The sequence below is a fragment of the Myotis lucifugus genome, unplaced genomic scaffold (genome assembly GCF_000147115.1).
Source record: "Myotis lucifugus unplaced genomic scaffold, Myoluc2.0 scaffold_549, whole genome shotgun sequence".
NCBI lineage: Eukaryota > Metazoa > Chordata > Mammalia > Chiroptera > Vespertilionidae > Myotis > Myotis lucifugus.
This window is the reverse complement of record NW_005871597.1, coordinates 276,197-342,117: the sequence shown is the minus strand read 5'-3', so window position 1 is coordinate 342,117 and position 65,921 is coordinate 276,197. Positions and strand designations below refer to the sequence as shown.

At 43.2% G+C, this 65,921-nt stretch overlaps 1 protein-coding gene across 2 annotated transcripts; it reads right to left on the bottom strand.

The window, feature by feature from the left end:
- Window positions 1-25,895: 25,895 nt before the first annotated feature.
- Window positions 25,896-58,133, bottom strand: SPATA18 (spermatogenesis associated 18). Of its 2 annotated transcripts, XM_023745486.1 has the most exons (13): window positions 57,775-58,133; window positions 50,347-50,452; window positions 50,119-50,234; window positions 48,637-48,743; window positions 43,874-43,969; window positions 41,929-42,267; window positions 39,979-40,398; window positions 38,196-38,355; window positions 36,672-36,847; window positions 31,311-31,434; window positions 29,223-29,306; window positions 26,532-26,577; window positions 25,896-26,006 (listed from the first exon to the last, which is right to left on the bottom strand). In XM_023745486.1, the coding sequence occupies exons 1-13, from the start codon at window positions 57,859-57,861 to the stop codon at window positions 25,999-26,001; spliced, it is 1,869 nt and encodes a 622-aa protein (XP_023601254.1). In that variant the 5' UTR covers window positions 57,862-58,133; the 3' UTR covers window positions 25,896-25,998. The 2 variants fall into 2 exon arrangements, with proteins under 2 accessions (XP_023601254.1, XP_014302021.1); XM_014446535.2 differs by lacking the exon at window positions 43,874-43,969.
- Between the last annotated feature and the right edge of the window lie 7,788 nt (window positions 58,134-65,921).

The window sequence follows — 65,921 nt, the reverse complement described above, 5'->3', positions numbered from 1 at the left end:
GGATGGCATCCCCAGACAATTGCATATCCCTTTATTATTAATAATGGATTCTTTCAAAGTACAGTATTGACTGCCTGGATAAACCGGGCAGTCAGACTTTCTTTTTAACATTCCCAGGACCGGTGTCTCCTAACTGCTCACCTGCCTGCCTACCTGATTGCCCCTAACTGCCCCCCCCCCGCTGGCCTGATCACCCCTAACCGCTTCTGCCTGCCAGCCTGATTGTCCCTAACTTCCCCCTCCTGCTGGCCCTGGTCGCCCCCAACTCCCCCCCTGCTGGCCTAGTTGCCTCTAACTGCCCCCCTGCCAGCCTGGTTGCCCTTTACTGCCCCCCCCCCGCTGGCCTGGTCGCCCCTTAGTGCCCCCTTTGCCAGCCTGGTTGCCCCAAACTGCTCCACTCTGCTGGCCTGGTCACCCCCAACTGCACCTCGTGTTGGTCTGGTCACCCCAACTGCCTCCCCACTGCTGTCCTGGTCGCCCCACACAGCCTGCTGTTCAGTCATTTGGTCGTCCCTCACTAACCCCCTGTCAGCCTGGTTGCCCCATGCAGCCTGCTGTTCAGTCGTTACTGTTACTGTGATGGCATCCTGGACAATTAGCATATTCCTCTATTATTAGTATAAATTCCTTCAAAAGCTGGCTTCATGTGGTTGTGATCCATGAGTCTCACTGGGTATCTCCCCTCAGAAGGGCCCCATGCTAGGTTTAACACTCTTCTGTCACCATTTGAAACTCTTAATAATTATTAAACAAGGAACCCCACATGTTTAATTTATACCCCCCCCCCAATTATGTAGCAGGGCCTGCTCAGTTTATGTAATTGACCATCAAAGTTCAAGTGAAAGATTATAATGGACCTTTGGGGTATAACAATAATAGAGAACATTTGTTAAGCATTATGTGCTGTTCTGAGAACTTTATTGGAATTAACTCATTTGAGCCTTGAGAAAACTACCACAAGGTAAGTGTTATTATTTGCCTCATTTTACAGATGGGAAAATTGAAACACGGAGGTTAATGAAATTAATCACTCAGTTAATTGAGGGGCCAGAATTAGATCCCAGACAGCCTGACTCCAGAGCCTGCTACGTTGAGAGCAGTTAAAGAAAACTTCAGAATCACGTGGCTTCCATAACAGAGCCTCCACCCCCAGAAGCTCATGCATCCAATCTTGCAATCTTGTTGTGTGCCTCTATCCCCCCCCCACACACACACTTTCAGACATTATCTGGGTAACTGGTATGCTGTGAATGTTTTATTTAGCAGAATTTATAGAATGCTCCCATTTCTTTGCTCCATAAAGTACATCTATGGACCAAAGGATCACATTTTAATTCCTCTGGGAGCATCCACATTGCTTCAGTACATCAAGGGGGAGTTAAGATTTATTTCCTAATTCACTTATTTGCTAACTCAGGAGGCTCTTCCTTTTTACTTCTTATTTAAGGTGGCTCAGTTCCTTGGCTGAACTAATCATGCATTTTGCCCCATAAAAGTTGCTCCAGCAGACTTCTAATTAGTTTGCCTTCTGTCAGCAATGGGGAAACCAGCTTCTGGACACTAATATTTTCAGGCAGGGAAAGTAGTAAAATCTGGCAGTCAGCATGTATGAATAAAAACAAAGAAAGCAGAAAGGAATTCCCATTTTGTGAGACATGGTAATAACGCAAGGCCAAAATGTCTATGTGGTAAGTGATTTGTTTAAAAGTATTTTAAACATATAAAAGAAGGTGTAGCATAAATACCTCATTGAAGGAAACATGGCTGAAGGTGCTAGAAAGGCTTGCCAACATATGCCCAGTAAAGACAGTGAGAAGAGTTTAGCCTGGTGGCTATGAGCTCTATTGCTCAAAGACCTGGCTTTAAATCCTGACTTTACCACTTACTGAAATTTTAGGCAAAGGTTTCTCATAAGGAAAATGAACACCTACTATGTGCCAAGCGTTTTTGCTAAATTCTGGATACATAGAAGTGTCTGAAAAAAAGCCAACAGGGTGTCCACCTTCGAGGCACTTGTGGTCTAATGAGATAATAGAGTTAAACATATATAGAACATTGTAGAAGACATACAGTGAGTTCCTGCAGCACTCTATATTCTCCTTCTCTGAGGAGCTGATTATAATTCTTAACCAAGTGCTAACAAAACTATCGGTACTGAGCCATGAGTGCCTGGTTTCTGAGTTCTTACTTGCAGTGACAAATAGAGTTCACTCTCTGCTTAGTGCTCCTCAAGAAGGAAGTCTTTGCTTCTTTCCACTGGGCTGTGTACAGTATTGACTATGATACACACACACACACACACACACACACACACTCACACTAGAGGCCCAGTGCATGAATTTGTGCACGGGTGGGGTCCGGCCAGCCCGCCCCAATGGGGGCCCATCGGGGGTGGGGCTGGCTGGGGGGAGGGGCTGCAGGAGGGCTCCAGGGCATGTTCAGCCCATCTTGCTCAGTCCTGATCGGCTGGACCCCAGCAGCAAGCTAACCTACCGGTTGACTGTCTGCCCCCTGGTGGTCAGTGCACATCATAATGAGCGGTTGAGCGGCCTTAGCATATCATTAGCATATTATGTTTTGATTGGTTGAATGGGCGACCGGACGACTGGACACTTAGCATATTAGGCTTTTATTATATAGGATATACTTATTTATTTTGTAATCCTCACCTGAGGACATTTTTCCATTGATTTTTAGAGAGAGTAGAAGAGAGAGGGAAAGACAGAGAGAAATATTGATGTGAGAGAAACACATCAATTGGTTGCCTCCCACACATGCCCCAACCAGGGCCTGGGCCAGGAAGGAGCCTGCAACCGAGATATGCGCCCTTGACCAGAATCAAACTCAGGACACTTTGATCCGCAGGCCAACATATCCACTGAGCCAAACCAGCTAGGGCAATTATGTCTTTATGATGCTGCAACTCAGTGTGCTTCTGACCTGTGTTATCATGTCTGGATTCCCTCTGCAATGGAGTACCTCCAGCAACCTGTAGAAATGGGAAGGTGCATTTAAATTCCTTTGTTGGCAAGAGTCACTCTCCACTGAGAATCCAAGCTAAAAACGATGCCACATTGTGAAAACATGCATCCCTCTGAACAATGCCTCAAAACTTCCCATATATGCAGTGACCCTCAACAACTGTACATATGCTACCCAGTATCAGGTAAATGCATACTCCCCAAGAATTTAAGGTACAACGAGCACATGAAGTCTCAATAGAAATCGCCCTGATGCATCAATTCGCTCAAAGATATGAGAGGAAAACATATATTTGGCATTTTTATATTCTTATTCATATGAATCTGGATTATCAAAATCTGGCATCAAGGCAGTAGAAAAAATGAAACAGACTGACAGCTGGCGGGTAGGGGAATACTGGATGAAAGAAGATGAAGAGATTAGCTAAAGAACATATATTCATGACAAATAGTTACAGACAACAGTGTGGTGATGGCCAGAGGGAAGTTGGGGTGGGAGCTGGGTGGAGGTGGGCAAAGGTGGGGAAATCAGTGCATCTGTAATAGTGTCAGCAATAAGATAAAGTTAAAAAAAGAGAGTAGGCAAAGGACCCAATGCTGACCTAATGTGCAAGGTTGGTTCTCTGCCATTGAATCCGGTTCCCAAAATTTACATAATCTATTTTATCCAGTGACCGGAAGAACAAGTAGGACTTGATTTGGGGCTTTTAAGATAAAGCTGGAGCTCTCAAAGTTCCTTGCTTGTAAAAGTATATTTTCAGCTACCTTTCCAGACTGAGCAGGCATGACATGGCAGGGCTGCATGTTAATTCTCTTCTATTATTGGATGTTTCCATGAACAATATGAGGAAAACACTGATCCAGGTGATACTTGTGCACTCTGGGTGTTGCTGATTCTCACAACACCAAAGAGGTTAAATATCAGAATTTTCAATCTACAGGAACCCTTAGGTTCCTGAGGGTCTCAGGGGCCATGGCAGAGGTGAGGTGAGGCCAAGGGGGAATAGCTCTGTCTCTCCCACATCATTGCTTCTGCCACCACCATTGCCCATTCCCCTTATCAACCACATCAATAGGATCCACTTTGATCTTTTTTTTTTTCTATTTGACTAGTATTTCCAAGTAAGATTTCAGTTAAGGAAAAGATTCTAAGAAAAGAAGTTTGGAAGTAGCCGATCTGCTCCAACTCTCTTATTTTGTTGACTGTTACCAAAATGACATCATGCCCCAACCCAGTCCCGCCCACCCTGACCTGAAGTCAGCAAGCACCTAACACAGGGACCCCGAGCCAGCCCTGCTCCAGAGGCTAGGCAGGCATCTCCAGGCTCCTTTATGCGGCTGCCACCAGCATTCTTGGACCCAGCATTATGGCTAATTAGCCAACTGAGTGAACTTAAGAAAGTATTGCTCTCTGACCATTTGTTTCAGGTGGTGTATAACTTTCCAGCTTTAGGGGACAGTAGATGTGATCCTTTCAGAAGGGGACACTCGGAAACTGTGGCACAAAACCCCCAGCGCCTCCAATTTGGCCCTTCTTTCCTGCAGGGAGCAGCCAGCCCCTTCCTGCTCTCTCCCATGCTCCACCCCCCTTCGGAGCCTAGACTCAGGAAGGATGATAACCCGAGTGTTTCCCGAGACTCCAGTCATTCATATGCCATTTTTATGACTTTCATTATATCGACATACCGATTGCTCCTTCGTTTACTTAACGTTACTCTTTATATCAGCTCAAGTTTTAATGTTAGCCACGCCCTAAGCAATAATATCCATTAAATCATGAGAAAGTATGTCTTTTTACTGATACACCCCAAATACAAAATTATTAAATAAAAAATTTGGCATCTATGCCAAACCATCTCACGTAACTTTTTTGGAAAACACTGATCTAATTCAGTCACTCAACAAATAGTCACTGAATCCTTCTCTGGCAGGTACTGCACTAGGTGTTAGATATACAAAAATTAGAAAGGGGGTATGGTGAGTTGGTTTTTTCTGGCTAAGATGATGTAAGCACCTGTGCTGAAGTCCCAGGTGCTTAATGAGAACATGTACCCTTGAGAGAATCAGTTTTAATGGTGAGTGTGTGTGTGTGTGTGTGTGTGTGTGTGTGTGTGTGTTTTAACCAAGGCATGTTACCATCATTCATAGCAAATAATCATTGGCCCTGGAGACTTTTGCCTGAAATGAGGCATTATCCTCTGAAAGCACTTTTGCGAGAGAAAAGAGAATGCTCATATCTCCATGAGACAGGACCATAAGTGGCTGTTGAGGACTCAAGATGTCGCACCGCCCACCCCAAAAAATAACAATAGTAATTACCTACCCTTTTTCTCCAATGTGACTTTTTAAAATATCAGGTGCCTATACTTGTATATAAGGATTTCTGTTACCAAGAATTAACCAATCAGATGCAACCATATTATGCAATGTGACCAATAAGATGCAACTCAGCCTGGCCGGTGTGGCTCAGTGGTTGAGCATAGACCTATGAATCAGGAGGCATTGGTTCAATTCCAGGTCAGGGCATGTGCCTGGTTGCAGGCTTGATCCCTAGTACGGGGCATGCAGGATTCTCTCTCATCATTGATGTTTCTATCTCTCTCTCCCTCTCCCTTCCTCTCTGATATCAATAAAAAATATATATATTTTAAAGTCTGGAGTCTTGTCCCACACAACTGGACCAGTGCTGACCTTAAGGAAAAAAAAGATGCAACTCTATTATATGGCCTATATATTTATGGTTTAAGACATGACATTCACACCAGACAGCTATTGTTGTTTTTTTAAATAGTCAGGTATTGCATGTTTTAAAAATTCTTGCAGTGCACCGGTCAAAATTCGCTGCTCTATGAGATAAAAAGAGCTTCTCCTCACTCGGAGGGTCTCCCACAGTCTGGGGCTAAGAGAGGACACTCAACACATGACGTCAGCTGCACACAGGGGCTGGGCCCACTCAACACTTGCCTTCAGCTGCTAATGGTGTTTAAGGTTCTGCCCTGGGAACATTTAAAGTACTGAGTCAATGAAGATGACTAAATATTTTCTTAGGGCTAACACTAAATTCAACTAGAAAATTGGGAAATTTTCAACCTTATTTCTCCAAAATGTGGGTGTTTGGGGTTTTTCAAAATACTTTTCCAGGAAATTACACATGGCTTGTCCACAGAAGTAAACAGCAGCCCAAGGGCAGATGGTGGAAATCAGGGCCCTCGGAGCGTGAGCTGTGAGAACATTTCTCCCTGAAATGTCACTGAACTTCTGCAGCCAAGTTAAGCACAGCGTGTGTGCCATATTTATTCCCAGGGCAATGCTTACTCTTATTCCCACCAGCAAAGGTTATGCATCATGGTTGGGTGTCTTGCAGCTTCGTAAATTGTGGTAAATGGAGTCAATATTCTTTTTTCCAATGTAATTGAGCAACAAAAACCATTGCTCTTGATAATACAAAAGTAGAGTTGTTGACATGGGCTCACTGGGCATATGACAGGTTTATAGGTCCTTTCATAAGATTTCCCATGTAAGGTCCAAGTTTGTCCAGTGCAGACCTGAGTGTTGGTTTAAGTGATTTTTCATTTTTTTTGAAATACTTTTATTGATTTCAGAGAGGAAGGGAGAGGGAGGGAGAGATAGAAACATCAATGATGAGAGAGAATCATTGATCAGCTGTCTCCTGCATGCACCGAGCTGACTTTTTATTCTGATGGTCTCTCTGGATTAAAATACAAGTCTCTTGTCAAGTTAAACTTTCCAATTGAAACCTCCAACTAGTTGTGTGCTTTTTTTTTTAATGTGCTAGCAAATTTGTCAAGCAAATCTAGTTAAAAAAAAAAAAGCCTAGGGGCATGGATGAGGGGTGAGCTAACAGGGGTGGATAAGAAGAAAACTTTAAGCCCAGCCGACGTGGCTCAGTGGTTGAGCATTGACCTATGAACCAGGGGGTCCTGGTTTGATTCCCGGTTAGGTCACATGCCTGGGTTTTGGGTTCAATCCCCAGTGTGGGGTGTGTAGGAGGCAGCCAATCAGTGATTCTCTCTCATCCTTGATGTTTCTACCTCTCTTTCTTTCTCTCCATTTCTGAAATCAATAAAAATATATTTTTAAAAAAGAAGTGAGCTATCAAGCTATGAAAATACATGGAGGAACTTTAAATGCATATTACTAAGTAAAAGGAGCAAATCTGAAAAGGCTACCTACCAAATGATTCCAACTATATTACTTTCTGGAAAAGACAAAACTATGGAGACAGTAAAAATATCAGTGGTTACTAAGGGTGGGGGGTGGGGAGATCACAGTGAAATACTCTGTATAACATTATGATGATGATGACCATATATCATCATACATTTCTCCAAACTTATAGAATATACATCAAGAGTGAGCCCTAAGGTAAACTATGGACTTTAGGGGCTTATGATGTGTCATTGGGGTTTCATCCTTGTTAAAAAAAATTTTTTTTAAATGCACCATTCTGGTGAGCGATATTGATAATGGGGAGGCTGTGTATGTGTGAGGTAGGGAGGAAATCCCACATTTGCAGCAAGATGGGTGAACCTGGAGCACATTATGCTAAGTGAAATAAGCCAGTCACAGAAGAACCAATACTGTGTGATATGAATTATGTGAAGTATCTAAAAATAGTCAGACTCATAGAACCGTCAAATAGAATGGTAGTTGAAAGGGAGAAATGAAGACATTTTTCAAATGGGTACAAAGTTTCTGTTATGCAAGATTAATAAGTTCTAGAGATCTGCTGTAAAACATAGTACCTATAGTTAACAATATGGTATTATACACTTTGAGACAGAACTCATGTTAAATGTTCTTACCAAAAAAAAAAGAAAACCAAAAATCCATAAAAGAACATAAGGAAAGTCTTGGAGATGACAGATATGTATGTTTAGTACTTTGGTCATGGTGATGATATCACCGGTGTGTGCATATGTCCAAATCCATTCAGATGTATATATTAAATGTGTGCAATTTTTATATCTCAATTATACCTCAATAAAACCTTAAAAAGAATAAAACTTAATATATAGTTTTACACTGATTGCTGTGCAGTGTAGTGGTGTGAAGCTCCTTCACACTGATGCACAGACCTTTAGCATCCATAGCTGTGTATTTACCATTGTTTGGGGAGAAAGATCAAGAAGACCCTAATTCTGGAGCAATATGGAGCAGAGAAAATAGAAACATCACTAAGATACAAAGTACAAAACAAGACTTCAGAGGACTCAGGAAATCAAAACCTGAGGTGACAATGAATTTCAGAATCTTGGTTAGACCTTGAAGTTAATATGATGTCTTTATTTGGGGGCCTAGGCCACACTTACCTAGATCGAAAGGGTCCAGGAAACCCCAGATGATGCCCAAGTTACACAACCATTGTGTTTCATCAAGAATTCCTCATTGAAGTCTCCCATCTGGTTCCATTCTTCCTGCCCCAGGCAAATGCAAACCACAGGTATTCAACCTCCGTGGGGGGACAGGGTGTCCAGACAGAGTGAATATGTGGGCTGTGATGTGTGTATTTTCCCAGCAGCCTCTGCAATTAAAGAAGTTGTAATTCAAGATTGGCATAAGTAGTTGTTTAAGAGAAAATGAAATCTGTTTGAGGTTTCTAGATGAGGTACGGATACCTAAATCTTTAACTTGCATTGAAATTTTTACTTTTAAAAGTATGTCTTCAGAGTATATGACATTTTGCCATTTTTGACCTGGTGGAAAGTTTGATCTCAAGCTCTTGACACTAAGAACTATTTCGCTATACATTTTAATTAGTATGGTATCAATATTGATAAATTTCATATATCATTTTTCAGTATAAACTTAATTAAGCCAGTATACCAGTAAGGAATTATATTCAGCTCTGAATAAACTGAGACATGAAAAAAATAGTATATTGATCACAGTAGAGTTTATTCTCTCATGTAAAAGAAGTCTGAAGATGGGTGCTCCAGGAATGATATTGTGATTCTATGTGGTCATCAGGATCCATGCCTCTCCCATCATCCTACTGTTCCATCCTCAGCCTGTGGCTTCTGCCTTTAAGGTCCCATTTTTGTCTGAGGCTGCTGGAAACCCAGCAAGGACAGGAGGAAAAAGGAAGGAAGATGAAGAGCTTGTTTCCTCTTCTCAATGAGCCCCTTCAGAAATCCTCCCCCATTACCTGTAGTGACAGCTCATTGGCCAGATCACAGACATATGGTTACCCTTGAAAGCAAGGAACACTGGGAAATGTAGTTTTCACTAGGATGCTTTACCTGAGGTTCCACTGAGAAAGTTGGGAAAGAGGGTATGGAAGGCAACCTTAAATCTAACTGCACCACATCAATTCTTTGATTAATATTGCACTTTTTAGTTATCTCAAAAACTTTTATTCTACCCCAATTAATATTTCAGAAAGAGTAAAAAGAATATCTCTCATGACTTGGGAATTCAAACAGCCCAGTGTCTATAAAATGAAAATAAACATCCTCACCTCTATTGCTTTCCTCAGAGGTTACGATTATTAGACATTTCTTGTGTGTCCTTCCATAAAAAGCTTAATGTCTATTATATTTATTTCTTAGCTAGTCCAGGGGAAAATAGAGAATAATTTGGTAAAAGAGAACCTTAGAAAAGCATAGAGGAGAAGACTGCAGGAGAAACCCACAAAACCAGTTTAACACAAGGCAGCCCAAGTAGACAGAAGGGCAAACAAAAGAACAACCTGCTCCATCCGCCTCCAAGGATTTTGAGGTGAGGCAGGTGAGCTAGTGGTTGGGGAGACAAGAGGTCAGAAATGTGCCCCATCTCCCTCCTCCTGATTGGGTAGAAGGTGCAGTAGCTCAGTTAGGAGGACCTCTTGCCTTGTGGGCTGTTTGAGACTAGCTGGAGACCACTGTACAAGGTAATCCTGTACTTTTGCTACCTGAAAGGCAACATAGAGGATTCAGTTTCATGAATGCTGGCTTGAAACTAGCTGGTCTGCATGGTACCCACCTTCTTGGGAGAAACAAGTACACCCACAGCCCCTACTGCAGGCTAGACAGCCTAGACCAGAAACTGGATGGACACATGCCAGGGACTCCAAAAGAAAGGATGGGGGAGAGCAGCGAAGGGCTTCCCGACTAACCGGTCTGAGAAAGACTAGACCACACAGGTAAAACCCACAAAGATGCAGCGATGCCAGGACATCCAAAGACAGGACCAGGCCAGCCACACCTCAGGGGCACAAGTTCTGCACCCCAGAAGTCCAATACAAGGTCAAAAGTTCCCTGCCCAACAAGACCATGAGGTTGTGGGAGCCCATGGGGACCATCTTGGAGAAGAGTAGGGGAGAGAAGAAAGAGATCTGAAGCACTAAGAAATTATTCCCTGGGACACTGGACTAAAACATGAATAACTTCACATCATGAAATCAGGCCAAGCTTTAAATTGGATTGGCTAAATGAGTTCACCCATCCCCTTCCCACTTCCCAAAGGACCTGAGGATGAGAGGAGTTCCTGAGGCAGAGTTTATCAGTCGTGTATAACTACAGAAGCTTTCTTTGCATATGAGATTACGGAGAGGCCATGTGTGACTTCAACAGAACTGCTAAACTTTTTAATAACCCAAGGGTCGAAATGTTCTGCTTCCTTCCTTAACTACTGTCCCATGCGAGTCTCACTTGAGGTGGCTCCGGAGACATGACGACCTTCTTTGCACAAATAACCAGAGTTAAAGGATGTGGGTCATAAACGAGGAAGAGGCAGGGCTGGAGGGGAGGATCCGATTTCTCCAGCCAGTTCTTTCCCCGGCGCAGATGGATGTGAAGGGCTCCAGATTCGCCACCAAAGCCTGGAAGCCCAGCTTTTCCAGGACAATAGACTGCTCCCTAGACACACTGACATTTCTCACTCCAGCTTTGGACAGAGAAGGCCCCACACATCAAGGTCTGGGAGGAACGACCCAGCTGCCCTCGGCCTCTGTTCTGTTCTCCCCAAGCATCCACGAAACCTGTGAAAGCTCCGACCCCCTTTCTCGTTTCACTTTATGCCAGGGACAACTTATTTACAGCTTTACCAACTCCCACAAGGCCTCACTATAGCTCTATTGATCTGATGTCATTAAAATCAAGTCTTGAAAAAACTCACATACAGGACTTACCATGTCCATTGTTCTTCTTTCCTAATTTACTGGAAAACTATACATAGACCCAACCCTAGGATGGCCAATTAGTTATTCCTCACTTCTTAAACTAGTTACATACCCAGGTTCAGGTTCCCGGGAAGCCCCAAGATCTCATGCAATTTCTCGGGTCCAGGGATCTGAGCTGTGTTCCCTTTAAGATGGACTGGAAATCTAGCATCGAAATGATGTTTCTAAATCAGATTCTCTCCATCTGTGGGTTCCAGCTGCTCGGGTTTCATGAGGATGACTTCTCGGGGCCTTTGGATCTTATTTCACATCAAGCTAAGTCTGGTCTTGATTAAAGTTGCAGTGAGGAAAGCATATGGCCGTCAGAGAGGCCGAGGCTGGGTAATAAGCCCCTGCAGGCTCACGCTAAAGAAAGTAAGAGCCCATAAACTGTCTGCCATCCATTGAAGTTGGGCTCCAAATGAAACACGAGCTTGCACATTCCCCGTGTTTACGTATTTGAGTTAATTGAGATTTTAATTATTAAAGGCGAGGAAAGCCAGGCAAGGGATTTCGTGAACTAAGTATTAAAATAACACATCATTGAGGCCAACGTCCTCCAAAGCCCCCCGAACACATTGCGTGTGGAGACGCTTGGCTGTCATATATTTTCATGGAAAAGCAGGGCTGAAGCTGAGACCATGCACATTTTACTAAGCTTTTGCATCTGCAGAGAGGACGAGATAATGCCTGCAGCTTTTTAATTCCGTTAGGACGAGACAAAACACTTCTCCTAGGAAACGCTTCCATTGGCTGCAAGAACGGGCCATACGCAGAGGAAAGGGAGGCTCTCTTCCTGTCATCAAAGCCCCAGGCCAGACCGGCCAGAAATCACACCACGACACCGCAGGGGAGCATCTCTGCACAGAGGTCTCAGTGCAGAAGGACTCGGCGATGGGTTTGGCCTTCAGTGCTCAGGAGTTCTTCATGCCGTAAGAAAAGAGCTTTAGAGGCAGTTAAGTTCCCCGGCCTCATAGATGGTACTTTTTTAATAGAACAGTGCAGAACAGCGATTTTCAACCTTTTACATCACATGGCACACATAAACTAATGACAGTACAACATTCTGTGGCACACCAAAAAAATACATTTTTTGCTAATCTGGCAAAAAAAATAGGTATGATCTTGATTGGTTTACAAAAATAATAATAATAGTAATTACCTCCCCTTTTTGCTCCAAAGTGACTTAAAAAAAACAAACAAACAGGTGCCTATACTTACATATAAGGATTTCTAGTACCAAAAATTAACCAATCAGACGCAACCTTATTATACTACATGACCAATAAAATGCCACTTTATTATATGACCTATAGGGGCATTCACACCAGATGGCTATTGTTATGTTGGCTGTTGTCATTTCTTTATCTGACAATCTAAGGCAGAGGTTCTCAACCTGTGGATCGCGACCCCTTTGGGGATCGAACGACCCTTTCACAGGGGTCGCCTAAGACCATCGGAAAACACATATATAATTACATATTGTTTTGTGATTAATCACTATGCTTTAATTATGTTCAATTTGTAACAATGAAATTGGGGGTCACCACAACATGAGGAACTGTATTAAAGGTTCGCGGCATTAGGAAGGTTGAGAACCACTGATCTAAGGGGTCAAAAGAGGTCAGTGTCCCTGACTAAATAGTCAGGTATTGCCTGTTTTAAAATTTCTTGTGGCTCAGTGGTTGAAAATCACTGGTGTAGAATATTTCAAAATAGAACAATAGCATTGCAAGCAGGGTGCTCCTGAGTTTTAAGATGTCTGCTCCCTTTCCTGTTAAAACAGCATGCTATTCGGTTCTTTATTTTATGCACAGTTTTTACGACTACATTTCAAAAATATTAATTCTTTCTAAAGAATTAGAAAGGTGTGTTTCCACTGCAGCCAGTGGGAAAACCAGGTTTGACCTGGTCACCTGGCCACTGGGGTCTCCTTCACTAGCAGAGGGTGCTGCCCAACAAGAAAGCAGTGTCCTTGTGGAAACCGTACCTCCAACCTCCCCACCTTCCCACCTCCTAACCTCTCTCCTTAACTCTGGCCCTTATTTTGCACAGAATAGTCCACTGCTCTCAAAGCTTAGCCAACGGAACGTGATCAAGTAGAGAACCCAGCTCTTCTCTCAATAAAACCTGGACAAGTCTTCTATTTAGGAAGACAGCTCCACACCAGTTCCTGCTTCCACAGTCTTTGGTGTGGCCCCCTCGTGGCTCTGAGACACCATGCACAAAGCTGCGCCGGCACTGAGGTTAGGACCGTCTGCCTGGGACCCTGCAGGGTACTGAGCAGAGGGCTTCCCAGGACACCTAGGCTTTTTGCTACACATGGGCCATAAGGAGCAGGGGCAACGGGACTCCTCAAGACACTCAGATCCTCTTTTCCAGTCTGGGTTCCTGGTCATAACAGGCAGGCCCGGCACCCAGGGAATCCTGATGGGAGACATCACAAGAGGCTCTGGGGACCAAGCCCGCTGGCCATTTTCTCCAAAGCCTTCTGTAGACAGACTGGCTTCATGTTTTGTCCCTTGTGGGTGTTATTTTGCCTTCAATGACCTTGAGCCTTGAAGAAATTATGGTGCACCACCCCCGCATTGCATTTTTTACCATCTAAATTCAAAGGTAAGGAGGTCCAACAAAATCCTGATTTTTTTTTTTGTAGAGCTACTTGCAGTACTTTTGCTTAAATAACAGACACTAAATTGTTTTATTTTGGAGGCGACCTTGCTTTGTGGATCCCCTGGTTCATGCTAAATCTGACTAGCCGCAGCCAGGATTGGTCCTGGTCCTCTTTTTCCAACTTTAAAAGTCAAAACAGAGCATCACTACTGGTTGGAAGTGTACACACATCTGCAGCTTCATGGGGAAAAGGTAGACAATCTTTATTTTGTTTTCAGAATTCTGTTATCACAATTAAGAATATTTAGAAATTCAAAACATCATTTAAATATATCGACAGCTCTTGGAAAGGGGCTATTCAATGACAGGAGGCTTAGTGGGACATCGGGATTGTCTCCAATGGACTATCTCTCCAAAGGTGCTTCATAAAATTCTCAATGTTCTTCAAAGCCAAGACCAGTCATTGCATCCTGCAGTGACTAAATTAACTCTTTCTAAGGCAACTGTCCAGTGTACAGAGACGAGCCACACAAGACACGCTTTTCAGAAAGCTCCCTCAAGGAAAGAACCACGGAATCGCATCCAGTGATGAACAAACAAGCTCCCATTATCTCCGGCTTCCCAGGAAACGCCTGCCTCACTGACAGGAGATGCTCTCTTTCAGCGAGAACGTCACAGACTGTATTTTGCTCAAATAAAACAGTTCCTGTGTTGTTGGATCTCTTTACATTTTTATCCACTGCACCCTTGATTAGGGATGGCCGCTAGGTCCACCTGAACTAATGTCCTGACAATTCCATCCTATCTCCACGCTGGCCTGAAGCACGCCTAGGAATAGAAAGGAAGCATATTAATCAGATCAATGTAATACAGGCCATGTGAACAGAAACTGGAATTGGGCAAGTTCTCATTATTTCTTAGATCTAGCACTTTGCATTGTGTGGCTTCCGAGAAAAGTTGCTGATAAACGCAATTTCACTGATGCCAGACACTGCTACCTTGGGGTTGTTTTTGTTTCCGATCGGATTTACTGAAAAGATACAGAGCACAAAGCAGCTCTCTCGTCAGAGCCCAGGGGTACTGGCAATACTGAGCTACTCGGCAGACGATTCGGAGCAGCCATTCAAAACCTGGGAAAATGTGTTATCAGTATCATTCTGTCTTCATTTAAAATGCTGACACTTTGGTCACCAAGGGTTTTTTCATTAATTTTGATGGTTTTTTTTTATATATATATATATATATATATATATATATATATATATATATATATTGCATTAAAGTATTGTTTATTACTGAGTGTTTTGTACCCAGTGCAACTGCATTGCTTGCTTCACCCTCGTCCAGATTCCGGTCCATACTTTTCCTAAAGAACCTCGGAAGAAAGGCAGAAGCCTTGTTTGAAGAATATGGTTTCTATCCCTCATCAGGCAAATCGCCAAAATGATCCTCTCTTCTTACATGAGGCTTTCTAAGAACTTTGAAGATGCCATCAAACCAATACTGAAGCCTCCTCCTCTTAAGCCGGTCCCCTGCACATTATCAGGCAGTCTATTCCAGTGGTTCTCAACCTTCTGGCCCTTTAAATACAGTTCCTCATGTTGTGACCCAACCATGAAATTATTTTCGTTGCTACTTCATAACTGTAATGTTGCTACTGTTATGAATCGTAATGTAAATATCTGATATGCAGGATGGTCTTAGGCGACCCCTGTGAAAGGGTCGTTCGACCGCCAAAGGGGCCAAGACCCACAGGCTGAGAACCGCTGGTCTATTCGGAGCTACTGGGTGCTACTGCCAGTCCACAAGCTGTTGGCTATAGGTTCACCATTAAAAAGAATCTTGTGTCAGAATTTACATCAGCTGTGTCCCTACACATGCTGTTGGGTGCAGTTTGAGTTTTTTTGTTCGTTTGCGTTTTTAACATGTGAAACTTTTCCTTTCTGTTTCCTGGGTTGGCTCTGAGGCAAAGGTTCTAGCACACTATTCTGGCTACAAGAGACCTGACCCAGGATGTCTTCTGGACCCCTGATGTCATGCACAACGTCTAGCTGTTAAAATTCACTACAAATAAGGGAGAGGCTCCCAGCCTGCTGAGTGCCTATGATACGAAGCAGTAGCTTCCTTGTTGATAATAAGCCCACACCAAAGAAGTGTCCTTGCCTTCGGCCATCAGCGGCAATATCCTAGAACCTCGGGATCTCTAAGAATGCCAGCAAAGCGGAGCCCCTCCACAAAAGTCTGACCTCGATGGTGTGGACCCTGAAGAGCTGGGGTGGAGGCTGGGTGGGATGGGGGAAATAGAAAGACCATTGTAAAGTTTTGCTCGGAGATTTTTAACTTAAACTTTGGTACGTAGTCATTGCTGGGAGGCATATGTAACTGATCAATTCATTGTAAAGTCATCAATTTTAAGATAGCTGTTCTCTGAAAAATTATCTTGTTAAAAAATAAAATAGGGGGGGTGGGGGGAAGGTGGGGGGAGAGCAGGCTTAGGGAAACCAAATAGAAATCTACATGTTCAGCAGGAAAAATCTCTGTTTCTGTGGAAACAATCTTTTAAAGAAAGAAAATAGTTTTATTAATGCCAGAAGCTTTTTTTCCCCCATTCATACTGAATTGTGGCTTTTTCAAACACTCTTACAATATTATTCTGCTGAATTCCTGCAATTTCTTCGAGAGTTTCTTAGAGATATTATTCCATCTTCCAGATGAAAACTGAAATATTTGCTTGAAATAAGCCCACGGGTTTCTGAAACTGAGCTCCCTGCCCAGGAACTGGGGAGTTTGGGCTGCGTCAAACACTAACAATTTGAAAAATCTTGGAAATCTTAGAGGATCATTAAAGAAACCACCCATTTCTCCTCTTCTATGTTTAAGAGCAAAGAGCTATGTTCAAAACATTTACTAACAAACTGAATTGTGTCTCAATAAGAACTCTAAGTTAACAAGATGGTGGTGTTAGGTTTCATAAACGGATTTTAAAATGAACACACACATAAAATCTTTGTTTACCATGGCCAGTTCATTCAAACAGGTTCATTTCCCATCTTCTCTTTGGCTCAGTTGATTGGATCATCGTCCCGTACACTAAAAGGTTACAAGTTTGATTCCCCGTCAGGGCACATAACTAGGTTGTGGATTTGGGCCTCATACATCGATGTTTCTCGCTCTCTCTCTCTTCGTTCCTCTCTAATATAAATAAACATATCTTTGGTTGAGGATTAAAGAAAAAAAATTTTTGTTCTAGCAGAGGAATTGCTTTCTGAACCTTGGAGATCAAATGCATAAATCCCTTATTAGGTATAATAATATAGTTATTTAACACTACATTTTCTACCATACTCTGTATTTTATGCCTGTACACCCTCCATTAATTTAAGTCATTCTCCAAATTTTTGGAGAGCAATAAAACTAAAATTAAGTTATAGATTATATCTGAGGCATTACTATTTATATCTGTTTGTCTTGTTACTACTACATTCTCTCATTTCTTAAGCAACATTGCCATCTGGTGGCTAAGTCCATACATTTCCCAGGGAAACGGGCTTAAAGAGACCCCCACAGCACCAAAGATTGGAATTTATTTATGTCCCTAGAATTTCCTCCAATTGTGGATCTTAGTTAGAAAGGGAGAGGTCATACTAAGACATTTCACAACTTTCGTTTCCAATACTAAATGTTGTTTTGTTTTACATTTCCACCTTTGGCTATTCAATGAAGAAAAGCTGAATTCAGACAAGGAAAACACTTAAAAAAAGTCTATCGTTATTTCCACCCAACTCTCTATTAGAACTATTAGCCCATGTATTTCAAATCCTGGCATATTCAGAACTGACGTTCCGTTTGGCCCTCTGTATCAATATTTCCTTCCTGGAACTTTTCCAAACCTGCTTTTCAACTTAGCACTGTAGTGACGACAGAGTCTATTTAGCACTGTAGTGACGAGAGAGTCTATTGGGGTCTAAAAAGAATTGAAACAGGTTCATTTCCAATCTTCTCTTTGGGACATTTAGTACTTTGCAAAGTAAACAGAAAAGGCCAAACTTCTCTCCTCTATTCAATGTTTGGGATAATTCCAGTTGAGATGGGCCACCTGTGAGGTCTAATATTTGGATGTCAGTTTCACTCTACTTTAGATTTTTCTCTAGAGACTCATATGAATATTCATAAAGATGTTCCTAACTCTGAGTCATCCAGGTGACTAGCTCCATCTGGCAGACAACCACGAGTAGGCAGAACATGGCCGATGGGGTCTCATTATTCCAACCATGACTCTAACTCTCAGTTATACACAGTGAACACAGGTCTACAAGGTGGAAGGGAATGACTTATGAGTTTAGTATGAAATATATTTTGTGTCAGCTCAACAAAGAAGCTGTCCAAACACAAAACATGAGAGGAAAATTCTAACCTTTAGGGAAGAAAATTAAAATTGCTATTCTTTTTCATCCCTTTCTTTTATTGAAAATCTAATTGCATAGCCCATGGTTGGCCATGTTTTTATATGTATGTATGCGCATAAAGAATACATGTATTAAATCTTTAGTAATTTGCCTATTACTGGAGTGTAGCAAATAATATTCTCAGAGGCTTTTAAATAACATATAACATATGCAATAAAGTATTTATGCAATATCTTGTTTGTGGGTCATTGAAGCCAGATCTAGATGAGTGTTTCACAAACTCATTCACTGATATTAACAGATGCCCCTGGGGAGTCTGATGCAGTGCACTTGGAGTGGAATTCAGTCATGTATCTCTGATAAGCGTGCCAAGTGAGTTTCGTCACCAAACAAATTTGGGAAATACAAGTCAACATGTATATTGAAGCGACATAAGATGTAAATAAAAGCATAGCTCTGACTTATTGGAAGTTTATCATTCAAGAATCGACTGTCACTTTAATAACCCAAGCATTCAAAAATTTATAAAATAACTATTTGAAATTTTCATAAAATTGATACATTGTATAAATCAGAAGTGAAGATGCAAAGGTGAGGGATTTAAGGAAAAACACGAATGCTGGAAAAACAACAATGACAACTATTGGGCTAAAGGGAATTTTATTTCATGATACAAATGATAGAAGGTGAAGAAAATAAGATGAAAGGAAAAGATCAGCAGAAGTATAAGGAACAGGGATAAATAAGACATTTCTTGCTTTGGCCTTTCATTAACTAATTTATTGTATGAAAGTCTTGTCAGGTGATAAGAGTCAGGATTCTTCCCTCACGTGTAAAAATTGATAAAACCTAACTCCCAATGGTCAGCAGCATCTGCAATTCTCAAAAATTAAATAGGTCCTAAGGAAGCATTTCCTGAAACAGGTCTTCTAGCACAGTACCTCTACAAGAGCTGCATGCAAAGAAAAGGGTTCCAGGTGGGATAAATTAGAATCCTGCACATGATGTTGACCTTGAAGTTGCCCAAGAACAGTAGAACAGTGAGGCTCTGCAGAGTTCTGCAGAGATTTGTTCAACTCACTTTTTTTTTATTCTCTAAAGTTTTACGTATGTCTCCTTTTTCCCCAATTGACCCCCCTCCCTTGCCCCCAGCCATTCCCACCCTGGGCAAGCCTTTTTTAACTTATTTTTCAAACATGCATGACCACAGAATACTTTTTTTTCACTCCACATCTTATTATCCTGTAGAATCAGTGAAAAGAGTATGAGTTCAACATAAGAAAACCTGGCTTTGAACTTTTGCTCCAACATTTACTAGGATAGCTTACTTAATAATGACCTGGAGCCTTAGTTCCTCCATCTATAAAATGGGTTTAATAATATAAAGTGCTTGCCCTAACCAGTTTGGCTCAGTGGATAGAGCGTCGGCCTGCAGGACTCAAGGTTCGATTCCGGTCAAGGGCATGTACCTTGGTTGCGGGCACATACCCTGTGGGGAGTGTGCAGGAGGCAGCTAGTCGATATTTTTCTCTCATCGATGTTTCTAACTCTCTGTTCCTCTCCCTTCCTCTCTGTAAAAAATCAGTAAAATATATTTAAAATAATAATAATAATAATATAAAGTGCTTAACACAACATCTGGCATACCGTAAATGTTAGGTTAAGTACTAGTTATTTGTATTTTACAGATGATATTCTGGGAAACTTAAGGTCATCTTAAACTTTCCATCAGATTATCAATATTAAGTATATGTATTAAATTATGTCAATCATTTATAACACCCAGAAAAAATATTTTTCTAATTTAAAAAAAACAAACACCTACCCTCTTCCTTTCAGTTAAGCCATTTCAAATCAAACCAAGAAAGGTTAGAAGTCAGTCACATCATGTCATGGCCAGCGAATAAGTGTCACATCAGTCACTGGATATACAAGAATACCAATGGGTCTTGGATCAAAGATAACCATTGTCTTAGTCTGTTCGAGCTGCTGTAACATGAACGGCATAGACTGGGTGGCTTAGGCAAGAGACATGTATTTCTCGAAGTTCTGGAGGCTGGGAAGTCCAAGATCAAGTGCCAGCAGATTTGGTATCTGCTGAGGACCCACTTCATTTGGTATCTATGAGGACCCCTCATAGAAGACTGTCTTCTGCTGTCTCCTTGATGATGAAGAGGTGAGGGCACTCTCCGGGGGTCCTTTTATAGGGGCACTAATCTCATTCATGAGGGCTCCACCCTCAGGACCTAGTCACCTCCCAAAAGCCCCACCTCCCAGTACCATCACAATGGGATTAGGTTGCAACATATAAATGTGTGGGGGACACAAATACTAGCAGCTCGTCCATAGCAACCATTTCCAAGATGAAGTTGCTTTTGGGGAGACAGAACTTTCTCTGGCCGGTAAGACTGTGCTCACACCAAATACAGCAGCAGGAGGGGTGAAACCTGGTTCTCATGCCCTGGACCATCTCATTCAAAGGGAAAAACCTTTCCATTACATACCCTGCCAGCTCTAACCATGTTCTAAGGACCCTAATAGTTCCTCATCTCTCCCTTTATCCATAAGACTTTCAGAAGAGAATCTAAAACCTAATTCCTACTACGGGGTTACTGCTCCAAAGCATTCACGTTTGCGCTCTAACATCCTTCAAAATCTTAAATCTGAGCATAGCTCGAAAAGTGAAATGTCAAGAGCTTGTTAAGAAACTGTGAGTGGGGGGGCCTTCCTGAGAGGGCTCCTAAATTTACTTCTGCGGAAAGTAGGTTCTCCGAACTCGACCGGGTGTCTTCTCTTGCTGTATTAATGTGTCTTTTCCAAGGGTACGTACAAAGTCCTTTATGCCCCCCCTCTTGCCATTTCTAGCCCATTATTTAAGCTGCATCTGTATTTTCTCGGATCATTCTCATCATGTATTACTTTAAGCTGGGTAACCTCCCTGATGAGACATCACCTGGTGCTAAGTCTGGGCTTCCAGGAGGCAGTGCCACCGCAGACTGATTCAACCCACTACCCACGTATAATTGACTTCAGCTTATCTCCCAGACAAGAGCTCACTACCGGTCATTGCCCTGCCTTTCAGAGGGAGCACAGACCCACCCCTTTGGCATACACTGCCCTCGAGTGTGAGCACCTTTTCTCCACAACGGAAAGACTTGGTCACTGATGCATCCCCAGGGCCTAACACAGTGCCTGGAACCTCCGTTAACAAGCATCAGCAAATGCTTCTTTTTTTAAATTTATTTTTATTATTTTTTTATTGGTTTCAGAGAGGAAGGGAGAGGGAGAGATGGAAACATCAATGGTGAGAGAGAATCATTGATCAGCTGCCTCCTGCATGTCCCCTACTCAGGCTCGAGTCTGCAATCCAGGCATGTAAGCAGACCAGAATTGAACCCTGATCTCCTGGTTCATAGGTTGATGCACATCCACTGAGCCACGCCGACTGGGCAGCAAATGCTTCTTAACCGTTTGAGTCCCAAGCAGCGCGATTGCGCTGCTGAGATTTTATGTCGAGAAAACATACGATTCGTTTGAGTCCCAGGGGGTATTGAAAAAACACTGTCAAAGAATCCCAAACAGCGCAACCGCGCTTTCTCTAAATGAGTACGAAAAGACCCAAACAGCGTGATAGCACTTGTTTTATTTTATGTCGAGAAACGGTTTTATGTCGGTTTTATTTTATGTCGAGGGACTCAAACGGTTAAATGAGAAAATGATGAATGAACAGATAACTTTTTCCATTCTCACTTCAACCTGTGGCCCACAGAACAAGGCCAATCCTGAAGTCTGTTGCTCTGTAGCAATGGCTCTGAAACTTGTTCTCTGGTCTAAGACAACAGAGAAAAGTGTAATGTCTCATCCCCAGCATTGCAGCACCAGGAATCATTTGCGAATGGGTCCCATTCATCAACGGTGCTCAAGGCCTTCTGATAATTGTCCGGTGACTAAAAACCTTTTCTGAAACTTATTTCACATCACATTTCAAGACATTATTTTGGTTGTATCACTAAAATTATGGCTTAACCTATATTGAAATAAAGCTGTAACATACTCATTTATCATATTCTTTTGTTTTTCACCCAATAGAAAAGAGAGCTAGCTGCCCAGTTTTGATATATAATTGCCAGTGATACTATGGAAAGTATGATATTCATGCTGGCACCCAGTGGGCAATTTTTTTAAAGTGTGAAATTGTCCCATCTTTAAATTTTAAAAATTAGTTCCAGCTTCATTTTCAAGGTCCCTGTTCACTGACTGTACTAAGGCCAACAAAATTCACTGCTTTGGTATTTAAATGGCAAATACCAAAATGTCACCCATATGGTTCCTGGGCTCACATTTCAGTGACCTAATGCAGTTTGTAATACTAGTTTCTTAAACACTCTGCTTCACTTTACCCTTAATTATAGATATGATACTATTCAAAGTCATACTACTAAGAAATCTTCCACTCAAAACTATAAAATGTTATTGTCAGCAATCTGCCCCAGGAAGGTTTGTGGGGTGCCTCAGAGTGAACTATAATGGTCTGCAAATTGTCCTGTTACTTAAGAATATGGCAGCCGTGGTAATGAGAAGTGTTGGAATTGATTTTCTGAGTTTCTCTTCCCCAGACTCATTTTATGATTAATGATCCTAGGGTCATAGGTTCAGTAGGTATTTGTTAAAAGACTGAGTATCTCACAGTGGATGACATGACAGAGTTGCATTCTCTTGTGCAGCTCACCACACTTCTATCATTGCCTGGCATAGCTCTCTATATTGCAGGTATCCCCTCACCCCCCCAAAAAAATTAACATATTTAATCTTTTCAGTTAATATGTGGCATTTTCTCTTAAATTTACTGTAGGACTCCATTTTTTCTTTCCACCATCATATCTGCTCTCTATGACAGGAAAATCACTAAGGAATACAACTGGACATGACATTAAGATCATTGGAGCTGGAACCCTGTCCACAACCATATCCCTAGAGTATGTGTTGTATCTGGCACACAGGAAGTACTCACCAAATGAGTATTGGTGACTATATGAATGAATGAATGAATGAATGAATGAATGAACGAACGAACCAGTAAATAAAAGAACTACAGACCGTGGAGGAACAAAAGAAAACAGGATAGAATATTATTCCAAAATAAAAGGCCTTGGAAGAAGACTGTGTGGTACATTGACCAGGTTCCTGATCTATAAGGCTGAAGACATCTGCGTTTGTTTGGGGCAGCAACTGAAATAACTAAGTGAACGCTGCATGAGAACGGTAAAGTACTCCTCAGAGAGAGCGTCCTGAATATGATGACAATGAATTGTGAACAACATGAACTAAAGCTAGCAATTGAGCTACAGCATGGGATTGCAGCATTAACCAGACAGGGCACAGCTGGTATTATTCACTGAACGAACTCCGCCCTGCTCCAGGCCCCACAGAATAGGGGTGGGTGAAAGGCATTGCTGACCTTGGGAATCTGAAAGGAAAGCATTTTATAGCAAAGAACCTACAGATTCAGAAGCACTTTTTTTTCCTCAATTTTATTATTCAATATTAAACCAATAATACAGAAGCTAATATTTACCCAGATTATGAAGTAGAGCTTTTCATTTTTCAAAGTCACTGAGGTTAAGGTGCATACCCAGGTGAAAGGAGCACAGGTCGGCCTCCTTTGGTTTTGTGGATTTTTTCCCAAAAATTACTCTAAACTACCCACCATTCCCTGTTGTGGTTATAGTTAAAACTGGAGACCTGAGAAATGGCACATGGCCAGACAGGGTACGGAGCAAATACACTGAATACAGGTGTCCTTTTTCCAAATCAGGGCATGAACTTCCACATCCAACTCCACAAAGAAAATTCTGGTATGTAAGCATTCTCTTTACTTAGTGAGATGTTAGAAATGACCTTTCGACATATAGCTAAAGTTAATTGTTGCATGGTTTTACTATCCAGCGACTATTCCAGGAATGCATGTACAAGGCACAACTCTAAGATTTTTGTTCAAAACTTTCCGAGAGCTGTCTACCACTTCAGAGAATCATACCCAGTGACAACCCTATGTGGAATGTTGCCAATGCAACACACGCTGTTCTGCCCTGGGAGCTTGTGATGCTACACACGGTGAAAGCATCTGATGACTCCATTCTGTCTTCCAGATGGTCACACCCAAGCTTTGCTAGTAAATACATTTTATTCTCTTAAAAAGTGCCTTTCCTTTTTACTGCATCCTATTACAGTTAGGGTATTATATTCATTATTTAAAAATATATATGTCATGTTGATCCCATTCACTTTGAATTTCACTTCAGAATTGCCAGGAAAAAAAAATTGTTTGAAAAAGGGGGCACTGACCCTGGGAGGATGGAGAGAACCACTAATCTCATCCAACCTCTCACTCCACAGGGGACAAAGGCTCAGAGAGGTGAAGTAACTTGCTCAAGGCCACAAAGCCAGCTAATGACCAAACGGAACTGGAGTTACCCGACACCAGGTTCTCCTTCTAGCACCCTGCATGGCCCCCAAAGAGAGAACTACACAAATACTCCGCGTGGGGAAAACCAATTCACCCTGCAGGGTGCGCTGGTGACATCACACCCAAGGGTAGCACTGGGCGATCTCTCCCTCCTCTCTAGGGACAGGTGTTTTAGATAAATTCGGGCGGGGGGAGGTTCCACCTGAAAAGCTTCAGGTGCTGGGTTTGGCCCTGAGCTGATGCAAGCTGAGCTGTGGCCAATTCAGAGTTTCTCTCTAAAAGGCACTTGGCGAAAGCAGTCATTTGTCAGGCTTGTGTACAAGGCCGGTGTTAAAGTAAAAATATAAAATAAACAAAAAGCCTAAAAAGACTATTGCTTATCTTGAAAAGCCACATTCCATTTTTATCTTGAACTTACAACAGAACTTCACAGTGAAGAAACTGAGGAATAAAACCAGTAAATGGTGTTCCTAGTTTTAGGCCTTGAGTTTAGGTATTTGGGGTCAGACAGAGTTCATAGGAGGTCTGAATTTGTGGCCAAGTAGGTGGAATAGGGAAAGGGCATGGCCCAGGTAGCTGTTATATTTAACACATACATTACAGCTGTATGAAACATTCCCAGGAGATAAGCATAAGGTAATAAACATTTATCTCAATGCTGCCTTCTGTCCAAATCACTGTTCTTCACTTATGAAGCGAGAAAACTCTCAACTCAGTAGCTTCAACGTACAGTACTCAGCTCAACCAAACTGGGCACCCAAAGTAAGAAAGCAGAAGCAAGCCAGTGAATGACCTACGGCCTGGTCACTCACCACCATCTGTATGCAGCCTAACGTCACCATTCCTGCTACAAGTTCCCCAACCTGAGCTTAGGGCTGCCTTCCAAACCTCAAAAGCAAAGTAAAACACCCAGTTTTGTTTTCAAGTTAGAACTAATCCTATTACTTATAATGCTGATGATCAAATTGTAAACTACGACCTCTCCTTGTCGTTTGGACTCGGCATGGTAAAGGTTTTCCGAGGGTGTTCACCCAGTTGCCATGAGAATCCTGAACCTGGGCAATGGACTGCTTCGAATGAATGTGATCCTAAACACCCATGCAATCGTTTTTATCAAAGTCATGGGGTTGGTACCTATCAAATAAAATAAAATGCAATATATCTGAAGTTACAAATGCGTCAAGCCAAAACATTTAAGTCTCTGTGTGGAGTGATACACAGAATTGCCCTTTCACATTATCTTAAGTGAGGAGTGCGGCAGACACAGCAGGCTGGTGGGCGCCAGGGAGGCAGGTGGGCGTCAGGGAGGCGGGCTGGTGCAGATGCGCTGGTGCAGGTGATGTGCTGTGGCAGAGGAACACGCCTGGTGGTTTAATACCCTAGGGCGGGAAAAAAGTTCACTGTGGCCCTTCCTGAAGGGTTCCTTCTGGTAGGACCTAAATGAAGCAGGGTGCTTGATCTAGGTCAGTGATGGCGAACCTTTTGAAAAACCTTAACTTAACTCTGGTGCTGTATCACATATAGAAATTTTTTGATATTTGCAACCATAGTAAAACAAAGATTTATATTTTTGATATTTATTTTATATATTTAAATGCCATTTAACAAAGAAAAATCAACCAAAAAAATGAGTTCACGTGTCACCTCTGACACGCGTGTCATAGGTTCACCATCACTGATCTAGGTTTATGTCCATCAAGTATCTCAATTGGAGGCTCCGTCTATGTCCCCCCGACATGGGACCTGCTCAAAGGCCACCCATCCAGAAATACAAGGTGTCAGGTGGTGGTAAAAGATGTTCCCTGTGAAGCAAAACATTCCTTTTGCTGCACAAGGCTGAGTATTAAAAGGAGCATTAAAAAACAGGAGACTGTTCTATCTAACATCTAAACCAGCCCACTTACTTGGCAGTGCACATCTTATTGGAGAAGGACTCCGGCTTCGAGATATCTGGAAAATATACAAGTGGAAAGTGGATTACACAGTAGGTGGAGCCCGATGAATGATTCCCTTTGACTTTTTTTTCCCTGAACCGTCAGCTAGCTAGTTGCTCTGAGACACTTCAGAACGTGATTTCCCTGCTCAGGTTGGGCACCGAGTTTCCTATTTTACTTCCTGAAATAAATGGGCACTCGATTTAGTTTAAATTATACTATTAATTAAAACCTGGGCCCAGTGTCTTCGGGGTTTTTTTGTTGCTTTTTGTTGTTGCTGTTTAAATGGTTGCTAAATACTTTGAGATTGAATGCTCAGTGGCCAAAATGAATTCAAAGCTTCCCAGAACATTCTTATTAACGAATTAAAGCGCCAACGGTCAGATACTGTCTGGCAGATCCTTCCTATGAATTGCCCCTGTGTCCCAAGCACTGCCCTATTAAGGGCAGTCACTAGGCAAGCCAGAAAAAAAACACATTCATTTTTCAAATCTCACCTTTGCTTTCACTAAGCAAAAGCCACCGCCTGTGCCTGCAAACCTGCTACAGCTCAGAAATAACCGCCTACAAGCGTCACTCTTGCTCTGAGCTCTCAAACCCTTCAGAGAGGCACTCTCGAAGATGGAAGCTGTTCTGCACACAAGACCTCAAATAAGCCAGCACCAGATCAACCAAAAACATTTGCATTTCATTTTGCAGGTGTACCCGACTGGCTATAAGGAGAGGGTGCTGGAGAGGGACAGAATTTTGGCAGCAGTTTCGCCTTTGAGAATATAGTTTATTCTCACCTAAAGTTTAAATTACTTTGTTCTGCCTGTGCACACAATGGGGGGAGGAGGCAGATCGAACCATAGAGGGGCTTATTACAGAGGGTGGTGCCCATGATCCCTGGGGCGTGTCGGAGGGAACATTTGCCAGGGATGTCAGCACATAGATATCTGATTTGCTCTCTTCTGACATGCCATTTCCTCTTAGACTGGGGAGAATTGCGATCTTCCCGGATAAAACCCTCAAGATTTCCTTTTTACTTATCAGTTTACTAAATGCGCTATCCTTTTGCTTTTACTTACTGTAAAACTTATTCCTGGATGAGGACCATTAAGTGATATTAAAATCTCCAAGAGCAAAAGAACTGTGTCAGAATCATGCCTTTTCCATTCTCAGGCCACTTCCTTCATCAGAATTTTTTCTCCCCAATTCCCCAGCTCACTGAAATTCTGCCAAATCCAATATAAACTCCCCCATGCACCCCTTCCTCACCACCAAACCCAGAAGGCATCTTACCTCTCCTAATAACTCTAGCACTTCCTGCTTCTTTATGAACCAAATCATATACCCCATTCAATTACTTTATTTACAAAATATTGAAGCCCATCCATGGGAAAGACCATGTTTCAGTTACTGTTGTGTCCCGTTCCCCCATCCCGAAATCTAGCATCCATCCGATACGGAAGGAAGGAATGTTTGGTAAAGATAATGTCAAACATAATGGAGTGGTGGAGTAACAACAGATGCTCACTAAACTCTGCTACTCAGGTGGGTCTTATCACTGCAGGGGGTTTGTTTCTGTTTTGCCGGGGGCGGGGGTGGGGGAGGGTGGGGTTAGAAGTTTGGGGCTAGAGCTGCATTGCTAGAGATAACTTCAGAGAAGTGGGTGTGGTTCTCCTTTCCCACCACCCTCTCTAAAACAAGGTTGGAGCAAACATTTTAATTTTTTTTATTTGAAGGGACAGGACCTTGTTAGCCTGCCTGGTGTCCACATATCTTGGTCCAGCCCTGTATTCAAAAGGCATTGACTAAATATTATTTGTTGAATAAATAAACATACTTATTTATGATGAATCATACTAACCTTTTTCATTTTCAGAGGTGTTATTGCTATCTTCTTCCCTTTGACAGAAGTATTAGTCATTCTCTCAAGAACTAATATAAAAGGAAACTAATCTTATTTTTCCTACTTTTAAATTGGGAGGGAAATTAATACCTGCAGTGCCCTCTATACAGTACTGAAATCCAGACCATTGGATCAATTTCTCCAAATCACAGAGTAAGTTCCAGAGGGAGCAGGGACCTGTGCTGGGATCAGTTGACTAAGGTGTCCCATTCTCTATAACTGACATCTAATAGCCCATTTTCTTTAAAACAAACAAACAAAAAAACTACCTCTACTTCTTTCTAGGTCAGTGGTTCTCAACCTTCCTAATGCCGCTACCCTTTAATACAGTTCTTCATGTTGTGGTGACCCCCAACCATAAAATTATTTTTGTTGCTACTCCATAACTGTAATTTTGCTACTGTTATGAATCGTAATGTAAATATCTGATATGCAGGATGTATTTTCATTGTTACAAATTGAACATAATTAAAGCATAGTGATTAATCACAAAAACAATATGTAATTATATATGTGTTTTCCGATGGTCTTAGGCAACCCCGGTGAAAGGGTCATTCGACCCCTAAAGGGGTCGCGACCCACAGGTTGAGAACCGCTGTTCTAGGTGATCAATTCCTTAGTCCAAAGTAGCATAAAAATCAGTTTGGGGTTATTGCAACAGGTTCTCTTTCTACCTACAGACTTATAATCACCTCTTTGATAGGCTACTGTTGAATTTTAAAATGTCAATCATAGGATGATTTTGTGTAAAATGATTAGATACCTACCAGGCTCATACCAATACGGCTACGGGGGCAGATGGGACTTAAACTCCTGCTTCGACTCCGGCTTAGCGGTCTCACAGAATTCCACTAAAAAGAGAGAGAAATATAGTCAATTGTTCATAAATGCTCACATGGCTTATGACAATATGCATATCCCACCGGTAGAGAGGTTTTGCTGATATGATTACATTTGCCCATTACTGTCATCAGCATTAGGCATACGTACTCCTTTCGTTTACTATAGCTGCCCAATATTTGACAATAACTTTAGGGTATTTCTCAAATAAAATCCCATTACAATGAACTTTGGGATATTCAAACTCTTGGTGCTAGTAGAATTCTGTTTTGATGAATAAGTTGCAAAGTGCATTAAGTTTGCAAGTGTTGGAGAATGTAAGCTCCCTGTGGGAGGGGTCTGAGTCTGTTTTGTTCACTGCTGAACCCCAGCACCTGTGTTATAGATGACTACAGAGCAACTATTGTTGAGTGAAATGAATTGAGTGACTAAGTAAATCACCATTGCTGTCCACCTACTCTTCAACTAAATTAATCAGTAGATATATATATATATATATATATATATATATATATATATATATATGTATATATCACTATAGTGAGATCCACTAATAAAAAGCCTTCTTAAAAATTTCCCTTCATTCAACCCTTTCCTTCTCCAAGTTCTTCCTTTTAGGGCAGCGGTTCTCAACCTGTGGGTCACGACCCCTTTGGCGGTCGAACGACCCTTTCACAGGGGTCACCTAAGACCATCCTGCATATCAGATATTTACATGACGATTCATAACAGTAGCAACATTACAGTTATGAAGCAGCAACGAAAATGCTTTTATGGTTGGGTCACAACATGAGGAACTGTATTTAAAGGGCCAGAAGGTTGAGAACCACTGTTTTAGGGTATTCTCACTTTGTATGAGGAGTTTAAGCTTGGGCAAATGTTGGTGCCATGCTTGATGAGAGCAAAGGAAACTAAAAGGCAAGTGCTAATAGTGGCTATTTCTTCTCCTTCCCTTCTAAATTGGACTGCAGACAGTCTACAATAAGAATCTTTTAACAGGGGGTGATTATCATAGGGGCAAAAAGCATGGTTTATGAGCTCCTTCACTGCACAGCACATGCGGTTGTCAGCACAACACAACCCAACTTCTATGGGCTCAACTTTCATTGCACAAAGTGTTTTATTGAGATACAGTTAGCTGAAGTGGGCTGCTTCCGCTGCGAAAACCCTTGTCTTGAGTTCTGTTACAATGCACGACTTCCCTTCTCCCGTCTGTGGGTGAAAGCTGCCATGAAGCACATCCCCTGTTCTCCAGCTCAAAGAGTGCAGAACAGAAGTCACCCGGATGGTGGCTTTGATCTGGACTGAGGAGCTTCCCTTCAAATTTTGCTTAACTCTTTCTAGGAAGGGCAGGGTCAAAACTCCATCATGTTCACATCGTGTCCAGCACTTGTGGGCACTAGTTCCAATACCAAGTCACACCAAGACTCTATTTTGAAGGCTGTCCAATTATTTAACATGCTCAAAACATTCTATAGCCACCGTACACAGGAAGCAAACTTCCAAAACTGATTGGACCCTCTCTTCCCACCTCCTCTGCCCACTTTTTCTCCATCCCTCCCCTCTCCACACATCATACCAAGGAGAGAAAAATGGCACATTCATCATTTCCCAAAATGGCGACTCATCAGTAAAAATTTGGCAAACTCTTTCTTGAAAGTTTATCCCTTTTAAATGCTTAGCATTACAGAGAGCCTCCCATAAGGTGAGCTTAAAAGGTTTTGCCTTTGTAATGGCTTAATATTTCTAAGATAGGGGAGGCAGGTAGGACTAGTTCTATCTTATAAATAAAGCAATAGGCAAAGAAATTACTGCCAAGAAATTATGAAGAATTGTGGACGAATCAAAGAAAAGAATCTGCTCTCTCCCCACCAATCCCTTTCCTCTCCTTTGTATGAAATCTTATCAAGCAACTCTTTATGAGCTTCTTTTATAGAATGTCTGGGTGTATAAATGTTCTCGAACTTGTGAATCAAACACTTGGGACGAATTGTCACAACGCAAGGCCACCGTACAAAAGCCCCTCTCTTGGTGACAGCTTCCCCCTTCATAACAACGATGTCATTCTCCATGAGGGCAGGCCACACGTGATAGAAGACCAAGGGTGCCGTGAAATCCGAGTCATAGCTGCGACGGTACCTATTTGAAACACACAAAAGAAGGAGAAAGAGAAGTGAAGCAATTAGGTAGCACAACTGGGAGGGGGAAACAGCCGTGTAAATTTCCATTTTGATTATGCTTAGATCTAGATAAACACAGATCCTGATTCTGTTATTAAAGAGATGGTTGCAGGCCCTTAGAATAGGAACCAGTGATAAGGAGGATCCACATGGACTGACTAAGAACAAGTCATGTCAGGCTGATCATGCCCGTCTCTTCTCCAGATTATAAGAGTTGCAATTCAGGGAAATGCTAGAGACCATGTGAAGTCCCATAGGCTTTCTACAAGATTTCTCATGCTACCTTTGTGGACAAAACAGGAGAAATATAAGTGGATCATGAACTCAATAGGTGGGTTGGAAACTGGTTCAAAGATCAGATCCAAGGAGAGGTAATTAACAAATCCATGAGAATGTGAGTGAAGGTGCAAAGGGCTCTCTCTCAATCCCATGATAAACCAATATTGTCATCAATGATTTGCATGAAAAATCATTCAAAGGTGGAAAGTGGGTTAAAAAAAAAAACCCACAGATCACAGTATCAAAAAATAGCTTGCCTGGCCAGTTTGGTTCAGTGGTTGAGTGTTGAACTATGAACCAAAGGTCATGGTTTGATTCCTGATCAGGGCACATGCCCAGATTGTAGGCTTGAGCCCCAGTGTGGGGCGTGTAGGAAGCAACTGATCAATGGTTCTCTCTAATCATTGATGTTTTTCTCTCTCTCTGTTCTCCCTTCCTCTCTGAAATCAATAAAATGTTTTTTTATGAAATTGCTCAATTGGCTGGGAAAAATAAGCTGAATCTAATAAGACAGCATGTAATTTGGATACCTATGGGGTTCTGCAATTAAATCTAAAAAAAATTAACTACAAAGTTAGAGGTAATGAATGGCTTACATAGCTCAAGTAAAAATATAGTAACAGATTTCAGTTGAACTCAAAATGAGTGAACTGTGTTATATGGCTGGGGGGGGGGGGGCGGCGAGGGGACGGAGAAAAAAACTTCAAAAATTAGCTGAATTAATAGAGAATAAGAATGGAAAGAGTGTCGGTCCCTCCAGACTGGCCAGTCAAACCAGGGAATTGCATTCAGTGTGGACACTCAGTTAACAAGGGATGCTCAGCAGAGCGTGGAGCACAAGCCAAGGAAACAGATATATTTGTCAAGAAGTCTCAGCCCCCAGCCCCTACATATGGAAAAAACCTGAAGGCATGAGGCCAGAAGGAGGAGAATTTGAGTAATTGCTTTTCAATGTGTGAAAGGCTGCCAGAGTTTAAAAAAAAAAAAAAATTTTTTTTTTTAAAGAATTATGCTTGTGCTGTGAAGTCCTAGAGGGAGAACCAAATCCAATCATTCCTAGGAACTCCAGTTTCCGCTCCACAGCCAACCAGGAGGACAGTCCACAGGATGCTCCAAGACTCTGCCTGCTCCCACTGATGAAGGCATGCAAGCAGGAGGCCCGCCAGAGGTTTAGGAAATGTGCGGACCTCAGAAACCAAAATGGATATTTCTTTCTTTCTTTTCTTTCTTTTTTAATCCCCACAGAGGATATCTACACTAATAAAAGACAAAGATGCTAATTGACCGTACCTTCGCTATGCCCACCAGCCAATCAGAAGAGTATGCAAATTAACTCAACAAAGATGGCTGTTAAATTTGCATACTGCAGGTGGGGCAGGCAGCACCAGACGCCGCCCGCGGGATCTGGGCCGGAGATCGGGGACCGGGGAGGCAGGGTGGGCAGCGCCAGATGCCACCCGATGAGGCGGAGCTGGCGATCGCCCTGGCCAGAAGCCTGAGGCCTGGGCAGGGGTGGAGCCGGCGACCGCACAGGGCTAGGGGACCCTGCCCAGGCCTAACGCCCCAGCCAGAGGTCTGAGGCCTGGGTAGGAGTGGATCTGGCAATCACCTGGGGCTGGGGGTCCCCTGCCCAGGCCTAATGCCCCGGCCAGAGACCTGAGGCCTGGGAAGAAGCGGAGCCAGCAATCGCATGGGGCTGGGGGTCCCCTGCCCAGGCCTAACGCCCGGCCTAAGGCCTTAGGCCTAGGCAGGGGCCGAGCCAGGGATTGGTGTGAACTACAGAGGAAACACCTTTTCTGACTGCTCATTGGCTAAGCTCCCTGTATGCCACTGGTAATATTCTTAGTAACTTGGGTAATAAGAATCCAAGAAAGTGATGTAGGGTTTTTCCACCTCACTCCTGGAGAAAAAAACGAAGGTCTGCTGCAGGAGGGGCTAAGAAATACCATATCCTGCCCTAGCCAGTTTGGCTCAGTAGATAATGCCTCGGCCTGCCTACCACAGGGTCTGGGTTCAATTCTGACCAAGAGCATGTACCTAGGTTGCAGGCTCTTCCCTGGCTGGGGCCCAGGTCAGTGCTCATGCAGGAGGCAACCAATCAAAGTGTTCTTCTCACTTTGATTTTCTTTCTGTCTTTCCCTTTCTCTTCCACATTCTCTAAAAATCAATGGAAATATATTCTCAGGTGAGGATAAAAAAAAAATAATAAAGAAATGTCATATCTTATGAAAGACACATCATGAAAATGCCTAAAGAAAGTTGTCATTTTTTCATGGTGAAGGGACTGGAGTCCATGTTGATGAAAACACCTTGGTGGCTGCGGTGACTGGCAGTGGCTGCAGCAGTGGGGTGATGAGGCTGGTGCCTTCCCCTGATCAGCCTGGTCGCCTCCCACAAAGGGAGGCCAGACTACGGCTTAGGCCTGCTCCCCAAGGGGAGCAGGGAGCGGGCCTAAGCCGTCAGTAGGACATCCCCTGAGGGCTCCCAGTATGTGAGAGGGGGCAGGCGGGGCTGAGGGACAACCCCCCCACCCAAGTGCACGAATTTCGTGCACCAGGCCCCTAGTGTTTAGATAAAGGAAGGGAGAAAGAGAGAGAAATATCGAGGTGAGAGAAACATCTATCAGTTGAGTCCCATACCTGTTCCCAACCTGGGAATCAAACCCGCAACCTTTTGGTGTACGGGAAGATGCTTGAACCAACTGAGCCACTTGGCCAGGGCAAGGGGATGAATATTTCTAAGTGGGAACAGGCTTTCTCTAAAAGAAGAAGGAATTTTTTTAAAGAGAGATACAAATATGTTCTCTAAGAAAATCAGAAAGACCCAACTGCAGTGTAATTCAGCTCTTCCTTGAGTGGAGGAGACCAGGAGCAGTCATCTGAAAGAAACAAGGCAATGGCAAGAAAATATGACAGGCTGTAAGGCACTTAGAAACACCACCGCTGTGATTTTCATAAGCAAAAGGTATGTTAATTATGTCTCAATGGGTCAGGGGCTGCACCAACCCATCCCTCTGCAGCCTGAATGAAGACCCAGAGCTAATGTCTCCTGTGTGTACACAATGTGCTGGGCAGTGTCCGTAAGTACTTTCTCTGAGTGGTTTCAATGAACCTTCTACAGCCCTAGGAAGTAGGGATTGGTATTTCCCCCATTTGACAGAGAAGAAATAAGGAACAGAAAAATTAGGTGATATGCCCAGATTGTACCGCTAGTTACTGGTGGAGCTGGGACTGGAGCCCAGATAGCTTGACATCTGGTCTCCTCCCAGATCATCTCTAGCTGTATCATAAGATCTCATAAAATCCCAGTAAAATGTTCCAAATTAACTTAATTTCTTCTCATTTATCAAGGAAATATTTACCATGAAACACCTGGTAGAAACCTAATGGTCCTAGATAAAAGAGTCAAGAGCATCATTGTCAAAGGTTAGTGTGCATAGAGAATACTTGGGTGCCTGCTAAATTACAGATTCCCAAGCCCCACTCCAGACCTACTGCATAAAATATCATAGCATGCGATCCAGGAATCTACATTTTTAACAAATATCTTGAGCAATTCCAATGCAGGTGATCTATGCACCATATTTTGAGAAACCTGGTCTAAATAATGCAATAAAAACCAATAGAAGAAAACAACAATCTGATTTTTAAAAATGGGCCAATAATCTGAATGAACATTTTTCCAAAGAAGATATACAGATGGCCAACAGGTACATGAAAAGGTGCTCAACGTCATTAATCATCAGTGAAATGTAAATCAAAACCACAAGGAGCGATCACCTCACACCTGTTAGGATGGCTATTATCAAAAAGACAAGAAATAAGTGTTGGTGAGGATGTGGAGAAAAGGGAACTCTTGTGCAATGTGTGTGGTGGGAGGGACATAAATTGGTTCAGCCACTATGGAAAATAGTATGGAGGTTCCTCAAAAAAATTCAAAATAGAACTACCATAAAATCCAGCAATTCCACTTCTGGGTATTATCTGAAGAAAACAAAAACACAAATTTGAAAAGATATATGCACCCCCATGTATACTGCAGCATTATTTACAATAGCAAAGAAATGGAAACAACATAAGTGTCCACTGATGGATGAATAAAGAAGATGTGATACATATATACAGTGGAATATTATTCAGCCATAAAAAGAATGAAAGCTTGCCATTAGCAACAACATGAATGGACCTTAAGGGCATTATGCTAAGAGATATAAGACAGACAGAGAAAGACAAAACCATATGATCTCACTTATATTCCTTATATAAAACCAAAAAACAGGTTGGTTGTTGCCAGAGGCATGGGGGGTGGGCAAAATGAGTTAAGGGGGTCAAAAGATACAAACTTTCAGGTATAAAATAAATAAGTCAAGAGATGTAATGTACACCGTGGTGACTATAGTTAATAATACTGTATTGCATATTTGAAAGTTGCCAAAAGAGCAAATCTTAAACGTTTCCAGCCCAAGAAAAAAACTGTGTAACCATGTATGGTGACAGATGTTGCAATACATAAAAATCACATCATTATGTTGTACACCTGAAATTAATATAGAGTTATATGTTAATTATACCTCAATAAAATGTTTTAAACAATAAAAAGTAATACATGCTTGTATTTATATATTACCTTTCTTTTAAAATGTTCCAGACAGGCTCCAGGTACTTATTAATTCTCCCCAAGACCAATATGATCAATGAAAATCATATCGTCCCCTCTGAAGCCCACTTGACTGAGAAGGAAAGTGACCCCAGGAGAGGGCCCTGTCCGGTAGTAACAGAGAAGTATATGGCTGGGCCTGGAAATCAGGTAGTATCTGGTGATTTCCCCACCCAGCGTTCTTTTCCCTAAATTGTTCCCAGAAAATAGAGACGAGATCACTTATTTCTATTCCTTAGCTTCTGCTCCTATGTCTCTTACTTGCAATCATTAAACATTTCTCCATCGGCCCCAAATGCAATATCTAGGGGTGGCTCTAAAGTCTGCATCGCAAAGGCAATGCAACATATCTCCTGGATGAAGTTACTGAGGAGGCAAAAATCAACTTCCGGAGGGAATGAAATCTTGGGGTTGACATTCATGGCTCGAATCACGTCCTGAAAAACAAAAAGATGGCATCCCCTTGTTACCATCCTGTGGCCAGAAACTCTGACAACCCCAAGGACATTATGACCGATGGAGGTGGGGAAAGAAAGTGTGAGTGAAAGCAAGTTAAAAAGGAGAGGAGTGCATGTGCTAAAAGGAGGAGGCCTTACAAATCGGATGGGGGGAAGATGGCAGAATACGAATGACATATTAACAGCCAGGAGAGTCTCAAAAAAACTAAAGAAAAACCCCTTAGTAGCTTTTATTTATTCTTTCCCCTTTTTTAAAATTCTGGGCAAGTTGTATGATAATGCCCACACAGAACTCTGACTTGTTCATAATCTATAGTAATAACAATTATAATAGCTTGCGTTTATTGAGAGTTCACTATATGCCAGGTCTTGTGCTAAGCAAATGACCTGCTTTATTTCATTTAAGCCCCTCAAGAACTCGATGGGGTCGTGACTATTGCTGTTCCCATTTAAAGATTAGAAAACTAAAGAACAGAGAGGTTAAGTAAATGTGCAAGGTCACACAGCTAGTAAGTGGCAGAGCCAGATGCAAATCCACACCTATCTTTCCCAAAATCTTAGGAACAATGATGTTCTATCTTCCGATTTTAAGGGCCCAACTAAAGAAGTAATTTTCATCTTTTTTCACCTCATGACACACAAATTACTAAAATTCTGCAGCACACCAAAAAAATTTATTTTGTGCCAATCTGACAAAAAAATATATAGGTATGCCCTGACCGGTTTGGCTCAGTGGATAGAGCGTCGGCCTGCGGACTCAAGGGTCCCGGGTTCAATTCTGGTCAGGGGCATGTGCCTTGGTTGCGGGTACATCCCCATGGGGGGTGTGCAGGAGGCAGCTGATCGATGTTTCTCTCTCATCGATGTTTCTGACTCTCTATCCCTCTCCCTTCCTCTCTGCAAAAAATCAATAAAATATATTTTAAAAAATATATAGGTATAATTTTGATTCATTCACAGTGGACAGCTATTGTGTTGACTGTTGTCATCTTTTTTACTTGACCAGCTAAGGGAAAAGAGGTCAGTGCCCCTAACTAGTCAGGTATTTCATGTTTTAAAAACCCGTGCAGCAACCAGTGTGTCGCGGCACACTGGTTGGAAATCACTGATTTAAAGACTAGAACTAGCAAGCTCAAAATATTTCCTTCGTACAATGTCTAAGAAAGAAAGAAAGCCATTATTGGCTGGTTCTACAAAGTAACTTGCATGCTGCTCGTTTCTGCTTTTCCATTACCTAAAGAAGCACTGAATGGGTTCCTGAGTTATCGGAATTCCGTGTAAATATCATTAGCAGCAAACTAGCCCCAAGAAGAGACCCAACACTTACGTTGACACTGTTTTGGGAATCGTATAGATCAAGGTGACAAATTATATAATCCGTGACGGCATCCTCAAAATCATTCGCCCCCATATAAGACGGTGTCAAAGATTTCCTTACGCGGATCTTGAAATGTCTGAACGCCATTTTAGCTACATGGAATGCCTCCTGCACAGAAAAATTGCAGCAAATTTATTTGGTGAGACGAGAGGAGCAAAGAAGTTCAAAGCAAGGAATGAAGAAATTCATCAAAAATTAAACATCATATGGGTTTTCTGACAGCTAAACACAAATGGTCAAAACTATTTTTAATCTGGGAGAAAATATATCTCTCAGTTTTGAAAAGGACATAAATACAAACAAGACCATTCACGTTCACTCATTTTAAGACAGCGGACCATTGTTTTTGGTAACACGGAGTGCAGGACAGTACAGAAGTTCAAGGAAGTCAATCACCTGTGGTTACATAAATACTTGGAAGATGCTAGCTGATGCTATCTATGCTCCCACAGTAACACCATATTACTTGTCAAGAAATAAGAGAAAAATTATCAATTGAGTGTTTACTATACATAGACACAGAGCAGGTGTTGGGCATGTTTCTTGACATATATTAATTCAACAAACATTTATTAAATGCCTGTTATGTAGTCAGCACTGAGAAAACCTAGTTATACATGCAAGACATGGCCTCTATGCTCACAGAACTTTAACCAACTCCGTAAGAGATTCTCAAACCAGTCACTGGCAAACTTGTTTCTGGAAAGAGCCAGATACGTATTTTAGGCTTTGCTGGTCACATACTGTGTCTGTCGCATTTTTTTTTAACAACCCTTTAAAAATGTAAAACTATTCTTATAGTCTTAGCTCTTGGGTGGTATTTTTCTTAAAACTTTAGGTCACGTTCAGATATGGCCCACAGGTCCTAGTTAGCTGACTCGTGACATAAATTCATAAATACAGGATAAAGGTCAGTAGATTCTGATCATTCTGCTCTCATACCAATGTCCTGTTTTATTTAATATTTAATTGTTCTCATGTTGAACTCAGTATCTCAATATGGTACCAAAGGAACAACGCTTAATTGCTTTGGGAATTAAGGATTACAGCTGAGCACTTTGTAATCCGCCATATTCAACTAGCTATGTTCCCAGTGTGGGTAACTACTCTTCTGATCTTTCTAAGAACAGAAGGAAGTCAATCAAATGATAGCCATTAGCAATCATATACACACTGGTATATCCATGCCCATTTTGAAGATTCCATGCACATCGACTAAGGTATATAACCATTCCAGGTTATCCTATAATTATAAATCCTTCAACAGATGTCTGGTCAATAGCAATATATTAATTCATATGAATAGTTACTGGTTGTGAAAAAATGATTCATCCCAAATACTTGCAATGGAAGCAGGGAAGGAAGGAAAGAAGGAAGGAAGGAAGGAGGGAGGGAGGGAGGAAGGAGGGAAGGGAAGGGAAGGGAAGGGAAGGGAAGGGAAGGGAAGGGAAGGGAAGGGTAGGGAAGGGAAGAGGGAGGGAGGGAGGGAGGGAGGGAGGTAGGGAGGAATGAAGGAAGGAAGGAAGGAAGGAAGGAAGGAAGGAAGGAAGGAAGGAAGGAAGGAAGGAAGGAAGGAAGGAAAAGAAGGAGAGAGGGAGGGAGAAAAGGGAGGCGGGAACGCATGGAAATCCCACCCTCTTGCGGGGACCTCAGGACCTAAGTCCTTTTCAACTCTGCTGTTCAGTTTACCGAACCGCTGTCCCGCGCGGCCCCAGGGGTCCCCCGCACCCACACGGTGGCGATGTAGATGATGCGCTGCACGGTCTCGGCGTTGTCGATGCACTGCCGCAGCAGGCACTGCGCGTCCAGGCGGGCCTGGGAGTAGGCGTCGCTGAACCGGGACAGGAGCGCGGCCTTGCGCGCCGCACTGGACACCTTGGCGCGGTTCGGGGACGGCGTCCTGATCTTCACCATCGCGTTGGAGGGGCTGCCCGACCGGCTGCGGCTGGGGCTGCGGCTGCGGCTGCCTCTGCGACTGCGGCTGCGGCTGTGACTGCGGCTGCGGCTTTCGCTGCGGCTGCCTCTGCGACTGTGACTGCGGCTGCGACTGGGGCTGCGGCTGCGGCTGGGGCTGCGGGCGCCTGGGCTGCGGCTGCGAGCGACCGGGCTGCAGCTGCGAGCGACCGGGCTGGGAGACTGGCTCCGGGCGGACCTGTTGGGAAGCAAGAATCAGCGGGGACACACTCGGATTCACGTTTCTGTCCCTCCTGGATTCTGCTTCTCCCCACAGCAACTGCAAAGGATGCTCAGGAGCCGCGGGCCCCTGCAGGCCCGAGAGCCGCTGCCCCCGGGGCCTTCCCACTGCGCCTGACCCGGGCACCGTCTCCACGCGGCCTCAATGGGACCACAGCCAGGAAACAAGACGCGTTTGCAGGGCGCAGGCCGCTCGGTAAAGCACGCTCGCTTCTGAGCACCTGTTTAGCCTGCTGCAGCCCGTGAGCCCAGCATTGATGGTTGGTCACGTTACAGATGAGGAACTGGAAGCTCAGGAAAGTTAGTGGGGGCCCTGGAGTCACACAGCCAGGAAGCCAGAGGTAAAGGAGAAGCCAGTTGTCTTTGCTTCGTGCCCCGGCCTTGGCGAGTTTATGGTATAAAATGAGATGCACACTGAGCAATGAGAAGGATCTGTGCTGTAGTTCCGGCCCCACCGCGTCACAGCAGCAGGAGCGACTGAAATCCTTTCTCCCCTGCAGAGCTTCCGCCTACTGTGGCGGGCTGGGGTGGAGGAGGCGGGTGGGAAGAGCAGGTGAGCCAATACACGTGGAAGTACTTGGCGAATTGGAAAGCACCATATCAGTAAAACGTTTATGGCCACCAAGTACAATAGAAATTACCAGACTAGCTAGCCCAAAGGCAATGGACCCCCCCAAAAGGAGGTTTTGTAGAAGAAACTATAGGGCAAGGTGTGTGATGTCACTAAACTCAGAGTGAGGCAGAAATGCACAGAGTATATTCTTAGGAGCCAACATGAGCCAGCAGCAGCTCAACACTGAAGGAGTGATTTCCCCACCATGAAAGACTACGGTGACATTTAGGGACATGGGGATCGGGCATGGGGGCGACTTTAGTAACCTGAATCGGGGCATGTTATCAGGCTGGGAAGGGGAGGGGGGTAGCCAGCACAAGGAACATTGCAACGACTACAGAGAGAAACACCCTGCTTTGTCCTCACTCAACACTGTTTGAACGGCCTGCCTTAGTGTCTGTCCATTGGTAGAAAGGGATTCCACAGGAGCAGGCACCTACACCTTCATCAAAGGGAACCACCCTGCAGTAAAACGACAGCTGGTCCTCCCCGGGGAGCACTCTCGGGCCTTAAGAGAACGGCCCCTCGTATCCTGGAACATTCTTGCAGTGTGGGTACCACCTCTTGCCTTACGGGCCCGCTCAGCTCTGGTTTCCACCCGAAGAACTTCCGTTTCTCACATTGCTCAGCCTCATGCCTTACGCTTCCGCATCAGCCCCACACCCATGAGTGCCTGGATTTGGCCATCCAGGAGGTAGTTTCTCTCTCTGAAGGGTCAGATAGGGAAGACAATTTACCATTCAAAGCTTCCCGTATTGTTGGGTTCTGGGTTCAAGGGAGTCACTTTGCTTGGTTTCCCAACCACAGTAATAGTTACTGTGTTGTTTCACTAGCACAAGGCACGTAAGAGGGAAGCTGTGTGAGAATGTGGCGGACCTTTCTTGGAGGGCAGACTTTTCGGCCGTCAGAGCAGCGATCTCGTCCTTCAGCGAGCGGACCTGCTTCTCATAATCGGATATCACTTCGGGGTCACACCGGTCACGGTCACGGTCACGGTCACGGTCACGCTTGTCCAAGCCAGAGATGCGCTTGTCCAAGCCGCTGCGCTTTTCTGAGCTGCGATGCTCTGACCGCCTCAACTCCGAGGTCCTCTTCTCCGGGCCTCTGGACTCCACACCTCTGGGCTCCACACCTCGCTCTGAGCTCTTTTGCACAGTCGCTCTAAGCGCTGAGCCTCTGAGGCGGGAATCCTCCTGGGATTGAAGAGATTTAAGCCTGAACAGAGAAAGAAAATTATTTTTTAAGTCAAGAAAGAAGAGAGGGAGGGAGGAAAGGTAATAAGCAACAGTTAGCATACTTAAAACAGAGGCTACTCTACGTCGTGTGCCATGATTGCATTGGACAACTCTAAAGGAAATACATAGGAGCACACACAGATTGGCAAAGAGTAGATTGTGGGTCAGGGGGCCACTCCACCTCTGCAGCTTGCATTGGAAAATACTTCCGAAGAAAGCTATGCAGACCCTCCAGCAAAAGCAGAGTGGGCCCTATAGTCATATTGTTCTAGATTGGGCTGATATGAACCGCACAAAATTCTAGAAGCATTTGACCTCCAAAACCTAGTCCAGAAGCTGGGCGAAAATATTATGAACTATGGGGAGAAACTACAACGGAAATTGAACAACATCTACAAGACTAGGTAGAAGTGTGGACCTACGAAAATAATGTATTACAGAAACAAACGGAGTTTCAGAAATAATATTGGCATCCTCATAAAGAGACAAAGAGGCATGGCCATCGTAAAACGGGAGCAAAAGCCACACGAAGAGGACATGCTGTGATGAAAATGACAATGGTGTGAGACGGAAGTGTAAGGGGTAAGATTGAGAAGGATGTAGAGAAGCTAAAAATGCAACAGCAGAATTCAAAGCTGTGCTAGAAGCAGTAAAGAACAGAGTCACTGAATGATCTGATCAATGCATTTGAGAAGGCATATCAAATAGGAATAAGAGATTAAAGTGATGAAAGGGGAGATTTAAGTGGGAAATAGAAGAGTACTCCAAGCTAAAATTTAGGGGTATTCCTGAAGAAATCAGAACAATTGGAACGTGTGTGAAGCAACAGAACAGTATTCATATATATATATATATATATATATATATATATATAAATTCATGTATTAAAAATATATATATATTATATAATATATATAATATATATTTTTAATACAGTACAATGTTTACTTGCTCTTTGGGATGGAGGGAAAATCAAAATGAAAATCAAGGAAGGTATATAACCTTAAATGATCAGTGTTTGTTTTCCCCTTCTAGAAATTTATCTTTAGAGAATACCCAAAAATTTTAACTAAGATTTGCTACAGAAATCACCACAACGTTATTTCCAATGCTGAAAATTGGTATCAAAGTAAATAGTTGATATTAAAGAAACACCCAAATGATGGAACATGATGCACCTATTCAGAAGTAAGTTCTGCAGAAGGTTTGTTTGTTTGTTTGTTTAGTAAAAGGGAAAAACAATGTTAACTGAACAATTGGGGCCCAAAGTTATAAACTTACACTTATTTTGTAGCCTTAACTCTATTTCTAATGTATGAATTGGAAGAAATGTCAGATGGTAACAGTAACTGGTTCTGGAATTATGAGAGGGTCTTTAGTTTCCTTTATACTACACTGTGCTTTGGAAATTCTCTCCAGTAGATAGGTAATGTTTTTGAAAAAATATATAAAACACTAATATATTGTTCCCTTTCCTCTTTGATTGTGAACAGATTCTTTCGTATTGTAATGGAACACCAAAAAAGCGAAATGCAAAGATTAATCAGCAGCTGCAATACTCCTGTCTTTTTTATTTTTTTCCTTACTGCTTTTTTAGCTGATTTATTTCCTCCTCTGCAGCCAAAAGGGATATAGATGATCTGTTCTTGGTTGCTTCAAGAGTCTTTGGAGAGTCAGGCAGACTGTAAGAGAAATCAGTAACTAAAGACAGATTTTTCAAAATTGGCAGACTTTCTAAATCAAGGCATAGGTTCCTTCTCTCTTGGGAACTTTTGGCATATGATATAAATTTGACATAAACAAGATCAAATTATAAGACATCTGCATTCAATCAGATGATATTATAAATATTATAATGCAATTATATGCAAAAGCATTCTAACATCCTTCTTCAATGTCAAACCCAAAGAAATTATAAATCTACTACCCCCTAAAAGACTATGTAATAATTATTCATATTAAAATGTAAAGGACAAAAATACTTGTTCAATTCCTCCTTCTCACCCTCCTAATTCATTTGCTCTAATTCAGTGGTCGGCAAACTGCGGCTCGCGAGGCACATGTGGCTCTTTGGCCCCTTGAGTGTGGCTCTTCCACAAAATGCCACGTGCGGGCACGCACGCACAGTGCGATTGAAACTTCGTGGCCCATGCGCAGAAGTCGGTATTTTGTGGAAGAGCCACACTCATGGGGCCAAAGAGCCGCATGTGGCTCGCAAGCCGCAGTTTGCCGACCACTGCTCTAATTATACCAAGTTCCTACATTGTCTTACTCTATACAATCTTCATTTTTCTGTAATATACTAATACCTATTCTGATTACTTTGCACTATAAAGCTGAATTTGACTTAATTTCTCGACTTCCTAAATATAAAAAAAAATATTTGCCCACCTATAAAGCCCTCCACAATTATACTTGACTACCAACTATTTCATGTCTGCCTGCCTCTGACTTCCATCACTTACTAAGCACGAGTTTCCTGCATAGCTCAGTCACTGTTAGTTTTAATGACTCCCTCCATTGTAGATGTCATAGTAAATTATACTATTTCTTTACGTCTGTCTAAATTTAAAAGGAAATGGGAATGTACTGGATGGCAATGGATGAAGACCAATGGTCCTCAATTAAGTTGCCCCAGTGCAGTGAGAGACATGGGTTGGCAAAGGTTTCTTGACTTAGCTGACCCTTCCTCCCTGGAACGTCGCTTTCACCACAGTAGTCCTGCGGCTAGGAGAGAGCGAATGGTATCTAAACTCACCGTTGTCCTCATCCTTCAAGTGCTGCTCTCTACCACCCTTAACTCTCTCAAGAAAAGTTTGTCTCCCCTTCTCTGGGGCTCCTTTCACACCCCGCTCACACTTACAACCTCATTACAAACACACTGTGAACTACTTGAGGGCAAAGATTTTATTTTATTCATATCTTTATCCCGAGCACCTAAAACAGTGCCTGTCACAATGTAGATATTTTAAACACACACACACACAAAAAAAACCCTGAAAATTAATGAACAAAATGTCTAAAGTCTAAAACAAAGCCATAGTTGCAATGACTCCAGGCCTACTAGAGGTTGAAAGGAAATTGTTGTGATCTAATTCAAATGTGAATATGTTATAGTTTTTTAAAAGTATATATGAGGAAAATAAACATTTTATTAAGAGAAAACTGTAGAAAATTAAAAGGACAAGATAGACTAAGAAATGAAAGAGTATGAACAGGAATAAAGTAGGTTTTCTTCCCTCTCAAAACATGGCATATATGTGTGAGTACATATACATATAAGCAAACATACATGTTAATTTGGTACCCTTGGCTGACATACAGAGAGAAAAGAGGAACATTCGTGTGCCAAGAATTGTTTTAAGCTGATGAACAGCTTTTTAAATTTTTTATTATGGACTTATTCATTCATTGATCAAATTACTGAGAATTTACTATGTGCCAGGCACAATGCTGGCTGCTAAAGATACAAAAGTGTCAAAACATCAACACAAATATGAAGTTCATCAGATCACAAATATGCAAACAAGTGTTTAAATGTTCCAAATTGTGGCAAGTGCTATTGTTAGGTCATCGTGAAAGGGAACTTAAGGAGGGGAAGAAGAAAGACCCTTTGCTGTATAGTGGTCACGAGCAGACTTTGAGAAAGTCACATTAAATTGAGGCCTGAAGATACTCAAGAGGCAGCCTTGCAAAGGGCCCGTGGAAGACTGCCATTGTTCTGAAGGAGCACAGGCAGAGGCCTCACAGTGAAGAAGAAATGGACAGTAGACTAGGTGAGGGGAGTCTGACATGAGATGAGGGTGAAGCGAGAGGTGGGGTCAGATCGTGCAGGGCCCTGGGAAGGCTGCTCACAGCGTGTAAGAAGAGTGATGACTTAATAAAGTAAAAACACATCTATATGTTCTATGTGAGAAATGGTTTGTAATAGAGCAAGAATGGGAACAGGGAAACCAGTTGGAAGGCAATGAGTTGAGGCAAGAGGTATCAGAAGCTTGAACCAGGGCAATGGCAGTGCAATAGAAAGAAAGGGACAAGTGTGTGGGATGCTTAGGAGGCAGATCCAACTCTATCCTAATAGACTGGGTATAGGAAATGCAGAAAAGCAAGACTCCTAACCAGAGTCCAGGCAGAAAATCAATTAGTATATTGCAGTCTTTCCGCGTCTAGGGTTCATCAAGCCTGGGCAGACCTGTCCGCACTCAGCACTCTATTGGAATCTGCACCTTTGGAACTGAATCACAACCAAACTGGTCTCCTTGAGGACAGACATGGGAACCTCCTTGGGTGGGTCACTCATTCCACCACAGGTAACACCCTGGCTTTCGAGACAGAGGTAGGCAGAGTAAGAGAAGGAGGAGAGAGCTGACTACCACAGAAGGTGGGGAACAGCCTCCATCATGTGTAATGCCTTCAATAAAAATAGAATATGAGCCACATCTGCATCCATAACAAAAACAAAACTAGGAAGTTCAGAGAAAAGCAACAAGCACCTTCCAGTGTGCAACTTTCAAATGGACGGTGGGGGATACGGGCCGTGTACATAGATAAAGAGAAACACACACATGATCAACCAAATAGGGGAAAAGGTATGTGAAAGGGTATATGGGTGTTCCTAGTGCTATTCTTTCAAATTTTCTGTATTTGAAATTACTTCCAAATAAAAAGTTTTAAAAATGCATACAGTCCTTTTTTCTCAGTCCGTGGTGCCCCTTATAGCTAACTACTGAGCCATAGTGACAAGAGAGAGGTGGGAACCTGACTCCTATTGCTACTGATAAAAGAGAGAATCAGCAAGCTCCCAAGCGACCATAGGCAAATGGAGAGACCTGGTCATCAGCAGCAGAGGCCAGTAAATGGCCCAGGTGACCTAACCAGACAAGCCACAGCTCAGCCTCTAGCGGCACAAGACATCAGTGTCCAGGAGGAACTGAGGCAAGAACCCAGCAGGCAGAACACGACCAAAGCCCCTCTCCTCCGGCCCCAGGAGGGCATGCAAGCATCCCTCACCCCTAGATGTCAGTCTAAGGAAGCAGGAGGGCAATTAGACCCCTTGAGAGAGCAAACACAGCGCCTAAGGAAAGTCTAAACTTGGAATTAACTGAATATTTACACGAAAAGAACTACAATAAACCAGAAAAGAAGTGGCACATTTAAGAATCCTCCTCGCCCCAGTCCAGATCAGCTGACATTAGTTGAAATGAGTTGTAGAAATTCAGAGGAATTATCCTTTTTGTACCTTACAGTTGTAAACTTCGTTGCAGCTATAAAACTGTTCATTGATGATGGCTCCAATTAGAAAAATGGATGGGGGGAGGTGGGGTGTGGAGATGCATGCAAGCACACACAAAGAAAAAATATACCAAAATATTAACAGGGATGAGATAACAGCTGATTTTCATCTTTTTTTCTTTTGATTTTCATCTTTATACTCTTATTTATTGTATGCATTTTGAGAAAGAAACTTGTATTTTCTAATCAGGCAGTTGTCTAAGTCAGCAGAGATGTTTTCCATGAGGAAAGCTCATCAGAGAACAAGGCAGAGTACCATACCCTGTTCCATTACAAGCCTGAACTAGTTAGAAACAGAATCCCCTGCTGCCCCATACATGTCAGCAATGGAACGATGCTGTGGGAGGAGAAATACCTTATTGCTTGATGGGCTCGTGTTAGGTGTGTTGAGTGCAGTTTCATACACATATGTCTATCTTCCTCAAGTATGACCCAAAGTTTGCAATTTTCTTTGCAGTGATTCCTTGAGCTTGCTACCCTGGTTTTGTACGTACCAGGCATCTGATATGCTGCCTGACACTGCTTAACTTTTTAAAATACTTTTTGATATCAAATAGTTATTCCATAATCTTGAATTATTCATCATTTAAAAAGTCTGATCTCTCAGTCCCACCCACCGAGTAAGTACAACAAATACATGCAGCCTGCTTTCATCTTGCCTTTGCTCTTTCTCTTAATTTTTCTATTTACCCTCCTTTACCCTTTCCCTCTGCATCTTTTCTCATTTCCCTCCCTGAAAATAGATTTTCATATAACAATCTTCCTCTCTTTATACATATGGGCTGACAACAGGCCTATGGAAAAGAGGGGGCTCCAGGAATGGAGCCAAAGGGACCAGGGCCTTAGGGATCATATGGAAATCCTGGCCCCAAACTCAAAGACACTGACTCCCAACACACACATACACACACACACACACACACACACACACACACACCATATTACTTATTACTTATTAGCAAATGCCTACATTTTACATGAGTCTCCTTTCACACTTAAAAATTAAATGAAGAACAAGCAACTCTTTTGGGGAAAAGATAACTTGCATTCCTCTTACTCGTCTTGAATCTGGTTGATTTGATTATGAGTTGAGCTCAGCTCCACTTCTAATTGTTTCATCTCCCGATCTCGAGCCTCTTTCTGTCTCTCCCTTTCAAACGTGTCCTAGAAAGATACACACGTCAAAAAATAGTCTGAGTACATGAAATAGCAGAGACAGGTTGCACAAGTATTGTGCTGAACAAAGGAAGTCAAGCACAAATGAGCGTATAATGTATGTTCCGTTCACTGGCAGACAAAGTTAACCTGGAACGATAAAAGTCAGAGGAGTGGTTGCCCTGGGGGCAGAGGGGCATGCTTGGGAAGTGATGGAAATGTTTTAGATCTTGATAGGAGTGCGAGTTACCTGGACATGTGCATTTGTCGCAATTCATCAACCTATGGATGCCACTGTAGGTAAGTTATACCTCGATTTTAAAAACAGACATTTAAATATCATCCTATATGTCTATACCCAGAATAACATGCATAGGGGGTAAAAATTTCAAAAGTATATGAAAATCCCTAGGGGGGGGGAGAATTGCTTTAAGACAACTGATGACTATTGTACTTACCACTTATCTGTTGCTTCTCATGCTTATCGCGTTTAATTCTCACAATGACTCTATTAGGCCAGCAAAAGCATTGTCCCCATTGAGCAAATGTGGACACTAAAAAATAAAGGTTAGACAACCTCCCCCGGACTATAGAAGAGGGACAAGAATTCTGTCCAGTGACCTCCAAAGAAGAATCCTTCAGCCACTATCTCATAAGGCCCTGATGCTTAGAACAGCCTGCTCGACATGCTTTAATTTTGGAAAGAATTTTGTGGAGATCCATGTAAGCATTTAAAATCAAGGTCACTAATGTTTTGCTCACCCCAATATAGGAATGCCAATGCCTTAAGCAAGGTATACGTTCTGTCTCCAGTCTGATCTTCCCCTGTTAAGACACTGACACTGTCCTTGGAAACCACCAAGATCAACCACGAAATATGAGACCCTCTGTGAGTCTACCAGAACTGAGCTTTCTTCTTATCTTGGAATTTTCCAATTAATTGTATTTCACTCTTTCTGAATACTGAGCTTTCCCCATCTGATCATCTCTTTCTCTCCTGAACCCCTTGGTACCCTGTCTGGAGGACTAATTTGTCATTTAAAAGTTACTATTTAATGCCTCGTGTGGGCCAAGCAATGTCTCAGATGTAGATCCTCCCCAGGCCCTTTTTGTAGTTGAGGAGGCTGAGGCTCATTGATTTGCCTGGTCGTACCACTAGTGAGTAGGCTAAGCTGAGACTTGAATCCAGGTTTGTCTTAAGAGAAAATTCAATCCAATGTGCCCCAAAGTACTGTAAACAGGAACTCACCTTTTATGCCTGTGTCCCAACTCCCCAAGTAGAGTTGAGTCCCTCTCTAGGTCAAAACCATATCGTGTGAATGTTTGAGTTCACAGAGCCTGACCATGGTGCTGAAAATCAAGGGGAATCCTTTAGCATCCTTACCTGCAGAGAGGGGACCTTGCTGTCAATAGGTTTTCCCAAGGAAGCAGCAGTAAAGGCGGTCTCCAGCCAAGGCAAAAGGCGTGATTTGATTACTTCCACACCGTCATACCGTCCTCCTAGAAGAATCCACAAATCAGGTCAGCGAGAGAAACCCAAGCACGCCAACTCAGTCAGAGCGCACACAGAAAAGGGGTGGGGGCCGGATGGGAAAGTACAGGCCATTCTCACCTTCTTGAGCTGTTGTAGTAAGGATTCCAAAGAGTTGTCCCTGCATCTTGGCAACTTGTTCAATGAATTCCAGGCAAAAACTTAGATTCTGATCACATGAGTTGGTCTGCAAAGCCAAAACAGTAGACATCAGTGTAATTCTTCACCCCCATGGCAGGTAGACAAGGGCCTCACTTTATACCAGGGCTGCCTGGCTCAGCTATGCTCCCAGAGGCAAACACTGCTGTGCATTCACCAAAACACGGTTACCTTGCCTCCTGGGCACACAGCTAGAGCACTTTCCCCAGCTTGTAGGTGGGGCCATGGAACTGAGTTCAGGTCCATGGGAAGGAAGGAGATGTGTGCCACTTTGGGGTGTGACCCCGAAGAAAACCTCTTGAGGGATTCTCTTCTTTTTTGCATGCCCCATCTGCCAGCCAATTGCAGAGGACCCCAAAGGCTTAGCGGGTGATAAAGCCACAAGATTTGGGAAGCTGCTAATTGAACACTTACAATGACTTACATAATTGAGAAAGTGTACTTGTGGGTCTTAAACCACTGAGGTTTGGGAGTCATTTTAATATCATTAACCCTGACTCATTACTCAAGAGAATCCTGCAACAAGTCCTTTCGTAAAGTGAATAAGCCTTTTATAACAGTACAGATCATTGCTCCCTAACTTACCTGCTGTCTTGGTTCTTGTCCTCTATGTAAGTTCCATATGTACATAAAGAACACTACTTGTTAACAGTAAGCAGGTATTGCTGGGTTGAGGATAATGGAGAATAAGACAAAAAAGATGGGCTAGGCCATATGGCACTTGCAGACGAGTGGGGGAGACAAGAGATAGACAGCTATCCTGCAGTGGGATAGTCAGTCTTACCATGGGGGTGAACACAGGTCTACTCAAGAGCCCATTGTCTTCGAAAGTCAGAGAAGACTTCTTTCCAAGAGGAAGTGAAATCTAGGTGAGAAGAAATAGGCGGACTAGGGGAAAGGGTTGGTTCAAGTGGCTGTGGAACATCTAAGCAGTAAGAGCAGAACATGAAGAAGCCAAGAGGTAGGTCTTTTCGCTATTATCCTGCTTTTGTCATCTCCTTGGTGAACTGCTACTCTTTCTCATTAGCTAAACCTCTCATTGAGTCTAATACTAAAGGAAGGGACATAACTGTAAGCAACCAACAAATCATGTGGGAGTAAAAATGCATAGACTGATATGTCATCTCAAGCCATTATAAGGCACTAGTAGTGGGCACTATAAATCCTGAGACAGGAAGTGCCTTACAAGGAGGATAGAAACTAGAATAGATAAGAAAAGTTTAGATGACTTCTAGCCAAAAGTTGACAAGAAAAATGCATATCGGTATCACCAGGGAAGTGCCCTATGGACAGAGGCTGTGCCTGCCCTGATCATTCGCTGTTGTATTTCCAGCCCTGCATTCTAGAGTCTCTATATATTCAAACACAGTAAGTACTAGATGGATGAGTGAACATAGACAATTCACTCATTTTGGATTTATTACATCCCTCCTAAGTGCCAGGCATTATTCATGCTTGTATATATAAGCTCAGTTAAGCCCCACAATAGTACGCTATGAGATAGAAGTACCATTGTTATTATTCCCATCTTCAGATGAGAAAATCAAGATGCATAGAAGTTAAATAACTTGCCCAAGATTACTTAGCTAATAAAATGTCAGAACTGAGGTCAGAACCTTGGCTGCCTAGTTCCAGATCCCATGCTCTTAACCACTAAATGATACTGACTTTTATTTTATTATGTTTTTTCTTTTTTATTGTTTTTATATGTTTTTTCTTTGTTGATTAAGGTATAACATATGTGTCCTTATTCCCCCATTGCCCCCCAACCCCCATCCCCACTCATGCTCTCACCGCCCCCTGGATACTGACTTTTAGATGGTGATTATTGCTGGGAGTAGAGGGAGGACTAGATGATGTGGCAAAGAGGGAATGAGAAGGGTGGTTAGGGAAGGCCTCTCTGATGAGGAGACCCTGAGCTAAGTCCTGAATGCAGAGGCTAGAGAAGGAGTTTTTCTGGTTGTGGGAACAGCAGGGGCAAAGGCCATATAACAAAAAGAGTTTGGTGACCTTGAGAACCAAAAGTAGGTTATCAAGGTGACCGCAGGAGGTCAGAGAGGTCGGCGGGCCTTCCAAGGAGTTTGGATAGAATGGACGCATCATTACTAGGGGAGCTGCTGGCTTCTTTTCCATGCTGGGTAAATAACACCTGGTGACGAGCTCTGTTGTAGCATTTATTTCTGTTTTAGCCATTTGTTTCTCTGTCTTATCCTCTCTCCCTTTCTCCTAAGAAGACTATGTGTTTTTTTTTTTAAATGGTTTTGCATGTCTCGTGTTTGTATCAATTGCCACTCGTATCCATAGCAAATCGAAGGGCCCAACAATATTTGATGGATGAGTGAATAAATGAATGAGTGACTTAGCCCAATACTGAATTTGATTAGAACATTTGGAGCACACAGCTTACACAGCTATCTCCATTCCTTCCTTATTGAACCAGCAGCTCCCTGCCCTTGCTGTTTAGCTCCCTGCACTTGTAACACTGACCTTCAATTCCCCTTTCAGCCTTCTGCCCCCTGGCTAGACCATGCCACGTACCAGGGGTCATGCCAACCTGAAGTAGTGTCTCAGCTTTGCCACTTGTCACAAGTTCTATGTGATGCAGCACAGGTTGCCTCTCTGAGCCCATCTCCTCTCCAGAAATAAGAATAGATAATGCCTTGCAGAATGTTAAGAGAATTAAATCAAAATAATGCATATGCAGCATCTCAGAGACAGAAGTGTTCAACAATTGGTGCCTTAAAGTGGCATTCGGTATTGAAAGGAGCAGTGGATTTAGGAATAAGGCAGACATTGGTTCAAATCTGGTTCTCCACTTATTAGTCACATTCCCCTAGAAAATAAATTTCAAATATGAGCCGCCATTGCTTGTATTTAGGAGGTGGTTGATCTCATGAGCTAACTTAGGTGCAGAATAGAGGAGATACACAATAATTAAAAGTATTATTAGGGTATTGTTACTATACTAGAGGCCCAATGCACAAAATTCATGCAAGAGTAAGCCTTCCTTCCCCCAGCTGCTGGCACGGGCTTCCCTCCAGCCGCCAGCAGACACCCGGGACCTGGGCTTCCCTCACAGCTCCGGCTTCGTCCGGAAGATCGTCTGGAAGGACGTCCGGTCTAATTAGCATATACACTTTTATTATTATAGATGCTCCTTTGCCTTGCCCAATGCCTGGTATAAGTACGTGCTCAAAGGAATGTTTGCCAAATGTTTGTCTGCACAACTTAAATAACAGAAGAGAATATACTGTCAGTTCCTGTTCCCAAGACATGTCACAACACGCTGTAACTTCTAACACAAAGCATTGCCCAAGATACTCAAGTTTCAATAGGGTCACATTACCAAACATGTACTCACACAGGTAAATAAAATACAGGTATGAACTAATTATACTATCTCCTAATTCCAAAGCACAGACTCTCAAAATTCCTTCATTCATAAATCATTGAGTTTCTATTGTATGTAAGGACTTGGGCTGGCAGCTCAGGACACAACACCATATTAAAAATAAATAAAAATTTAGAAGTGTTGCCTGCTGTCAATGAGCTAACCAGCTGGAGAAGCAGGAGGGAGAATGGAAACACATCTGGGTTAGATCATTACCTTACAGTTGATTAAGGGTTCTGGGTGGATAGTGAGCTGCTGAAGGGGCAAAATTCACACTAGTGATGGGTGAGGGGTAAGAGGTTAGGGCATTTCAAGGGGAGAAACAGCAGGTAACAGGGCAAGAAACAAGGTACATTATAGGGGAAAGTGGAATACAGGGTCCAGGGACCAAATAGCAAAGGCTTTATTCGTCACATGGCCTCTGGACTTCACCCCATCCCTGAAAGATTTAACAGGGCGAGTGAAGGAGCGTGAGTATGACATGGTCAGATTTGCTTTGCGTTTTACAAAAATCAATCTGGCAGAAGCAGACTCTATAGAGTTTGGATTAGAGAGTCTGCCTGGCAGGGCAGGAGGCAGTTTTAACATCTGGCTGATAGATGTTGAGGGCGGTGGAGATGCCAAGGGTCCACTAAAGGCCCTTCTGAGCCCCATATCACATCTGGATCTACTAAGGTCCCACTGATGCTGGCATTACCGGAGGAGGAAGTTGGGAGGTTTGGAAACAAGTGAGAGGTACAGGAATGATGCTGTTTGGGGGACAGGTTAGGGGGTCTGCAGGACCTTCGGATGGAGATGTCCAGTCATAGGGCCTAACAATTATTCTGAGACTTTGCAGCAAGTAGGCACTTTTAAAGGGGGGAGGCGGGGAGCAGACCTAAGGCCTTTGTGATAAAGGGGTAAACCTTAATTTCCTGCAATCTTGGAGAAGGAATCGTCAGTGTGGGTTCTTTAAAAGAGAACAAAGGGGATAAACACTAACACTAGGAAGGAAGGCCCAGGAGAAAGCTGTAGTTGTTCTTGGATTACCCACCCACCCTGGGAGCTCTGGTTAAAGGGTGAGTGGGAAAGTCTAAGGGACGCAGGACGGCAGCCAGTTGCATTTTTCCTGTGGGATTTTAGAAACAAGGGGATGTAGACTCAACAAACTGAGATCTGAAAGGAACTTTATGTGTGATCTAGTCCAGTCTCTCCCCTTTCACTGGGACCCAGCGAGGTTAAATAAACAGCCAGGTTCATTCAGCCAGTACCAAGCAGAACCAGACCCAGAACCTAGGGGTGTTGATTCCGGGTCCCCAGCTCTGTCTGCCTCGCAGTTAGTTCTACTTGCTATTAAGAGTGGAACTGGAAGAGGAAGATGGCGGCATAGGTAAACACCGGAGACTGCCGCCGTGGACAACCACTTCAAAAATACAACTAAAAGTCGGAGCGGACATCAACCAGAACCACAGGAAGGCTGGCTGAGGAGAGTCTCTTCAACTAGAAGCAAAAACAACAGCATTCCGACGCTCAGCGGAGGCGCAGTGTGGAAAATTTAAAGGTACGGCGGTGCAGTGGTGAGGGTGCGCGCGCAAAGCGGGCTGGCGGCTGAGGGCGCGATTGTCGTTTTCAATCAGGAGCGAGTCTCAGACTCTGGGCTACAGATCCGGGCGAGTCTCTAGGGACCCAGACTCAAACGGGAGAAGCGGGACTGTCTGGCTACGGCCCCTCCGAGGTTTGCAGCGATTGCTGGGACAGAGAGGCAGAGCCCCTGGGGACGGACTGAGAGTGGCCATAGCTGCTCCCTCCCCCCGCCCTGTTGAGCCCGCCCCGCCCAAACCCTGCGCACAGCCATTTGCCGATCGCCTCAGGCAAGGGCTGGACTTTGCGCCTCCCCAGAGGACTGAAGTTTTCCCACAGCTGATTTCCACAGCCAGTCGGCCTGGTGGTCAAATCCCTCTAGTGTTAACTACAACAATTAAGGCTTGGCTAGAACAAGACTGCGCACAGAGACCACAAGGGGGTGCACCAAGAAAGCATAAAAGATGCGGAGACAAAAAAACATGACAGAAATGGAGGATATGGAGCTAAGAATCGCAATTTTGAGGGCTTGCCATAAATTTGTGCAGAGCCTCACGAAAACTAATGAGACCCTCGATGCTACGATAAAGAAATTAGAAAGTAAGCATACACGGACTGAAATAAAGAATATTATACCCAATAGCAGACCAGAGGAGCACAAGAATCAAACCAAAGATTCGACAAAAAACACCCAATTGGAAAAGCAAAATGAAAAAAGAATCCGAAAGTGTGAAGATAGTGTAAGGAGCCTCTGGGACAGCTTTAAGCGGACTAATATCAGAGTCATTGGAGTGCCAGAAGATGAGAGACAGCAAGATATTGAAAACCTATTTCAAGAAATAATGGCAGAAAACTTCCCCCACCTGGAGAAAGAAATGGACTTACAGGTCCAAGAAGCGCAGAGAACCCCAAACAAAAGGAATCCAAAGAGGACCACACCAAGACACATCATCATTAAAATGCCAAGAGCAAAAGACAAAGAGAAAATCTTAAAAGCAGCAAGAGAAAGAGGCTCAATTACCTACAAGGGAATACCCATACGACTGTCAGCTGATTTCTCAACAGAAACTTTGCAGGCCAGAAGGGAATGGCAAGAAATATTCAAAGTGCTGAATACCAAGAACCTACAACCAAGATTACTTTATCCAGCAAAGCTATCATTCAGAATTGAAGGTCAGATAAAGAGCTTCACAGATAAGGAAAAACTAAAGGAGTTCATCACCGCCAAACCAGTATTATATGAAATGCTGAAAGGTATCCTTTAAGAAGAGGAAGAAGAAGAAAAAGGTAAAGATACAAATTATGAACAACAAATATGCATCTATCAACAAATGAATCTAAGAATCAAGTGAATAAATAACCTGATGTACAGAATGAACTGGTGACTATAATGAATCAGGGACATAGAAAGGGAATGGACTGACTATTCTTGGGGGAAAAGGGGTGTGGGAGATGCGGGAAGTGACTGGACAAAAATCATGCACCTATGGATGAACTCAGTGGGTGGGGAGTGAGGGTGGAGGGTGGGGTGGGAGCTGGAAGGAGGGGAGTTATGGGGGGAAAAAAGAGGAACAAATGTAATAATCTGAACAATAAAGATTTAAAAAAAAAAAGAGTGGAACTGTCTTATTTAAGACGGACAGACCAAATATAAAGTAAATTTAGCACTGGAGTTCTATCTTCTCCGCGTGGGGAGGAGGTTAGAGACTATAAGAGCGCTCTGGGTCCGATGACAGAATATTGGCCTCTTACAGATGCCCTGGCAACAGGCCTTGGTGTTGAAGCTGCGCCTATGGGCCATGCGGACCAGCACACCAGTGAAACCCACAATGTTGAGAAGTGACCCTTTCACTCACTTCCGGATAATAAATACTGGGTGTGTTCTTTTAAAAATCTATTCTGATGCAACCGCTGGTATCTTCCTAGTGAGAGACTTGCTGAGAAGCAGGGGTTGGAGTGTAGTAAAAAACAAACAAAAAAAACCCACAAACAAACAAACAAACAAACAAACAAAAAACATTCGAGATGAATGACGATAGGGAGGTGGATTGCTGGCGGAAGCGACTGGAGGGAGCGTGAAGGGCTTGACCGGCAGACCCCTGGCAGATCGCAGGCCTTTCCCGTTGCTAGGGCCGTTGCTAGGGCCGCCAGCGTCCTTGGTTACCACTAAAGCGGCTGCGCTCTCTACAGCTCCACTCGGGTCGGAGCGCATCTCCAGCGCCGCCTCGCGTCGCGGGAAGAAAACGGCGCCGCCAGCAGACACGTGCCGGTCCTTCCTTTCCCGCAATCACAATCCCGGCGGCTTTGCAAAGCGGCACCCCGATGCCAGGCCTAAAAACACCCCGCAGAGGGCTGTGTAAGGAGGGAAAGCCAGCCCAGGCTCTCCCACGCCGACTCACGTTGTAATCCCTCTGCCAGCGCTCCAGGTTCTCGTACATGGTTCGTAAAAAATCGTTGGAGACCAGTTTCCTCAGGGTGTCCGCCATCGCTGGTTTTTCCGCTCGGTCCGGCTCGGGGAGATGGAGACTTGGAGGGAAAGGGTCGGTGGCCTCCGCTGGACCGCAGGGCGACTGGGCGGGAAGGGTGTTATCTTCCTGAGGGGCTCAGAGTTCGGCCGATGTTTCCATCCTCCCCCTCGGGTCTGACCGGGCAGGGTTTGGGGAAGCCGGGGGGAGGTGCCCTGGGCCACAGCCTCCGCGCCTCATCCGCTGCCCGGCGCGGTCTCCTGGCTCCCCCGCGGCCCGCCGCGAGCCCAGGCCTTAAATCCCCGGGCGATTATTAAACAAACCTTGACGTGGGCGGCGGCTGCTAGGGACGCGCGCCCCGGGCAACCGAGGCAACGCCCGTGCCACCGCCCAGCCCCCACTGGCCCTCCCCTTCACATCCGCCCCGCAGCCCTCCTGCTTTCCTCCGCCCCCCCCCCCCATCCCCCCATCCCCTCCACCCTCCAAAGGCGCGCAATGTTGCTGATCCTGTTGCTCTTCCTCCTCCTGCTGCTGCTGCTGCTGTTGCTGCTGGTAGAAGGCGAGTGGCGCTCGTGCCGCTGAGACTCCAGGTGGGGCCTGGGGCTGGAGGACGCCAAGAAGACGTCCTGATGGCAGCGGCGCGGGACAGGCCCGCAGTGCGGGGTGGAGGGCTGGGGGCCAGCTGAAGGCCTCTTGTCTAGAAAAAGCAAAGGTTCCTTCCCCATAGAAGTTTTCGGTCAGGAAAGCACGTTTGGCTCCTCCTTTATTCTTTCGCTTCTCGGGCTTTTAATTCTTCGTCTGTAACACCTAGGGCTTACCTGGAAGAAACTTGCTTTAACTAAACTTTCAATTCTTCCCTCTTCAATGGCCCACGGGGTGGGTGCCCAAGTCATTAGATTTTAGTTCCAGGATGTTCACAATTTAATCCCTCAGGATTGGACCAGGTTTGGTAGTGTATTTTTAGACTCGTCGGGCACTTTAAAGTTTCATTGAATTCTGAATTCTCCAACTGAGACTCTGAAAGTTCAGACCTGGTTTGACACTGTTTCAAAAGGATGTAGTGAGCCACAGTGGATAGTTTGAACTACTTAAGAAATGAAACCATTTCCACCTTCGTTAAGCACTTCAGAAGCCCTTATTTTACATGCCATCAGATGATGTATTGGTTGCAAATCATCCTTATCTACTCATTAAAACAGTGGGAGTGAGGCAGGGCCTCAGCTTGCTAAATACTTTCATTCAGTTCCATTTCCTCAGATACTTGAAATTATATGAACACTAGAGGCCTGGTGCACAAAATTCGTGTCCAGGTAGGTTCCCTAGGCCTGGTCCCGATCAGGGCCAAATGGGGCCTTCCTTCCCCCAGCTACCAGCTGCCAGCGGGAGCCTTCCTTCATTCCATGCCGCCCCCTGGTGGTCAGCACATGTCATAGCGAGCAGTTGAACTCCCGAGGGGACAATTTGCATATTAGCATTTTATTATATAGCATTGTATGTGTCCAAGTACCATAAAATTCAGAATTTTTATCGCCTCTTATTTTTATTTCTCTTCATTACAGTGGTTTTATTGTTCTCTAGTAAAAGATGAGAGGCTAACTTCTGGGACCAGTGTTCCTACTATTTTCTGTAGAACCCAAAAATAAGGGCTCTAAGGGTACATAGCCCATATTATTTTATCACTGTAGACTAATTACTAAAGAAAAAAATCACAAACATCCCATTAAATATTTATTAGATGCTCTCTTCCTTGAAAAGAATATAAAGGAGGACAAAGGGGGTGGAGAAAAACTTTACAAATTTCTTAATTTGGAACCAATTATTTCACATTTTAATAGGCAACTGGAATCTTGAACAGTCCTATTTACATATTCATAAAAAACAAGTTGAAATATTATGTCAGATTAGGGATTAAATCCTCTTCCTTGCTGTGGGCACTTCAACTGCTAATTCTTGGTTTCATCATCTTTAAGGAGGGGTGATAGTTCTTACTTCAAGGAATTATATGAGACTAAATAATTCATGTCAAGGACTCAGAGCACAGTGCTTGGCATACACTAGTACTGTCAGTGCTTCATAAATGCTGTGCTCACTACCATTACAAATGTAGATGACAGTATTATATTTTTTATTTTTTTTTTATTGATTTCAGATAGAAAGGGAGAGAGAGATAGAAATATCAGTGATGACAGGGAATCATTGATTGGCTGCCTCCTGCACACCCCCTTCTGAGGATCGAGTTCACAACCTAGGCATATGCCCTTGACCAGAAGGGTCCCAGCCTGGGACCCGTCAGTCTGCAGGCTGGCGCTCTATCCACTGAGCCAAACCAGCTAGGGCCACAGTATTACATTTAACTAGAGGCCCTAGTTAAGGGGCGGGGGGAGGTTCCTTAGCCCAGCCTGGACCCTCTCCAATCCGGGACCCCACAGGGGATGTCCGACTGCTGGTTTAGGCCCGATCCCTATCTCTCGATCTGGAACTGCTGGCTCCTAACTGCTCACTTGCTTGCCTGCCTGATCGCCCCTAACCACCTCTACCTGCCTGCCTGATTGCCCCTAACCACCTCTGCCTGCCTGCCTGATCGCCGCTAACTGCTCCCCTGCTGGTGTGATCACCCCTAACTGCTCCCCTGCTGGCCTGATCGCCCCTAAACGCCTCTGCCTCAGCTCCACACCCAGGACCCGGGCTTCCCTCCCTCTGGCCAAGCCGCAGGCCCCGGACCCGGGTCAGCAGCAGCCGCAGGGGACTCTGGGCGGGCGGCTTTGCCCGGGGCACAGCAGCTGGCACCCAGGACCGTGGGGCGGGTGGCTTCTCCCTCTCCCAGGCCACAGCTGCAGCCACTGGCACCCCGGGGCCACAGGCGGGCGGCTTTGCCCAGGCCTGGCTTTGTCAGGAGGGACGTCCAGATGGTTGTCTGTAAGACATCCATTCTAATTAGCATATTACCCTATTATTAGTATAGATGGGGATGGTTAGGTTGGATATAATCTAAATCTTCAACAATAGGATTCAACAATGATTATTTTGCAACAATCATTGAGTGATTGTCTTCAACCATCATTCAATGAAATGTTGCAAAATAAAAATCTTATGACCAAAGAATATCTAGTATCTAAGAATTCTTACAATATAATGCAAAGTAGAAAAAGCAGGATATCAAATGTAATTTATATTGTGTAATATTATGCAATATGAACACCAGGTATGATTATGGAGACTTTAATTTGCTCCTTTATACCTTCCTGATTTTCTAAATTTCTACCAGGAATATAAATTGCTTTTATGAAAACTTATTCAGAAACAAAGTTACCCAAGAACTTTAACCACCCTCAGAAAAATGTTAGACAAAATATCAATATTTAATCTGAATCAAAACAGAATATGCTTTGAGCAAATGTCCATATTACTAAGTTAATAATTAAACTTATAGAGTCCTAGGATAGAACGCAAATCCCTTAAGAATATGCTACCTGATATTACTTATCTCTACAGTGCTCTAGCCACACAACTAGATTCAAGACCCTTAAGGTCTGTAGTCATTTTGTACTTCTTGGTTTCCTTAGAACTCTGGAGTGTGGTGGTACATAGTAGAAACTTTTTATTAATAACAAAGAAGCATAGCCCAGCCGGTGTGGCTCAGTAGTTGAAGTTAAACCTATGAACCAGGAGGTCACGGTTTGATTCCTGGTCAGGGCACATGCCCAGATTGCGAGCTTGATCCCCAGTGTGGGGCATGCAGGAGGCAGCAGATCAATTGCTCTCTCTCATCATTGATGCTTCTATCTCTCCCTCACCCTTCCCCTCTGAAATCAATAAAAATATATTTTTAAAAACTCAATTCTTTAAAAATGTAACAAAGAAGCATAGCACTCAATGAGTCAAAACAAAGGAAATGTTTTAATATTCATAATTTACCCTCACTACTTCCAAAACAGGATCTGAAATGGTTTACAGTAAAAGACTTATAGAAAATATCATTGCTATTTTTTAATGGAAAAGCAAAATTGAGCGTTGACCTATGAGCCAGGATGTCATGGTTCGAGACCAGGTCAGGGGCACATGCCGGGGTTTCGGGCTCGATCCCCAGTAGGGGTCATGCAGGAGGCAGCTGATCAATGATTCTCTCTCATTAGTGATGTTTCTATCTCTCCCTCTCCCTTCCTCTCTGAAATCAATAAAAATATTTTTTAAAAAAAGCAAATATACCCCAAATTTAAGACTATGTAGTAAGATTGAGCCATATTTTCCATTTCTTTCTGAGCTCTGTGGAAGCCAACACAGAAAAGAAAATGACGGTTATGAATAGTGATTTTTAAAATATAGATATCAGTTCTTTGAATGTAAATGCATTTTCCTGGTACTAATTCTAAAGCATGTTTATTCTTTTTCAAAGAGTATAGAACAACAGAGATGAAGGTGTTTTTAACAACCCCCTATCTTAAAAGAAAATATAAGGACAATCTTCATGTGACTGTTTCTTGCAGTCACCTTCCATCAATGCCAAAGGGGTAACACTGGAACACATGTCATCAAAGAGAGGGACAAGCAACTGACACCCATCTCTTAGGGCTGCTGATGTTACTTGCTACACACTTAGAAATTCCATACCTGTGGGAACAAGTGGACATCCTCATAAGTGCCCTAAATCATGAGCCCCTCCTCAGAGCTTTGAGTGTGGCATAGCAATCAATTAAAGAAAGAGCTAGAGCCTGGAGTGCAAATAGTCTTTCCAATTAAAGAAGAATCCATGCCGAAACCGGTTTGGCTCAGGGGATAGAGCGTCAGCCTGCGGACTGAAGGGTCCCGGGTTCGATTCCGGTCAAGGGCATGTACCTTGGTTGCGGGCATATCCCCAGTAGGAGATGTGCAGGAGGCAGCTGAATCGATGTTTCTCTCTCATCGATGTTTCTAACTCTCTATCTCTCTCCCTTCCTCTCTGTAAAAAAATCAATAAAATATATTTAAAAAAAAAATAAAAAATAAAGAAGAATCCATATGCTTCAAATTCCAAGCATGCTGTCAATAAGGTAGAAGTTCTGTTCAAAAAGTTGGTAAGCCTACTTTTGTCTATATATGGAAGAAAATGTCAGCGAAATAAAGTTCTATTTGGAGAATATTTTGACATTCTAATTTTATCCCAATTTGGTTATTTTAGGATATTATCAACTAGGCAATTACTTGGAAAGAAAGAATACAAAGCAAACCTTTCTTTTGCGATACACTTTTAGGGGTCTTGGAGAAGGTGAAAGAACAGCTAACTTGGAACGTGGACTCTTGCTTTATCTCACACTCTGCCTATAGTGCTTTCATGACTTCACATAACACTTTAATCACTCGGAGCCTCATTTTTCTGTATCTGTGTAATAAAAAAATGGACTAAATGAGTTCTTAGATCTCTTGTAGTTGTGACATTCTTTAATGCTAGTGTAGTTGTTTTTAAACATACTGGCTAAGGTTCAGATTGAGCAAATCTTGCCCTTTGTTTCAATTTTTGGTTCACAGTTCAGTTCGAGTCAAGCCTTGATTTTGAGAGCATTAGCTAATCATCAAAAGTTGAGCATCTTTCTTGAGTACAATTTATTCTCTGAAATAACCTAACCTCTAAGAAATAAGGTAACACACCTAACCTCTAAGAAATAAACACGGTATTTTTCCATAGCTGCACTTTAAATCAATTTACACCCAGCTCAAACTGACAAAAATCTTGACAAAAAGGAAGAGGCTTATTTAGCTTTATTACTTCAGCAGAGCAACTGATATGTTCTAGAGTGACCCTCTGCATAGTTTGCTAAATTTAAAAAAGGGGGGGGGGAGGAAGGAAGGAGGGAGATGTTTGGCTCTTTTGTATCTGATGTCATAATCCCTTTGAGTTTGAAGAAAGCAAATGTAATAGCCAGTTGGTGTTCTATGGCATCATAATTCTCTCACCCAGCCAGAAACCATTTGTTCTAGAGAATGTAACGTGTTGAACATCTGGAAGGAATAAGCTTCTGAATGTCCTTAGTTTTTGTCTACTCTGAATTTTACCTACATTGGTCAGCGGGAGAGATTTTTAATTTGGGATTTGAAGAAGCCAATGAAAGATTAACAGAATCACTCAATGAAGTGAGAGCTGTGTGTGTAGTTTCATGCTACACCAAACATGAATATAGGCAATAAGCTACAAAGATAGATGATGGGATCCTTATCAGATGTCCGGTCCTTCCCCCACTCAGGACAGTGTGGCTACAGAATAACCTGTTCTGCTCTGGTCCGATGCTTTTTCAGGCGCCCCTGATCCTCCTCTGTGTGTGCCATGCCACTCTGGCCCACAGCTGTCTGCATCAGGAGCTTACTCCTTTGGGTCAGGGCCCTGCTTGCATGACGTTTCCTTTAGAGTCCGTTTTTACTGGTGGTGCTGCTGAGGCACTTGGTCTCCTTGTAGGTGGCAAAACACTAATGTGTCCATTCAGTGTTCTGTAGCCTGACAGCTTGTCGTCCCCAACTTACCAGCTTCCTTTGGTCCTTGTTCTCTGCCACACTGGAAGGGAAAAATGTTTTTAAAAACCCACCCGCTGGAGAAAGAACTACAGTTAACCCTGGAGCAAAATGGGGATTAGGGGTGCTGACCCCTGCAAAATGGAAGATTTGTGTATCACTTTTGACTCCCCAAAAAACTTAACTAGTAGCCTACCATTGACAGTGCCTTACCGATAACATACTAGTAAACAGTTGATCAGCACATTGTGTGTGTTATATGTGTTACATATTGTATTCTTACAATAAAGTAAGCTAGAGAAAAGAAAGTATTAAAATCAAAAGGAAGAGAAAATGCATTTACAGTACTGTATGTATTTATTGAAAAAAAATCTGCATGAAGTGGCCCTGCACAGTTCAAATCCATGTTCAAGGGCCAACTGGAATTGGTAGGGATCTGAGCTGAAGGCAGGCCCTCCCACGGGACAGCAGTTACAACAATAAGCATTCCCTGCTCAAAGCAACAGTTCAGAATTTTTCTGAAAAAAATATACCCACTATTGAGTAAACCACAAAAACAAGAGGAAATTTTTAATATATCACCACTGTATCACCTTAGCATCTAAGTAAACCATAGGACGTTTGTAACAAACACGGTATAGAAGGAAAAAATGGATTTAATGAGGTATTTTGGGGCCACGAGATAGCCCTCCTAGTTCAACCCAGGTTTCCATCATTACAGTTAGTTCAAAAAAGAAGGTATTCTTGCCCTCAGTTTTTCAGCTCTGCTAGCTAAATACATGGCTCTGTGAAGCATTCATTGAAGGGGTGAGCTTAGGACACATTAAGCTATTGCAAAGGTGCAGTGGGCATGATCTACATTGTAAGATACCCTTACACACCCCAGGAGAGGGACATGGGACGGCATGAGGCAGTCCTTGGATGAAGGATGTTGAAATATATCTTTTCAGCACATTTGATAAAACATTTACTAAATTTCTCGTGTGGCAGAAACATCTGCCTTCATCAGAAAGCAAAATCAGACTCAGTCCCTACTTCCTAGGTCTCACAATCTGTGCAAGAGAGAGATACACACCATAGCTGAATGCAACAAATTACATGAGGTAAATATTAAGTCCCATGGCAACACGGACTCTGCCCTTACCTCCTCCTCCATCCCCCTGGAAAAAGGATCAGGGAAAGTTACAGAAGAAAGCGACATAGAGAGCCAGCTCTGGAAGGATGGAGAGGAGTTCACCAGGAAGAGAAGAGAAAATGGAGCATCAAAGAGACATGAAATTGCCTGGAGAAAGGCAGGGAAGATGAACACTAGTTCAAAGGGATAACAGAATCAGACAAATGACTGGATAGATTGTTTTTTAATTCTTCTATGAGCTATGATGAGTCTTATATAACAGGCTAACAAAGTGATAACTAGCCTGGCTGGCATGGCTCAGTTTTTGAGCATCGACCTATGAACGGGGAGGTCATGGTCAGGTTGCGGGCTCAATCCCCAGTGTAGGGTGTGCAGGAGACAGCCAATCAATGATTCTCTCTCATCATTGATGTTTCTCTCTCCCTCTCCCTTCCTCTCTGAAGTCAATAAAAATATTTTTTTTTAAAGA

What these genes read in the sequence shown, in the direction of transcription:
- SPATA18 (XM_023745486.1), bottom strand. Translation starts at nt 57,861, where the DNA reads ATGGCGGACACCCTGAGGAAACTGGTCTCCAACGATTTTTTACGAACC. An exon ending in TCACCAAGAGAGGGGCTTTT is followed by an intron (nt 29,307 to 31,310) that starts GTACGGTGGCCT and finishes CTCTCTTTTTAG; the next exon opens with TGGAATTCTGTGAGACCGCT. An exon ending in GCCGTATTGGTATGAGCCTG is followed by an intron (nt 26,578 to 29,222) that starts GTAGGTATCTAA and finishes TATATTTTCCAG; the next exon opens with ATATCTCGAAGCCGGAGTCC.